This window comes from Piliocolobus tephrosceles, chromosome 1 (assembly GCF_002776525.5).
Source record: "Piliocolobus tephrosceles isolate RC106 chromosome 1, ASM277652v3, whole genome shotgun sequence".
NCBI lineage: Eukaryota > Metazoa > Chordata > Mammalia > Primates > Cercopithecidae > Piliocolobus > Piliocolobus tephrosceles.
Window position 1 is genome coordinate 83258428 of NC_045434.1, and position 71051 is coordinate 83329478.

The 71051-nt window shown below is 46.1% G+C and overlaps 2 protein-coding genes, 1 non-coding gene and 3 pseudogenes across 4 annotated transcripts in view; all 6 read right to left on the reverse strand.

Moving 5' to 3' along the window:
- Nucleotides 1-4694, reverse strand: part of LIN9 (lin-9 DREAM MuvB core complex component) — a 96735-nt gene extending 92041 nt beyond the window's left edge. For both annotated transcript variants that reach the window (XM_023203628.1, XM_023203627.1), the window contains exon 1: nt 4307-4694. In XM_023203628.1, the coding sequence (XP_023059396.1) occupies nt 4307-4385 (79 nt within the window). In that variant the 5' untranslated portion in view covers nt 4386-4694. The remainder of the gene's footprint in view (nt 1-4306) is intronic.
- Nucleotides 4695-11786: 7092 nt separating this feature from the next.
- On the reverse strand, nt 11787-11890 carry LOC111537178. Its single transcript, XR_002729935.1, has one exon. It is a non-coding gene; the product is annotated as a small nucleolar RNA U13 (small nucleolar RNA).
- Nucleotides 11891-13451: 1561 nt separating this feature from the next.
- On the reverse strand, nt 13452-19919 carry LOC111537027 (annotated as a pseudogene).
- A 5616-nt stretch (nt 19920-25535) lies between these two features.
- Nucleotides 25536-26433, reverse strand: LOC111537026 (annotated as a pseudogene).
- Nucleotides 26434-27019: 586 nt separating this feature from the next.
- LOC111537025 lies at nt 27020-33551 on the reverse strand (annotated as a pseudogene).
- Nucleotides 33552-60549: 26998 nt separating this feature from the next.
- Nucleotides 60550-71051, reverse strand: part of PARP1 (poly(ADP-ribose) polymerase 1) — a 47533-nt gene continuing 37031 nt past the window's right edge. The window contains exons 15-23 of the mRNA XM_023203626.2: nt 70518-70601; nt 68294-68416; nt 67577-67705; nt 65766-65864; nt 64845-64997; nt 63788-63915; nt 62912-62973; nt 61819-61933; nt 60550-61395 (exon numbers count right to left, since the gene is read on the reverse strand). Coding sequence (XP_023059394.1) covers nt 61314-61395; nt 61819-61933; nt 62912-62973; nt 63788-63915; nt 64845-64997; nt 65766-65864; nt 67577-67705; nt 68294-68416; nt 70518-70601 — 975 coding nt within the window. The 3' untranslated portion in view covers nt 60550-61313. The remainder of the gene's footprint in view (nt 61396-61818; nt 61934-62911; nt 62974-63787; nt 63916-64844; nt 64998-65765; nt 65865-67576; nt 67706-68293; nt 68417-70517; nt 70602-71051) is intronic.

Sequence of the window (71051 nt, forward strand, 5' to 3'; positions counted from 1 at the left end):
GTGAGCCAAGATTGCACCGCTGCACTCCAGCCTGGGTGACAGAGCAAGATTCCATCTTTAAAAAAAAAATAAAGAAGATAGGCCCTGCATGGTGGCTGAAGCCTGTAATCCCAGCACTTTGAAAGGCTAAGGCAGGAGGATAGTTTGAGGCCAGGAGTTTGAGACCAGTCTGAGCAACATATGGAAACCTCCTCTCTACAAAAAATAGAAAAACAAAAACAAAAACGAAAACCTTGTTGGGCATGGTGGTACATGCCTGTGGTCCCAGCTACTGGGGAGACTGATGCCGGAGGATCTCCTGAGCCCAGAAGATCAAGGCTGCAGTGAGCCATGATCATGCCTCTGCACTCAAGTCTACACAACAGACAGAGACCCTGTCTCTTTAAAAAACAAAAAACAGATTTAAAGAAGGCATAATTTAGTCAGGGAGGATGGGAAATGGCTCTCTGAAGAAGCATAAAATGGGATCTAAAAGATAATTATAAGTTAACTGAAAGTAAGGGGGGTGTGAGGGGTTAGCATTCCAGGTTGAGAGAATAGCATGTGCAAAGACCCTGGAGAAAAGGGGAGACTGGTGAGTATACGGAATGAAAAAGGTCCAATTTAACCCAAAGGGATAGAATGAGGGGACAAGTGGTATGACATAAAGCTGAGAGGTAGGGAGCAGCCAGACTACAAAGGGTCTTACAGCTACTAAAGGGTTTCTAACAGGAGGATGACATATATTCATTTTGAAAGGATCCCACTCGCTGTGTGTTTGTGGGAAGGGGGCTGAATTAATGAGAGGCTGAGGTAATTGGTAAAGAGAAGAAATGGTGACAGTTTGGGCTATGGTGATAGTAGGAAATGGGTAGAACTGATAGATATTTAGAAGGTAAAATGTACAGATTTAGTAAAGGCTTAAATATGGGAAGTGAAAGAGGAAAGTGGCCGGGGGCGTGGTGGCTCACACCTGTAATCCCAGCACTTTGGGAGACTGAGGCTGGTGGATCACCTGAGGTCAGGAGTTCACCTAGCCATGGTGAAACCCCGCCTCTACTAAAAATACAAAAATTAGCCTGGTGTGGTGGTGGGCGCCTGTAAACCCAGCTACTTAGGAGGCTGAGGCAGGAGAATTGATTGAACCCCGGAGGCAAAGGCTGCAGTGAACTGAGATCGCACCACTGCACTCCAGCCTAGGTGACAGAGCAAGACTCTGTCTCAGTTAAAAAAAAAAAAAAGAAAAGAAAAGAGAGAGAGGGAAGTGCCAAAGAAAATCTCTAGGTTTCTGCTCTGCCAGCTGAATGCACAGTGGAATCATTCGAATCACTAGAAGTATCTGTCCTGGGGTAGGACTGAGGTGGATTTTATTTTATTTTATTTTTTTATTTTTTATTTATTTATTTATTTTTTTGAGACGGAGTCTCGTCTCTCTCTGTCGCCCAGGCTGGAGTGCAGTGGCGCGATCTCGGCTCACTACAAGCTCCGCCTCCCGGGTTTACGCCATTCTCCTGCCTCAGCCTCCCGAGTAGCTGGGACTACAGGCGCCCGCCACCTCACCCGGCTAGTTTTTTGTATTTTTAGTAGAGACGGGGTTTCACCGTGTAGACCACGATGGTCTCGATCTCCTGACCTCGTGATCCACCCGTCTCGGCCTCCCAAAGTGCTGGGATTACAGGCTTGAGCCACCGCGCCCTGCCTGAGGTGGATTTTAAACTCGTGCAGTTCGAGGGGCCCTTGAAGCATCTAAGAAGAAATGTGAAATAGGCAAGAGGTATCAAGAAAGGGAGCTCAGGAAAGATCTGGGCTGAAGATAGCCTTAGTTTCCTCATATAAAATGTGAGTACTTACATCAATTGAAATGAAGATTAAATGAGCAAATACATATAATATCCTTTGTATGGCATCTGGTTCATAGTAAATACTCAATAAATGGTAGCTTTCATTATTGATAATGTTATATCGACTACTGAATAATATATTAGCTAGACTCCTTGACTAAATGTGGCCAAAAAACATACTGTTATTTCCAGTATCAAATTGAAATCGCTTTTCCTTTTCAAGACCCTGCTCCAGTTTCATTAATAATACCTGTTACTGTGCATTAATTCCATATAAATTAAGTATTTATGTATACTTGATTTGTGGCACTATATAACAAAGAAAGAAAATCCCTGGTTTCAACAAAGCTGAAGTCTGATTAAACAAGACATAAGCTTCGCAAATACACACCAATGTACCAGAGATGTCACAAAGTAATATAAATGATTAGGTTCCATTAATTTGAAAGTGGAGCTGGAATTTGAACCCTAATATAAATCCTAAGTCCCTACAAAGAACTACAGTAAATTCTCAATAAATGTTGGATGATATGAAGCAAATATTCCCAACAGCAGTTGTAAGAAAGCCACTTAAAACACCTCTCATTACAACACAATGACTGCAGTAACCAAAATAGGAGCTCTAGTGATTGTGACATCCAAGAGGTGGTAAGACATCTTTATTATAAAGATACCAAGGATGACGAAAAACATTTTCGGATGACAAGTACACTGTGTTTAGTAGGTCCACACTCATTTGGGAGCATCCAAAGTCACAATCAAGGCCAGCCACGGTGGCTCACACCTGTAATCCCAGCACTTTAGGAGGCTGAGGCGGGCAGATCAACTGAGGTCAGGAGTTCGAGACCAGCCTGACCAACATGTAGAAACCCCATCTCTACTAAAAATACAAAAAAGTCAGGCGGGCGTGGTGGCTCATGCCTGTAACCCCAGCTACTCGGGAGGCTGAGGTAGGAGAATTGCTTGAACCCGGGAGGCAGAGGTTGCAGTGAGCCGAAACAGCGCCATTGCACCCCAGCCTGGGCAATAGGAGTGAAACTCTATCTCAAAATAAATAAATAAATAAAATAAATCACTATCAATTGTATTCTACAAATAAACAATACAACTCATGACTGGTCAATAGCTGTTCCCTATCCAATACAGTGGCTACTAGCTACATGTGACTATGTAAATAAAATTCAAAATTCAGTTCCTCCATCACTCTAGCCACATTTGAAATGTTCCGTATGGCTAGTAGCTTGGCTACCCTATTGGACATCACAAAAGAGAACAGTTCCATTACGGACAAAGTTCCTTTGGTACTTAGTGCTGCTCTCTATCAAATTTAAAACACAAACACTTTTTATACGACTTTTCACCAGCTTGGCAACTTGAACTTTTAACTTTATAACTTATTAAGAATACATGACCCCACAAAGAAAATGTAATTGGTATGTTGAGTTCTCTTTTTTAAAGCCCATTTGCCTTGTGCATAGATTCAATAGTGATTGAGCCTTTCACAAATACGTATAAACTGAATAGTGAATGTGGACTTTTTGTAATTAACATATTTGCCTTTTCATATAATTTATGCAATACTGTAAATTACAAAAGTAAGTTCCATTCCCCTTAAACTATGGAATTGGTGCTTTTACTTACTCAACACAAGTGAGTATACATGTCTTAGATGTCAGGGTGAGTAAACACGGTTAGGTGAGGCAATGCCCTAGGGTGGGTGTCAGGCAGGGTACTGCACATGTACGCTGTCTTGGTCACATCCATACATAAAGGTACCTTCATGGCTCTTAAGACACATATAGAATAAACTCTGCGGGACGGGGGCTACCTGAACACTGAGTATCCGGGCTGGATGATCTCAGGAAAGGTCCACAGCCACCTGTGGTCCCAGGGGAAGGGGCCAACCCTCTGACACGGAAACACTTCCAGGGGTGGACACACCGGTGGGGGGGCGGGGAGGACAGTGAAGATCACAAGTGCCCGTAGAGGCAGGAGATATGACAGGACAAGATCAGAAGCTGGGGCAAGAAGAAGGGGCCGTGGACCACCCCGTGCCCAGCCCGAGCCCTCCCCCGGCCCCGGGACAGGCGAGTTACATAACCCCGGCGGGCGTCTCTCGGCGCCGGGCGAGTGGTGCAGGCGGCGAGGACAGCCCCCGCGCCCGGGGGCCGCTCTTCCCCCCACCTCGGCTAGGGGCCGGAGTCGGGCCAGGGGAGCAGCCACCGCCTCCGCCTGGCACAGGCTGGACTCCCGGGCTCTCGGTTTCCGGCCCTGGCGCTCACACAACCCCAGAAACCAACACACAGACACCATAACAAAGGCGGCGACGCGGCGGCAACACCGGAGTGGGAGGACTAGGGGACCACGGTGGGGCTGGCAGTCAGCCCACCTGCCCAGCGGAGGGCACGGCCGTCCGTCCCGGCCGGTGCAGCTGTGGGGCAGGCAGCAGGCGGGAAAAGGCGGGGGTGCTTTGAGGTGCTACTCACTCTCGTCAGGCAACTGGTCGAGCTCCGCCATCTTGAACGAGCCGCGCCGCTTTTTCAAAGGCTGCCCGCCGCGGTGCATTGTGGGGCGGAGACTGTCTTTGCGAGGGAGGTTCGAATGCGGAGCTCGCTGCCCGCGGCGCTGCGCCGCGCTGCTCCCGCCGCGGCTGGCTGAGGCGGGCTGAGCTCCGCCCGCGCCTGCCCGGGGAGGAGGTGCCGCCGAGGGGGTCCGCGCCTCCCCCCTCCGCGGCCGCCTCCGGCCGAGCAGGGCGGGAGGAAGGGAGAAAGGAGGCCGCGCGGCGAGGCCCGGCGCCGGAGCGCGGGGGGAGCAGCACCAGCTCCGGAGTCCCGCCCGGGCCCCGTTCCCGGCGCGTGTTCCGCGGCCCGCGCTGCAGCTGCGGGAACTGCAGGCTGTTTGTTCCGAGTGGAGAACTGGAGGGAAGCCCCGGCAGGGGGAAAGAAGGGTTCTGGGTCGCATTGCCCGAGGGGCTCTACGCAAAGTGAAATATTCACGGTTCCCGAAACCCACGTTGCTCGGGCGCCTCAGTCCCTTCACTTTTCCCGAGAGCGCCGGCCGCAGCAGCCCACTGCGCGTCGCGACGTCCGGGACTCGGCCCCAGCGGCTCCTCGCCAGCCGGGCCCGCCTTTCCCGAATGTTGGAAGCTGAGCTACATGCAGCCGGGGAGCGAGACCTTGAGAGGTCATGAAGTTGGTCATTTAGGCCGACAGCTAAAGAACTGTTCTGCTCAGCTGTTTCATCCATTCGACACTAGATCGTGCAGTGGGCTGGAAGAGAATTAGGAAAGGAAAAACAGGAGGCTTCGAGGGGATACAGAAAGGAACAGTGACACTACAAGGTGATAAACTACCTGATCAAATGTTACGATGATATTGGGCTAGAATTCAACGAAACTTAAGCCTTAGGGAAAAATTCACAATATCTGTTAACACTTTCCAGGAATAAAGCACTGTTGCTTTTCAAAAATTCATTTAACAAATGTCATTGAGCTCCAATCCTTTTCTCCAGGAATTTATGGGTTTGGAGGAATGGGACCGCTAAGCAAACATGGGTGAATCCGAGGAACTACAAAGTTAAAAGGCAGTATACTAGGATGACAGAGTGGTACACAGAGGCCCGCCCAGGCTAAGGAGTTGAACTTGCTTAGTGCACTGGAGCAATGGAAAAGTCGGGTTTTACCCAAAGAGGGGGGTATGTTTCTATTTGTGTCTTCGAACAAAAATATGGGAAATGGATTGGTGGGGGACAAGATGAGAGCCTAGAAACCAGTCAGGAAGAAGCTTATTTGGGGCATGCAAAAGACAGAAGAGAGATGCCTGCACTGCTGGCTAGAGAGGTGCAGAAGGTTGGCTCTGGAGCCCCAGGGCCTCGAGGGGAAGAATCCAGATGGGCTGCTAGTTGTATAATCTCAGGCACATTAGTTTCCTAACCGAATTCTCTGTGCCTCAGTTTCTTATCTGTAAAATGCAAGTAACAGGGTTGTTTTGAGGGCTAAATGATTTGATAGATGTAAGGACCTTATAATAGCTGCTAACACCCATCAGCCACTACCACCATCATCACCACAGCATAGGCAGTATTAGAGAGGTGGCAGCATGCACTCCACCTTTCAAGACGTGGAAAATAAAGGATTAGGTGAGTCACTGGGTGTGAGGAGAAGGAAGTCTCATTGCTGATACCAGCTTTGTGCCTTGGGTAACTGGGTGCTGCTATGCTAAGGTAGGAGGGAGAGCAGGGAGGGTGAAAGTTCAGTTTTACAAAGTAATCCTTGAGAGCTAGCTTAACCTCTCCTTTGCCTTCTAAACACACTCTGATCTGCTCTCTAAGAAGATTAAAACACTGGTCCTTGTTGTCAGCACCTGGGGGGCGGGCTACAGCAGCTTGCACTTCACTATCAATTTGGAGAGGAGATCAAGAAAAGGTCAGCCCTTTAAGAATGAAAGAATAGAAATTTAAAAAAACATGAGAGGCCAGGCGCGGTGGCTCACGCCTGTAATCCCAGCACTTTGGGAGGCCGAGACGGGCGGATCACGAGGTCAGGAGATTGAGACCATCCTGGCTAACACGGTGAAACCCCGTCTCTACTAAAAACACAAAAAATTAGCAGGGCGTGGTGGCAGGTGCCTGTAGTCCCAGCTACACCGGAGGCTGAGAGAGGAGAATGGCGTGAACTCGGGAGGGGGAGCTTGCAGTGAGCCGAGATTGCACCACTGCACTCCAGCCTGGGCGACAGAGCGAGACTCCGTCTAAAAAAAAAAAAAAAAAATGAGAGGTTATGAGTGGGAGAAACAAATGCCTTGTGTGAATATCATGATGGTCAAGGTGTCATTAGACCAAGGCAAACCTGGTTTTATTCTGAGGCAGTTTTCATGTACACGCAACAACTACTGTTTAAATCAATGTTTTTAGACCCTTCCCCGATAATCTGCCTTTTAAACAAAAACTCTAAGTGACTCTTCTCATAAATCCAAAGCCTGAAGCTGTATCCTAGCCCCAGATCTAGCACTTAGCTGTGTGATCGAAGCCAAGGCACACCTAACTCTTCAATAAGGTTCGTTATTGAATATTTATGACAGGTGTTACAATGATTGGCTTACTTGATTCTCCCAATAACCTGGTAATTTGTCCAAAGACAATGGCAAGCAAGTACTAGAAGCAGAAATCTAGCCCACTTTTCGGTGCCTCAGTGACTCCCTCTGTGATGGGAGGATTACACGTATGTTTTTGTTCATTTGTGCTGCTATAACAAAACATCTGAGGCTGGGTAATTTATAGAGAAGATTTTTTTTTTTTTTTTTTTTTTTTTAAGACAGAGTTTCGCTCTTGTCACCCACGCTGGAGTACAACGGTGTGATCTCGGCTCACTGCAACCTCTGCCTCCTGGGTTTAAACAATTCTCCTGCCTCTGCCTCCAGAGTAGCTGGGATTATAGGTGCCTGCCACCACTCCTGGCTAATTTTTGTATTCTTAGTAGAGAGACAGGGTTTCACCAGGTTGGCCAGGCTGGTCTTGAACTCCTGAACTCAAGTGATCTGCCTGCCTCGGCCTCCCACAGAGCTGGGATTATAGGCACGAGCCAGCGTGCCCAGCCGACAACAATAATTTATCACCGTTTCAAATGCTGGGAAGTCCAAGATCAAAGTGCCAACATTGGTGTCTGGTGAGGGCAGCTCTCTGTTTCCAAGATGGTGCCTCATTGCTCCATCCTCTGGAGGGGATGCATGCTGTGTCCTCACATGGTAGAAGGGACAGAAAGGCAAGAGAACACTTCCATCAACCTTGAGCCCTTTCATAAGGGTAGTAACCCCATTCACGAGAGCAGAACCCTCATGACTTAATCACCTCCCAGAGGCCACACCACTTAATACTGTTGCATTGGGGATTATGTTACAATTGAATTTTGGAGGGAAAACCATCATTCAAACCATAGCAACATGCCACACAGGTATTAAATTTCCTGCAATCACTTATTCCCATTTAAAATGACGTGACTGTGTGTGTTGTTTGCTTTTTTAAAAAAACAAACCATGGGCCAGGCGCGGTGGCTCAAGCCTGTAATCCCAGCACTTTGGGAGGCCGAGACGGGCGGATCATGAGGTCAGGAGATCGAGACCATCCTGGCTAACACGGTGAAACCCCGTCTCTACTAAAAAATACAAAAAACTAGCCGGGCGTTGTGGCGGGCACCTGTAGTCCCAGCTACTCGGGAGGCTGAAGCAGGAGAAAGGCGTGAACCCGGGAGGCGGAGCTTGCAGTGAGCTGAGATCTGGCCACTGCACTCCAGCCTGGGCGACAGAGTGAGACTCCGTCTCAAAAAAAAAAAAACCATGGTATGGATAAGGTCATCAAGTCATGAAAAACCTAAATAAAAATATACCATAAGAAACATCTCATGTACCTCATAAATACATCCACCTACTATGTACCAATAAAAATTCTAAAAAATTTTTAAAATACCGTAAGAAAAATAAACATGGCCACATTTTAGAAATATCCGGTTTGACCATTTCTAGTCCTGTGATCTATTTATCAATTGTTGGGTTGGATTATTTTTGTGAAAACAGTTGTAGTGACTGAAGATAAAACGTGTGTGTCGGGGGCTTGGTGCAGTGGCTCACACCTGTAATCCCACCACTTTGGGAGACTGAGGCAGGTGGATCACCTGAGCACCTGAGATCAGGGGTTTGAGACCAGTCTGACCAACATGGTGAAACCCCGTCTCTACTAAAAATACAAAATTAGCCAGTCGTAGTGGCTTGTGACTGTGATCCAAGCTACTTGGAAGGCTGAAGCAGGAGAATTGCTTGAACCCAGGCAGTGGAGATTGCAGTGAGCTGAGATCACACCACTGCACTCCAGCCTGGGTGAAAGAGTGAGACTCCATCTCAAAAACAAACAAAAAAAGTGTGTGTGTATATAATATGTGTGTGAATGTTTTTATAAATACTATTCATAAACTTGGGAATTTGAGTTAGTAATGAAAAAACAAAGACAATTCAGCTTGCCTTGCTTGAGTATCTCAGCCAACAATGAGGTAAAAAGGCTCTCCAGCCTATACATATATATTTTTTTTAAGTTATGTTGCTGGTGGGACTCCACACTCAGCACTTCCTCTTCCAGCATCCAAGTACCCCAGGAGTAGTGATGGCCCCAGGATCTAGGTTCAAATTGCAGTTCACCTACTTCCCTTGTGTGTATTCTTGAGCAAATTACTCTCAGTAGTAGTTTTTAGCTTTCTTCTCCCTTTCTTGAAGGGTTATTAGGAAGATTAAATGATATATTATAAATTAAGTGCCTATCAAGATCTCCAGTGACTGTTGGTATTTTTCCTTAATGAGAACCCCTCTTTTACAACATAAATATTCTCAAAAATGTGCCCAATGGCCCTCCTGGTAATTCCCTTCAGAATCCTCTCCCTGAACATGTTCAGAGCAGTGGAAACAGGCATGAGGAGTGAGAGCAGAAGACATGGGTTCTAAGCTTTGCTTTACCTCTTGTGAGCACCATGATCTTGGAAAAGTCACTGAACATTTCTGCCTTCGTCTTTCCCATTTGGGGAGTGAATATAACTACACTGCCCTACCTAGATCACAATGTGAGAATGCATGTCCATAAAATTGAGTTAATAAAAGATAAAATTCTCTACATGTGCTAGATATTATGGATAACATCCAAGTTTAGTGGAGTTTAGTATGTTACACTAGTCTAATGAAAACTATAACAAAACTTTTTTAAAAACCATATACAACACAAATGTGAAACTGATAATGAACCAAAGACCTAAATGTAAAAGCTAAACTATAAAAATTCCTAAAAGAAAACATAGGTGTAAATCTTCATGACCTTAGATTAAGCAACAGTTTCTCAGCTATGACACAAAAGCACAATCAACTAAAGAAAGTATAAATTGGACCTCATCAAAATTAAAAATTTGTGTGCTTCAAAGGGCACTATCAAGAAAGCAAAAAGACAACCCTCAGAATGGGAGAAAATATTTGCAAATTTTATATCTGATAAAGCACTTGTATCCAAAACATTTAAACACATTTAAAACTCTTATAAGTTGATAATAAAAAGACAAAAAGACAAATAACCCTATTCAAAAATGTGCGCAGGATCTGAATAGACATTTGTCCACAGTAGATAAGTCAATAAGCACACAAAAGGCTGTTCAAGATCATTATTATTGGGGAGCTACAAATCAGAACCACAATGAGATACCAATTCACACCCACTGGGATAGCTATGATAAAAAAGACAGATAATAACAAGTGTTGGCAAGGATGTGAAGAAATCAGAACACTGTGTACTGCTATTGGGAACGTAAAATGGTGCAGCTGCTATGGAAAACAATATGGTGGTTCTTCAAAGATTTACACATAAAAGTACTATACTATTATGATCCAGCAATTCTACTCTGAATATAAATACCCAAAATAATTAAGAGCAAGGACTCAAATATTTGTACACCCATGTTCTTAGCAGTATTATTTCACAATAGCCAAGAGTTGGAAGCAACTTAAGTATTTATTGATGGATGAATGGAAAAAGAAAATGTGGTATATAAATACAATGGAAAATTATTTAGTCTAAAAAAGGAAGAAAATTCTGTCATATATGAGAGGTCTTAAGAAAGTTCATGGAAAATGCATATTATGAAAAAACTGGCCATGCATGGTGGCTCATGTCTGTAATCCCAGCACTTTGGGAGGCCGAGGCAAGCAGATCACCTGAGGTCGGGAGTTCGAGACCAGCCTGGCCAAAATGGCAAAACCCCGTCTCTACTAAAACTACAAAAAGTAGCTGGGCATGGTGGCAGGCGCCTGTAATCCCAGCTCTTCAGGAGGCTCAGGCAGGAAAATTGCTTGAACCCGAGTGGTGAAGGTTGCAGCGAGCCGAGATCGCATCACTGCACTCCAGCCTGGGCAACAGAGTGAGATTCCGTCTCAAAAAAAAAAAAGAAAAGAAAAAAAGGAAAAAACTATGCATGGATTTCAAATTTTTTTTGCACAAAAATAAACGTGTACTTACTTATTATAACATGTCTGAATGGGATGTAGTCTGAAACATCAATTTGAACAGAGTCCCTTTCAGAGCAACATAAATTCTGCTAAAATTGAAGCAAGAACAAGCATCAGTGGTGAAGCTTGATGGTGGACAAATGGAAGCTTTAGAGTGAAGCTTGGGTGGAAGAATGATGAAATTGATGCTCTTAAAGCAAACTAAATATGGCCTGAGAAGAAGTCCATACTTCTATATTTGAGTCCTTGTGGACTAACTATAACCTACGGTAATAGGCAGACAAGATTAAAAACTTAGGAGTATGTGCCTGTAACAATCGCTGAGTCTTGGCCAATCCTAGCAGCCATACTTCAACCACTCATAGACTGCTGAGTATTCAAACTGTGTTCAAATAAGGCAAACGTCAACCTGTAACCAATCCAGCTGTTTCTGTATGTCACTTTACTTTTTTTGCCTACAAATTTGTTCTGACCGTGAGGCACCCCGGAGTCTCTCTGAATCTGCTGTAATTCTAGGGGCTGCCCAATTTGCGAATTGTCCATTGCTCAATTAAACTCCTTTAATTAGGCTGAAGTTTTTCTTTTAACAATGCTTTGCAGAAAGTTTTTGAGGATGATGCACCAAAGAATTCAGCAGTTTACAAATAGATAACTCATTTTAAGAGAGGACAAGACAATATTTAAGATGAAACTTGAAGCAACAGAGCATCCACATCAATTTTCAAGGAAAAAATTAACCTTATTTGTGCCCTAATTGAGGAAGACCAATTATTAACAGCAGAAACAATAGCCAACACCATAGATACCTCAATTGGCTCAGTTTACACAATTCTAACAGAAAAATTAAAGTTGAGCAAACTTTTAATTTGATGGATGCCAAAACAGTTGCATTCAGATCAGTTGCAGACAAGAGCAGAGAGCAGAGCATATTTTTTTCCTTCCATATCAGACAGGTAATGTGCCGATGTTGTAACAAGGTTCAAGGGTGTGACATCTCACAAATGAGCGTGAAAACGCAGTCATCATGCTCAGCAGCTACAAAAGGATTGAGCAGAGCTTTCAATGGAAATTTTAAACAAGTGGGGTCAGGATCCTGAAGCACTTCCTTGAAAAATCATAACAGGAGATGAGGCGTGGCTTTACCAATAAGATCCTGAAGACAAGGCACAATCAAAACAATGGCAACCAAGAGGTGGTCCAGTCACAGAAAAAGCGGACCAGTCAAGAGCAAAGGTCATGGCAATAGTTTTTTGGGATGCTTGAGGCATTTTACTTTTTAACTCTCTAGAGGGCCAAAGAATGATAACATCTGCTTATTATGGGAGTGTTTTGAGAAAGTTAGTCCAAGCTGTAGCAGAAGATGCCTGGGAAATCTTCACTAGGGAGTCCTTCTCTGCCACAACAATGCTCCTGTTCATTCCTCTCATCAAAATGGGTAACTGTGCAAGCAAGACTTTCAACAGACTGGACACAGCAGCTCATGCCTGTAATCCAGCACTTTGGGAGGCCAAGGTAGGTGAATTGCTTGAGCCCAGGAATTAGAGACCAGGCTGGGCAACATGGTGAAACCCCATTTCTATAAAAAATAACAAAAATTAGCCAGGCGTGGTGGCGCATGCCTGTAGTCCTAGCTGCTCAGAAGGCTGAGGTGGGAGATTTGCTTGAGCCCAGGGGGTAGAGATTGTCGTGAGCCGTGATTGTGCCACTGCACTCCAGGCTGGACTACAGAGTGAGGCCCTGCCTCAAAAAACAAACAAATAAATAGAGTTTCAAAAGGAAATCATTAGGCATCCACCTTACAGTCCTGATTTGCCTCCTTCTGCCTTCTTTTCATTTCCTAATCTTTTAAAAAACCATAAAAGTACACCTATTTTTCTTCAGTTAATATTGTAAAAGAGACTGCACTGACATGGTTACATTCCCAGGACCCTCAGTTCTTTAGGGATGGACTAAATGGCTGGTATCATTGCTTACAAAAGTGTCCTGAACTTGGTGAAGTCTATGTTGAGAAATACAGTTTATATTTTTTATTTTAACTTTTTTGACAATTATTTAAGATCTTTATTGACAAGTGCTTGCAGTTCATTGACTGTTTTGAAAAAACACCAAGTTGTACACTTTTATTACAAACTTAAAATGAAGTTCTTGTCTCATCTTGACCAGATATGAAACAATTTAAAAATCTTTAGAGACATATTGAGAAAAACCATACTTTTTTTTTTTTTTTTTTTTTAAGAAAACCACATTTGTTATTGCCAAAAAGAGTTGTCTCTAGGAAAAAAGTGATTTAAAAAACCCATGCTGCATAGATAATGCAGATAGTTCTAGTAACTGGTTAGCAGCAAAAAGCAAACAATGTCTTCAGCTCCAATCTTTTGTTCATTTCTTATTGCTGCAGTTTCCCATTCATTTCTTCTTGTTGTATGACTAAAGGGGATGATGGTAGAGATGGTAAGCTGGCATTTACTCAGCCCTACCCTGCTCAGCCTTGGACATGGGCAAATTTTCAGCTGCTTTTGTCTCTTTGCCATATTGTGGTTTAGGGTTTTCTGGGTCTCCATCTGGGCACCGACATTGCTGCTGACCTGGGGTCTAATCTCCTTTATTTTTATTTTTTTAAATCCTCTTCATCACCATCCTCTCTAGGCTGTCTTTGGCTAGGAGGGCCCCAGAGGAATTGTGGCCTATAGCCACATACATATCTTGCCTCATTGGTCTACCTGATGCTCCTGCACCTTGGCTGTCAACACCCCCCATCTCTGCTCCCTGAGCTGGAGGGCTGGAACACTGTGGTCCACGCCCATAGGGTCTCTTCAGGTAGTAGGGCAGGAACCTTCTCCAGGAACCTTCTCCTGAGGAAGGGCCGGTCTTGTTGGGCCTGGCCTTTGGGAGCACTCTCCCATCCTTCCTTCTTTTCCCCACGCTCAGTGTTCTGGTAATTCCACTCGTAATTGTGTGGAGGACCCCCAGGATGTGGATAGCTTCTATAATGGTTACGGCCTGCTCCATATTTACTGCCTTGCAGTGGAACTCCATCAGGGCTGTGACATCTGCTGCCTCCGCACCCTTTTCTCCTTCAGCGTCAGACTCCACAATCTCTCCAGCTCCTACACTGCCAAGGTACTTCCTGGGGTTCTTTTTAAATGGCAGATGCGTTTCTTACATTGAATCATTTTCCTTTTCCCAAAATCTTTGCTATGACCTTCTTGTCCCTACCCAGAGGACCATGGATGTGAGGCGGCCGAGGCCAGTACTCCCTGGGCAGCCAAGGCTGGTGGTAGAGGTGTGGCTGCTTTCAGGGCTTTCTGGGGTATTCTCTCAGCTCCTGATCAAACTTAATTTTTTAATTTTTATTTTTTGAGACAGGGTCTCACTCTGTTGCTTAAGCTGAAGTGCAGTGGTACAATCGTAGCTTACTGCAGCCTCAACCTCCCTGGCTCAAGGAATCCTTCCACTTCAGCCTCCCGAGTAGCTGGGAATACAGATGCGTACCACCACCCAGCTAATTATTTATATTTTGAGACAGAGTCTTGCTGTGACGCCCAGGCTGGAGAGCAATGGCGCAATTTCGGCTCACTGCAACCTCTGCTTCCCGGGTTCGAGCGATTCTCCTGCCTCAGCCTCCTGAGTAGCTGGAATTAAAGGCACATGCCACCACGCCCAGCTAATTTTTGTATTTTTAGTAGAGACCGGGTTTCACCATGTTGGTCAGGCTGGTCTCAAACTCCTGGGCTCAAGTGAACCTCCTATCTTGGCCTCCCAAAGCGCAGGGATTACAGGTGTAAGTCACTGCACCCAGCCTTTAAAAAAAAATCACTTAATTCGATTTTTCCACTAACTTCTTGAAGTCCTCTTGTACTACAGCATAGATCAATCTTGAAGACTTTATGCTCAGCCAAATAAGCCAGTGAAATAACACATAAGGATAAATGCTGTAGGATTCCACTTATGTGAGGAACCTGGAGTTCTCAAATTCATAGAGAAAAAGCAGAATGGTGCTTGCCAGGGGTTGAGGGGGAGAGGAGTGAGGAGTTAATTGTTTAATGGGTACAGAGTTTCAGTTTTGGATGATAAAAAAGTTCGGGGGGTGGATGGTGGTGATGTTTCACAACAATGTGTATGTACTTAGTGCCACTGAACTATACACTTTAAAATGGCTAAAATGGTAAATATTATGTGCATTTTACCATAAGAAAAAAATTCATATCACACAAACATTACAAGTATGATTCCAATTACTAAATATATTTGCATAGATAAAGCTCAGAACAAAAGATATCCAATGTTTATGGTGGTTATCTCTGTATGATAGGGCTATGGGTGCTTTTAATTTTCTCTGAATCTGTATTTATAACAGAGAAATTATAAGTAGTAAGTTACATAAAATTATGAGCAGTAAAATGTTTTTTATTACTTTTGCCGGTAATGCAAGCCCGAAATATTTTGTATTATCTTTTTTTTTTGAGACAGAGTTTCTCTCTTGTCACCCAGGCTGTATTGCAATGGCACGATCTTGGCTCACTGCAACCTCTGCCTCCCAGGTTCAAGCAATTCTGCCTCAGCCTCCCGAGTAGCTGGGATTACAGGCACCTGCCACCACAATGGCTAATTTCTATATTTTTGGTAGAGACAGGGTTTTGCCATGTTGGCCAGGCTGGTCTCCAACTCCTGACCTCAGGTGATCTGCCCAACTTGGCCTCCCAAAGTGCTGGGATCACAGGCATGAGCCACCATGCCTCGCCTTGTATTACTTTTGTAATAAAAGCAGGAGTTGAAAAATGTGGTAAAAGAGGGGAACAATAGACACTTGAGGGTGGAGAGTGGGAGGAGGGAGCAGATCAGAAAAATAACTGTTGGCTAATAGGCTTAGTACCTGGGTGATGAAATAATCTGTACGACAAACCCCCATGACATGAGTTTACCTATATAACAACCTGCACATGTGCCCCTGAACCTAAAATAAACGTTAAACAGAAAGAAAAAAAGTGGTATGTCATAAAATGAAGTATTATTCAGCCATAAAAAGGAATGAAGTACTGGTAAATGTTACATGAATGAACTTTGAAAACATCATATGCTAAGTGAAAGAAGCCAGCCATAGAAGATCACATTTTGTGTGATTCCACTCATGTGAAATGTCCAGGACAGGCAAATCCATGGAAAGAAAGGGCAGATTAGGGGTTGCTTAGGGCTGATGGGAATAGGGTCGGGGTGGGGGATGGGGAGTGACTACTAATGAGTACAGGGTTTCTCTCTTCTTCTCTCTCTCTTTTTTAGAGACAAGGTCTTGCTTGCTGTTGCCCAGGCTGAAGTATAGTGGCCTTATCATAGCTCACTGCAGCCTAGAACTCTTGGGGCTCAAGCAATCCTCCTGCCTCAGCCTCTGGAGTGGCTGGGACTACAGTGTGTGCCACCAAGCCTGGCTAATTTTTTTTTTTTTTTTTTTTTTGCAGAGACAGGGATCTCATCATGTTGCTTATGTTGGTCTTAAACTCCTGGTGAGAGGTGAAGCCAGCTGGGCTTCTGGGTTGGGTGGGCACTTGGAGAGCTTTTCTGTCCAGCTAGAGGATTGTAAATGCACCAATTAGCACTCTGTGTCTAGCTAGAGGATTGTAAATGCACCAATCAACATTCTGTAAAAATTGACCAATCAGCACTCTGTAAAATGGACCAATCAGCACTCTGTAAAATAGACCAATAAACAGGACAGGGGCAGGGCCAAATAAGGAAATAGAAGCTGGCCACCCAAGCCAACAGCAGCAGCCTGCTGTGGTTCCTTTCTGATTTGCACTTTAGCTCTTCACAATAACCCTTGCAGCTGCTTATTCTTTGGGTTCACACCACCTTTAAGAGCTGTAACACTCGCCGCGGAGGTCCACGGCTTCGTTCTTGAAGTCAGTGAGACCACAAACCCACCAGAAGGAAGAAACTTCGGACACATCTGAAGGAACAAACTCCTAGACGCAACGTCTTTAAGAGGTCTTAACACTCACCAGGAAGGTCCACAGCTTCATTTTTGAATGTCAGTGAGACCAAAAACCCACCAGAAGGAACCGATTCTGGACACGCTGGCCTCAAAGGATCCTCCTGCCTCAGCCTCCCAAAGTGCTAGAGCCACCATGTCCAGTCTACTGTACAGGGTTTCATTTTGGGTTGATGAAAATACCCTGAAATTGACCAGGTGTGGTGGCTCACACCTGTGATCCCAGCACTCTCAGAGGCTGAGGAGGGTAGATCACCAAGGGAGAGGAGTTCAAGACCAGCCTGACCAATACGGTGAAACCCTGTCTCTCTTAAAAATACAAAAATTAACCAGGGGTGGTGGTGGGCAGCTGTAATCCCAGGTACTCGGGAGGCTGAGGCTGGAGAATCACTTAAACCCGGGAGGTGGAGGTTCAGTGAGTCGAGATCATGCCACTGCATTCCAGCCTGGGGGACAGAGCAAGACTCCGTTTCAAAAAAAAAGAAAAAAAAAAATGTCCTGAAATCAACCGTGGTGATTGCACAACTCTGTGCCTACAGTAGTCCCCACTTCTCCAGAGTTTCTCTTGCCATGGTTTCAGTTACCCCTGAACCACTGAGGTCCGAAAAGAGATGAGTACAGTGTAAGATATTTAGAGTTACAATATACAGTAACTTTTATTACAATATACATTTGTTACAGTATATTGCTGTGATTGTTCCATTCTGTTTTATTATTATTATTATTATTTATTTATTTTTTTGAAATGGAGTCTCGCTCTGTTGCCCAGGCTGGAGTGCAGTGGCCAGATCTCAGCTCACTGCAAGCTCCGCCTCCTGGGTTCACGCCATTCTCCTGCCTCAGCCTCCTGAGTAGCTGCGACTACAGGCGCCCGCCATCACGCCCGGCTAGTTTTTTGTATTTTTTTTAGTAGAGACGGGGTTTCACCGTGTTAGCCAGGATGGTCTCGATCTCCTGACCTCGTGATCCGCCCGTCTCGGCCTCCCAAAGTGCTGGGATTACAGGCTTGAGCCACCGCGCCCGGCCTTTATTATTTTTTTTGAGACAGGGTCTCTGTCATCCAGGCTGGAGTGCAGGGGTGCAGTCATGGCTTACTGTAGCCTGGACCGCCCCAGGCTCGGGTGATATTCCTACCTCAGCCTCCACAGTAGCTGGGACCACAGGCATGCATCACCACACCCGGCAATTTTTGTATATTTTATAGAGATGGGGTTTTGCCATGTTGCCCAGGCTGGTCTTGAACTCCTGGGCTCAAGCAATTCGCCTGCCTTGGCCTCCCAAAGTGCTGGGATTACATGCGTGAGCCACTGTGCCCAGCCTGTTCTATGTTATTATTAGTTATTGTTAATCTCTTACTCAGCTAATTTACAAATTAAACTTTATCATAGGTATGTATGTATAGAAAAAACAGTATATATAGGATTCAGTACTATCGTCAGTTTCAGGCATCCAATGGGGGTCTTGGAATGTATCCTCCAGGGTTAAGTGTGAACTATATACAATAGTATATACTAAAAACTATTGAATTGTATATCAGCCTGGGGCCTGATATCCAAGGACAGGAGGAGAAGAGTATGTCCCAGCTCCAGGAGAGAGAGGAAATCCTTTTCTCTCCTTTTTTTCTTCTATCTTGGCCCCAAGCCAACTGGATGGTGCCCAGCCACACTGAGGGAAGATCTTCCCCTCTTAGTCCACTGACTCACAAGCCAGTCTGCTCTGGAAACCCAGACAGACACACCGAGAAGAAATGTTTTACCATCTCTCTAGGTGTTCCTTAATCCAGTCCAGTTGACACCTAACCTTAACCATTACAACCACTGAGATCTCCAGTCTCCAACTGCTGCCCCTAAGCTCTGCCACAGTATTCATATCAACACCATGCTCTCCCCAGGCTGCTCCTAGCCAATAACTGTGCATGGCAGAGCTGCTCAAACCAGGCCATATCCATGCCTCCTCTAATGGGCTGTCTTGGTTGTGGGGGCTCCTGTGTGGTCTGGTCAGAATAGGCTGCACGCTTACCTGTGGAGCTGCCTGGAGCCTGATGGTGACCCTTGGCCAACACTATGGAATATATCAAATGATGTTCTGTAACCATCAGTCTGTGGATTGTTTGGGGAATAGGACATACCGGCCTATCAGCATTGTTTAATAATTGTTTCTTTGATGGAGCCTGGAGGATTTCAATATTAAGGCTGGTCATGGAGCTAAAACATGCCTACATGACCAGTTCACTCTAAGAGATCCCACCATGAGTGAACTTTGGACTTCCTGGTATATACACACATGATGGTTCAAGACCTGAGCATGTAGCACATCCAGTGGGAGTCAGCAGAGGGAGGACAAAGGAGCCTGTGCCTGAGATCTCTAGCCCCTTCTTTGCATAACTTTGCCTGCTGTTACCATACTGTATCCTTTGCCTGTTAAAAACTGATATGGGAGGGCTGGGTTGGGTGGCTCACACCTGTAATACCAGCACTTTGGGAGGCCGAGGTAGGTGGATCATGTGAACTCTGGAGTTCAAGACCAGCCTGGCCAACATGGTGAAACCCTCTCTCTAATAAAAATACAAAAAATTAGCTGGGCGTGGTGGTGCACACCTGTAATCCCAGCTACTCGAGAGGCTGAGGTGGGAGAATTGCTTGAACCAAGGAGGTGGAGGTTGTGGTGAGCCGAGATCCGCCACTGCACTCCAGCCCGGGTGACAGAGCAAGACTCTGTCTCAAAAAACAAAACAAAACAATGCAAAACTGATCTGTATGAGTATAGAAACTGTTGGAGTCCTGTGAGTCCTTTCAGCAAGCAAACATGGAAGGTAATCAGAGCATGATGGACACAGTCCCCCATTGGCCTAGCCAAGATTTTCGCAGAGCTGCACTCTGTTCCGAGTCTCTCCCTGCATACTCCTGCTGTCTCTCTGCTTTATCCCTCAAAAGCATTTCCCCGAATAAATAAATCAATCTTCTGCACATCTGATTGCATCCTAGCCTCTGCTTCTCAGAAAACTTGAACAGGAACAGGATATCAGGAGTGGCTGGAAAAGCACACAGTTTAGGATTGACTAATTTCTCACCTGGCCGGCAAGGAGTATCCCATCCCAAGTGGAATGTGGGGCACGGATAATGCCTGATTCAAGGTGGCCCAAAATATCCGAGCGGAGGGGAACACCTTTGCTGGTGAGATGATTCGGGCATTGAAAGACAGGGGAAAGACACTGCTTTAAAAGACAGTGGAGTTGGCTGGTTGTTAATGCCCTGTATAGGAATAATGAAAAGCGAGAGTTAAACACATACCAGCTAAGTGGAGAGCCAGAGCCCTTATTGGTAGCTTACAAAGAGGTCATCATTGCCTTTACCAAGAGTGAACACAGCTGAGGAGCAAACTAGGTCTTAATGTTACTGAACAGAACTGGGGTCTGCTTGCCTGGTGCAATAAGGCCAAAACAACCACACTGAGGTTTGCAGCAGGAGAAAGGAGGGAGTCTATTTGCAGAGTGCCAAGTGAGAATCAAGCAGCTCTTGCTTAAATCTTGACCTCCCTGATGGCTTGAAAGTAAGGACATTTTGTTTTCTTCTTTGAGACAGGATCTCGCTCTGTCACTCACGCTGGAGTGTGGTGGTGCAATCATAGTTCACTGCAACCTCAGACTCCTGGGCTCAAGCGATCCTCTCATCTCAGCTAGGGCTATAGGCATGTGCCAACATACCTGGCTAGTTTTTAAATTTTTTTGTAGAGATCCGGGGCAGGTGTGTGTGTGGTGGGTGGGGGGGGGGGTCTTGCTATTTTATCCAGGCTGGTCTCGAACACCTGGCCTCAAGAAATTCTCCTGCCTCAGCCTCCCAAAGTGCTGGGATTACAGACGTGAGCCACTGTGCCTGGCTCGAAAGAAAGAATTTTTAAAGGTAGGGGTAGATTTTAGGAAAGCAGAAGTTACAGGCAAAATCATAAATCAATACATGGAGATTATACACTGGTTTGGCCTAAAAGGGTGGGATGTCTTGAAGTGGGGGCTTACAGGTCACAGATAGACTCAAGATTTTCTGATCTGAAATTGGTTGAGGAAGAGAAGCTTTGTTTAAAAATTTGGGGTCAGCAGCAAAGAATGTTAGCTCTGGCATGTGGGTGTGACCTCCTCCAGGCCCCTCAGGAAGAAATTGAGAACAAAGACAGTGGGCAGAGTTCAGTTCTCAGCTCCCTGTTGTCTGAGGTCTAACGTGCCAGCAGATCCATTTGGTAGGGGTTTGAGTTCCTGAAAAATAACTCAGAGACATATGTTAAGATGTCATCTTTAGTTTCTGTAGGGGAACCAAACATCCTGTGATTCTAACTACTGTTTTAAACTACCATTACCTTCTTGCTTATCAAGTTGCTTATTTACTTCTCAGGACTAGCTAGGAGCCTGGAATTTCCCTTGAAGGAATTCATGATTTTCCTTTATTTTCATGCTTGGGTGACTGAAGGCCTCAAAAAGGGGTGGTCCCTGCTCCCTCTCATTAATAGTTAAAGTCATTGAGTTCCAGAGGCATTTAAATGCTCAGCCAAGGCTGGGCACGGTGGCTCATGCCTATAATCCCAGCACTTTGGGAGACCAAGGCACTTGAGGTCGGGAGTTCAAGACCAGCCTGGCCAACATGGTAAAACCCAGTCTCTACAAAAAATACAAAAATTAGCCGGGCCTGGTGGCACGCACCTGTAATCCTAGCTACTCGGGAGGCTGAGGCACGAGAATCACTTAAACCGGGGAGGCGGAAGTTGCACTGAGCTGAGATCACACCACTGCACTCCAGCCTGGGCAACAGAGTGAGACTCCGTCTCAAAAAAATAAGTAAATAAGAATAAAAAATAAATGCTTAGCCAAGACAAGTTGTTTATACAACCTCAGAGCCCTGGTTGAGAAAACTTAGGAACCTCACACTTAGGAAGGAGACATCTGGGGATGTGCCCTAAAGGATTTGGCTCTGCAGACTCAAAGGTTACAGAGGTATCCAACCTTCTCCATTAAAAGATAGCACTCCTCGGCCAGGCGCGGTGGCTCACGCCTGTAATGCCAGCACTTTGGGAGGCCAAGGCGGGTGGATCACAAGGTCAGGAGATCGAGACCGTCCTGGCTAACATGGTGAAACCCAACTCTACTAAAAATACAAAAAATTAGCTGGGCGTGGTGGCGGGTGCCTGTAGTCCCAGCTACTCTGGAGGCTGAGCCAGGAGAATGGCGTGAAACCGGGAGGTGGAGTTTGCAGTGAGCCGAGATCACACCACTGCACTCCAGCCTGGGCAACAGAGCAAGACTCCGTCTCAAAAAATAAAATAAAAAATAATATAAAATTAAATAAATAAAATAAAATAAAAAAATAAAATAGTACTCCCTGCATGCAGGAAGACCTGCAGAGTTCTCTATCTGACAAAACAATACATTTCCCCCTCAGGAGCTTCCCCCGCCTCCTCTCTTGGCTTCCAGGCTGATAAGCAGGATTAAATTCTATCATAGCATGACCTGGCAGAGACTATGTTGGGCTTGATAAGGAAGAAGAGATATCATACCCTCGTGGAGCTTCAAGAATTACCTAGCATGTATTGGCAGGACCAGGACAGTATACCTGGGATTAGATTTTCAGGGTTGTTAATTAGAAAGACCAGAATATAAAACTGGATGAGTGGCTGGGTGCGGTGGCTCATGCCTCTAGTCCCAACGCTTTGGGAGGCTGAGGCGGCCAGATCACCTGAGGTCAGGAGTTCGAGATCAGCTTGGGCAACATGGTAAAATCCATCTCTAATAATAAATACGAAAATCAGCTGGACGTGGTGGCACACACCTGTACTCCCAGCTACTTAGGGAACTGAGGCTGAGGCAGAAGAATCACTTGAACCTGGAAGGGGGAGGTTGCAGTGAGCTGAGATCATGTAACCGCACACAGCCTGGGTGACAGGGGGAGACTCTGTCTCAAAAACGAACAAACAAACAAACAAACAAAAAAAAAAAAACTCACAAAAAACAAAAAAAACCAAAAACAAAAACTGGATGATTGAGAATTCATAGACTTAAGGACCTCTTCTTGGGACACAGGATTTAATGCCCTGGCAAGGACATTTAAAGGGATGCTGGAGTATAACTGAGAAGTCTGGAGAAAGCAATGGCCCACAAAGAATGAAATGGAAATTCTTTAGTTGCTCTGGCAGATGATAGAGGAAGGAATAAAAAGGCTCAGGGAGGACTGGGGGCGGTACCTCGTGCCTGTAATCCCAGCACTTTGGGAGGCTGAAGCGGGTGGATCATGAGGTCAGGTGTTTAAGACCAGCTTGGCCAACATAACGAAACTCCGTCTCTACCAAAAATACCAAAAATTAGCCGGGCATGGTGGCGGGTGCCTGTAATCCCAGCTACTTAGGAGCCTGAGGCAAGAGAATCGCTTGAACCTGGGAGGCGGAGGTTGCAGTGAGCTGAGATCACGCCACTGCACTCCAGCCTGGGCGACAGTGCGAGACTCCATCTCAAAAAAAAAAAAAAAAAAAGGCTCAGGGAGATAAGCAGACTGGACTGGATATATTATATGAGGTTACAAGCCGCACTAAGAGAATTATGTTACTCCGGGAGGCCCAGAGGACATATCATTTGCCAAGACCAGCAGGAATGTGCCGATGGGAAGGATAGCAGCATCAAAGAGAAATTCAGGGGTGACTATTCTGTATGCTGGGTGATAGGAGAGGCAGTCATAGGTTGGGTAATGGGGCCCCACTGAGAGTAACAGAGACCAAGTGGTATGCTTAACCAGAAGTCAGGGGACCGTATTGACCATAAAAATCGGCAAGGTTGGAAGAACAGCCAAGGGACGCTGATCCACAGGGATATGTGGAAATGGGAATGGTTCATGGAACATGGTGTCTCTAGTGGCAAAATGGCCAACAAGGGTGCTACTCAATATCTATAATCAAAAGAAGGCAAAACTAGAGGGGCAGGAGGCCAAGAGCAATCACCCCAAGAAGCCACTATCCCTTGCCCAGTTCTCAGACCTGCACCAACTTTCAGATCTGGAACTCACTGACTGAACACATGGCCAGGACCCTAAGAGGAAGGGTGATGGCACATGTTTAGTACTGTAATAATTACCAGCCATTCCCCAATGGGACCACTTATTTAAGTGACTGCACACTGAGAAAAGAGGGATACCCCGATATTTCAAGGGCTATTAGAAACAGGGTCTAAGTTAACATTAATAGTCTACACTGGAAGTCATCATAAACCATCTTTAGAGTTGGGGAATTCAGGTTGGAGGCGGGTATTAAATAGAATCCTGACTACAGTGTAGCTTACAGCACGTCTAATAGGTCTGTGGATGCACTTGATGGTCATTGCCCCAGTCTGTGATGGGAGAACTTGGCAGTTGGAATAACCCCTGTCATTAGGTCCTTGGCTACTATAGTGAGGGAAGGTTTAAAAGGTAGGTAAAAGTCCTAGAAACTTCTCCCTGCTTTCCCCACAAGATATTAAAAAACAAAAACAAAAACAAAATTTGACTGGGCACAGTGGCTCATGCCTGTAATCCTAGCACTTTGGGAGGCCGAGGCGGGCGGATCACAAGGTCAGGAGATCAAGATCATCTTGGCTAACACAGTGAAACCCCATCTCTACTAAAGGTAAAAAAATATTCTGGGCGTGGCCGCGTGCGCCTGTAGTCCCAGGTGCTGGGGAGGCTGAGGCAGCAGAATGGCATGAACCCAGGAGGTGGAGATTGCACCACTGCACTCCAGCCTGGGTGACAGAGCAAGACTCCGTCTCAAAAAAAAGGCTGGGCACGGTGGCTCACACCTGTAATCTCAGCACATTCAGAGGCCGAGGTGGGTGGACCACTTGAGCTCTGGAGTTTGAGACCAGCCTGGCCAATGTGGTAAAACCCCGTCTCTACTAAAAACACAAAAATTAGCTGGGTGTGGTAGTATGTGCCTGTAATCCCAGGTACTCGAGAGGCTGAGGCAGGATAATCACTTGAACCCAGGAGGCGGAGGTTGCAGTGAGCCGAGATCCTGGGCAACAGAGTGAGACTCCATCACAAGAAAGAATTAAATCCTGGGGTGACTGGCCGGGTGCGGTGGCTCAAGCCTGTAATCCCAGCACTTTGGGAGGCCGAGACGGGCGGATCACGAGGTCAGGAGATCGAGACCATCCTGGCTAACACGGTGAAACCCCGTCTCTACTAAAAATACAAAAAAAATTAGCCGGGCGAGGTGGCGGGCGCCTGTAGTCCCAGCTACTCGGGAGGCTGAGGCAGGAGAATGGCGTGAACCCGGGAGGCGGAGCTTGCAGTGAGCTGAGATCCGGCCACTGCACTCCAGCCTGGGCGACAGAGAGAGACTCCGTCTCAGAAAAAAAAAAATCCTGGGGTGAGGATGGTGAAGATCAAGATGCACCATCAAAGATCTAAAGGGACTGGGTGCAGTGGCTCATGCCTGTAATCTCAGTACTTTGGGAGGGTGAGGTGGGAGGATCACTTGAGCCCAGGAGTTTGGGACCAGCCTGGACAACATAGCAAGACTCCATCTCTGCAAAAAAAATAAAAAAATTAGCTAGGCATGGTGGCGTGCCATTGCACTCTAGCCTGGGTGACAGAGCAAGACCTTGTCTCAAAAAAGATCTAAAGGATGTCAGGTCTGGTGTTTGATGTTTTAAAAAAATCACCCTAAATTTAATAAATTTTTTTTTAGCATTTGTAAAATCATTCAGCCACACTTGCATGTTCTAAATATTTTCCCATGTTCAACAAACTGATTTAAATGAAGTTATTCCACCACTTAAAGAGAAAAGTCTGTGCAATCACTTTAAACCTTATAGTTACTTTAATTTCATCATTGAGATAGCAATAGCTCTTAATCTCACTAGGATCTGGATCCAAACTCACATTCTTCCTCACAAAATGTAATCAATTTTGTGTTCACCCAAATATCATCAGATTGAGCCTTGTGAATTTATCTTAAATAATTAACATCTTCTGGGGAAACTTGTTCCACTGGAATTCCTAATTCAGCTTTTAAAGGCCCCTGTGCTGCCCTTTCTACTCTGATTGCATCATTTTTTCAAGGTCTCTTGAATGGATGACTACAAGTATTGATAAACAACCTGGAAAGGTCATTTTAGTGTATGATCTCACTGTAGTAGTAGCTGATTTTTTGTGTTTAATAAGATGACACTGGCAGTGTGAGATGGTTCACAGTGGTAATGCCAGCATTTTGGGAGGCTAAGGTGGGAAGATTGCTTGAGCCCAGGAGTTTGAGAACAGTCTGGGGAATACAGCAAAAACCCATCTCTACAGAGAATTCGCACCTGTGGTTCCAGCTACTCCAGAGGCTGAGGTAGGAGGATCACCTGAGCCCAGGTAGGCTGAGGCTGCAGTGAGCCGTGATTGAGACACTGGATTCCAGCCTGAGTGACAGAGTGAGACCCTGTCTCAAAAAAAAAAAAAGAAAATAAAAAAGAAAAAAGAAAAGAAAAATGAAAAAAAAAGTCACTTAAGGTGCAATGCAATAGTCCTTTTTCAATGTTTTCATTCAGGTGATTGAAACAATTTGTTTTGGTTCCATGTCCAGTTGTATTGTCATTGGAATCACTCAAAATATACATCACTAGGCCGGGTACGGTGGCTCACGCCTGTAATCCCAGCACTTTGGGAGGCCAAGACGGGTGGATCATTTGATGTCAGGAGTTCGAAACCAGCCTGGCCAACATGGTGAAACCCCATTTCTACTAAAAATTACAAACATTAGCTGGCCGTGGTGGCATGCACCTGTAATCCCAGCTACTCAGGAGGCAGAGGAAGGAATCGCTTGAACTTGAGAGGCAGAGGTTGCAGTGAGCTGAGATCATGCCCCTGCACTCCAGCCTGGGCAACAGAGTGAGACTGTGTGTGTGTGTGTGTGTGTGTGTGTGTGTGTGTGTATACATCACTTCCAGAATTGGAAAATTTTGTTCATCAAAATTGTCAATATTTATTTTAGGCATGATTGAAATATGTGTGTTCTGTCCTCAGTATCCTTGCTCAAGCTACAGCAGAGGGTCCCACGGCTGAGTCAGACACCAAGAACCAAACACATTCCTCAGGGCTTAAATGCGTCTCCTTCAGGCCCGCAGTAGAATGGTTCACAAGAAACTCCTACCAAAGATCTTCTTTCCTATGCCTTGACATACTTGCTGATTCAAGGATAGGAACCTAAATCAAGGAGTCTGTTCCATAGGGACTGGGAAATGGATCCAGGAAAGTGGATTTAAACACTTTCCAAGTGGCTATACCAAAACGCACAAACCTGTCCTTTCCTTTGGCTATACTTTTCACCAAGGGCTAGAAGCAGCAGAAAAGGCCGGTGCACAAAGAAAAGGTAGTGAGCTCTCAGGAGCCTCCAAGAGCGAAGAGGGAAAAGCTGCAGCAGTACTCTCTGCCCTGGTTCCATCTCTCCTTCCTTAAGCCTGGCTGCACCCTACCCCGGGGTTATTTGCAACCCAAGGCCTCACTAACCTATATTTCTATGCTGACATCAAACTAAACTATGCATATGTGCAGAGGATGGCAAGCAAAGCAGAAAAATGAAAATAGCTTAACTTTTTTAGAGGGTGTGATCATGGATGAATGTTTGTCTTCATTATTATTATTATTGTTACTTTTTTAGAGACAAGATCTTGCTATGTTCCCCAGGCTAGTCTCAAACTCCTTAGGTGCAAGGGATCCACCCACACCAGCCTCCTGAGTAGCCGAGATTACAGGCATGCACCTAGCAGGGGAGGCATATTCTTTTTTTTTTTGAGACTAAGTTTTGTTCTGTCGCCCATGCTGGAGGGCAGTGGCACAATCTCGGCTCACTGCAACCTCTGCCTCTGAGTTCAAATGATTCTTCTGCCTCAGCCTTCTGAGTAGCTGGGAATTCAGGCAGGCACCACCATGCCCAGCTAATTTTTGTATTTTTAGTAGAGATGGGGCTTTGCCATGTTGGCCAGCTTGGTTTAGAACTCCTGACCTCAGGTGATCCACCCACCTCGGCCTCCAAAAGTGCTGGGATTACAGACATGAGCCACCTTGCCTGGCTGTGGCAATATTCTTTTTTTTTTAAAGACAGAGTCTTGCTCTGTCACCAGGCTGGAGTGCAGTGATGTGATCTTGGCTCACTGCAACCTCCGCCTCCCAGGTTCAAGTGATTTTCCTCCCTCAGTCCCCCGAGTAGCTGGGACTACAGGTGTGTGCCACCATGCCCAGCTAATTTTTGTATTTTTAGTAGAGACGGGGCTTGACCATGTTGGCCAGGATGGTCTTGATCTCTTGATCTCGTGATCTGCCCACTTTGTCCTCCCAAAGTGCTGGGATTACAGGCGTGAGCCACCGTTCCTGGCTGGATAATCTTTTTATACCTAAAAATAGTTTGCACTAAAACTAATCTTTAGGCCTGGCGCGGTGGCTCACGCCTGTAATCCAAGCATTTTGGGAGGCCAAGGTGGGTGGATCACCTGAGGTCAGCAGTTCAAGACCAGCCTGACTAACATGGTGAAACCTAGTCTCTACTAAAAATACAAAAATTAGCCAGGTGTAGTGGTGGGCGCCTGTAATCCCAGCTACTCAGGAGGCTGAGGAAGGAGAATCACTTGAACCTGGAAAGCAGAGGTTGCAGTGAGGTGAGACCCCGCCATTGCACTCCAGCCTGGGTGACAGAGCGAGATTCCGTCTCAAAAAAAAAAAACAAAAAACAAAAAACAAAAAACAAAAACAAACAAACAAAAAACCTAATTTTTAAAAATTGAGGCTGGGCGCTATGGCTCACGCCTGTAGTCCCAGAACTTTGGGAGGCCAAGACGGGCGGATCACAAGGTCAGGAGATCGAGACCACCCTGGCTAACACGATGAAACCCTGTCTCTACAAAAAATACAAAAAATCAGCAGGCAGGGCGTGGTGGCAGGCACCTGTAGTCCCAGCTACTCTGGAGGCTGAGGTAGGAGAATGGCGTGAACCCAGGAGGTGGAGCTTGCAGTGAGCAGAGATCGTGCCACTGCACTCCAGCCTGGGCGACAGAGTGAGACTCCATCTCAAAAAAAAAAAAAAAAAAAAAAATGGAAACATACATTCAGTAAAGTGCACAAATCTTTAGTGTATTACATCTTGACAATTTGTTTCTTTTTAAAATCAACTATTATTGACATAAGAATTATATATAATAAAATGTACCTATTTTTAGTGTATGGTTTGATGAATTTTGACATCTATGTATATATCATCATAATGAAGATATATAACATTTCCACCACCAACAAAATTTCCCTCATACTCCTTTGTAGTCAATCCCACCCCTCCCAGTACTAGGCAAACACTGGTCTGCTTTTTGCCACTATATAGTAGTTTTTCCTGTTCTAGGACTTGACATAAAAAAATCCTAATATATATGTATATGTATTATACACACACACACACACACACTTTTTTGGATCTGGATTCTTTAGCTCAGCAATAAAGTTTTCAAGATCTATTCATGTTGTTGTGTGCTGTGTCTATCAGAAGTTTGCTCCTTTTCATTGGTGAATAGTATTCCCTTGTATGGACAAACCAATTTGCTTATCTATTTGCCTATAGATGGATATATATTTTTTGAGATGGAGTTTTGTTCTTGTCGCCCAGGCTGGAGTGCATTGGTATGACCTTGGCTCACTTCAACCTCTGCCTCCAGGGTTAAAGGGATTCTCCTGCCTCCGCCTCCCAAACTGCTAAGATTACAGGCACTCACCACCATGCCCGGCTAATTTTTGTATTTCTAATAGAGATAGGGTTTCACCATGTTGGCCAGGCTGGTCTTGAACTCCCGACCTCAGTTGATCAGCCCACCTTAGCTTCCCAAAGTGCTGGAATTACAGGCATAATACATTATATAATATTATTAATAAAACTATTATTAATAGCTACAACTATTATTAATAGTTATAGCTATAACTATTATTAATAATAGCTATAACTATTATTAATAATAGCTGTCATGAATATTTGTGTACAAGTCTTTTGGGGCTCGTGCGATTTCATTGTCTTGGGTAAGTACCTAGGAATGGAATGGTTGGGTCATATGGTGGGTACATATTTAACTTTATAAGAACCTGCCAAATGGATTTCCAAGGTGGCTGTGCCATTTGACATCCCTATCAATTCTGGCCGCTCTATATCCTCTTCAGGGGTTGGTAATGTCAGATTTTTGACTTTTAAAATGATACACCTATCAGAAGGGCACACACATTGATACTGATTTCTAGATTCTTTTGCGGTCAAATAAAATATTCTATATTGTGGGCCAGGTGCAGTGGCTCACGCCTATAATCCCAGCACTTTGCGAGGCTGAGGCGGGCAGATGATTTGAGGTCAGGAGTTTGAGACCAGCCTGACCAAAATGGTGAAACTTCTTCTCTACTAAAAATACAAAGAAATTAGCCGGGCATCGTGGTGCATGCCTGTAGTCCCAGCTACTTGGGAGTCTGAGGCGGGAGAATCGCTCGAGCTGGGAGGCGAAGGTTGCAGTGAGCTGAGATGCGCCACTGCATTCCAGCCTAGGCAACAGAGCAAGACTCGGTCTCAAAAACCAAAACCAACAGCAAAACAAAACAACTCTATATTGTGACAGCCTTTTTCATTGTAAGATTTGTTTCATGCCCAGGACATGGACTGTCTTGGTGAATGTTACATTTGCACTTGAAAAAAAAATGTGTTTTTAGCTTTTTGTTTTTTTGAGACTGAGTCTCACGTTGTCGCCCAAGCTGGAGTGTAGCAGCACGATGTCGGCTCACTGCAATCTCCGCCTCCCAGGTTCAAGTGATTCTCCTGCCTCAGCCTTCTGAGTAGATGGGACTACGGCATGTGCTGCCACGCTTGGCTAATGTTTTTTTTTTTTTTTTTTTTTTGAGAAGCAGTTTCGCCCTTGTCGCCCAGGCTGGAGTGCTATGTCGCCATCTTGGCTCACTGCAACCTCTGCCTCCTGGGTTCAAGCGATTCTCCTGCCTAAGCATCCTAAGTAGCTGGAATTACAGGCATGCGCCACCGTGTCCGGCTAATTTTGTATTTTTAGTAGAGATGGGGTTTCTCTATGTTGGTCAGGCTGGTCTCGAACTCCCGACTTCTGGTGATCCACCCACCTCAGCCTCCCAAAGTGCTGGGATTACAGGCGTGAGACACCTCGCCTGGCCCATTTATTCTTAATCTATTGTCTTTGTATTCAAATTAGATTTCTATATATATAGTTTGATCTCACTCTTTTTTTTTTTTTTTTCAGACAGGGTCTTCCTCTATCGCCCAGGCTGGAGCACAGTGGTGTGATCTTGGCTCACTGCAACCTCTGCCTCCCGGGTTCAAGCGATTCTCTTGCCTCAGCCTCCTGAGTAGCTGGGATTACAGGCATGTGCCACCACACCTGGCTGATTTTTGTATTTTTAGTAGAGATGGGTTTCACCATGTTGGTCAGGATGGTCTCAATCTCTTGACCTCCTGATATGCCTGCCTTAGCTGGGATTACAGGCGTGAGCCACCGTGCCCGGCCTCATTTTTTTTTTTTTAAAGGTCAACGAGATACAATTCATTAAGAATAAAAATATATTGTTTCGCCAGGTGCAGTGGCTCATGCCTGTAATCTTTGGGAGGCCGAGGTGGTGCGTCATTTGAATCCAGGCGTTTGAGACCAGCCTGCCCAACGTGGGGAAACCCCATCTCTACCAAAAATACAAAAATTAGCTGGGTGTGGTGGTGCATGCCTGTAGTCCCAGCTATTCAGGAGGCTGAGGCACGAGAATCAGTTAAGCCTGGGAGGCAGAGGTTGCAGTGAGCTGAGATTGTGCCACTGCACCCCAGCCTGGGTCACATAGCAAGACTCTATTAAAAAAAAAAAAAAAAGTTAGCCAGTGTGGTGGCCTGTGCCTGTAATCCCAGCTACTTGGGAGGCTGAGGCTGGAGAATTGCTTGAACCTGGGAGGTGGAGGCTGCAGAGAGCCGAGAGGGCACTGCACTCCAGCCTGGGTGACAGAGGGAGATTCTGTTTCAATAAAAAAATAAATAAATAAATAAAAATACATTGCTTCAAACTTAGAATAATTTAGTATTTTCTTTGTTATTTCATATGTATCTGGAAATGGGATACATGTTCTCATCCTGTCCTGAGGTAGCATTCCACCAACTGGTACAGGGTTCCCAGATAGAGTCAAAGTGACATTCCTCTTGCCACCATTTCCATTGTCAAAAAAAATTTTTGTTTTCATATATTTCAACAGTAGCTTCAGATTAATACCTCTCAGAAGAATTTCGTCCTAAAGGCCAATTTGATTTAGAGCCTTTAACTGCAAATAATTTCCAGGTGACACTAACGACCAACATAAGGATAACGCAGGTAAAAAACATATAGGTACATTTCAGTTCCATGGATTTCACTTTCATATTTTAATCACTTTATACCTTCAGTATCAACGTTAAAATAGAACCTAAGAAGATTCCTGTTTGAGCAACGCTCTATATAAATATCTCCACCTCTACCCTACTTGCAACAAAAGTTCTAAATCAGACTAGATTTACTAGCTTTCAATTATAATAACTGATATCTTTAATAGATTTTTAATCTAAAGTTTAACAGCTTTTAATTATAAAACTTATTCTCAATTATAATTTATAATTTTTTTAATTTAATTTTTTTTGAGACAGGGTCTTACTCTGTCACCCAGGTTGGAGTACAATGGCACCATCATGGCTTACTGCAGCCTCAACCTCCTGGGCTCAATCAATTCTCCCACCTCAGCCTTGCCAGTAGCTGAGACTACAACTGTATGTCACCATATCTGACTAATTTTTTAAATTTTTTGTACAGACAAGGTCTCACTATGTTGCCCAGGCTGGCCTTGAACTTTTGGGCGCAAGTGATCCTCCCCCCTCAGCCTCCCAAAGTGCTGGCATTACAGGCATGAGCCACCGCACCTGGCATGTAATTTACAATTAAAAAGACTAGTTCAAGTACTCAGGTTGATAAATCCCATACAACACAAAAACAAAGGAAATTATTCTCAATAGGAAGAGATATAATTAATTGCAGATATATGGCTTACTAAGACTACTAAAACAGCTCATGCTGCGTATTAAAACAAAAACAAAAAAATGCCTGAGGCAAGGAGATAGAGGCTGCAGTGAGCTGTGATTGCCCCAGCCTGGGTGACACAGTGAGATACTAGCTCTTAAAAACAGAAAAAAAGTTTGAAAAGAAGAAAAAGTTGTACTGAGATGGATTTTAAAATAATCTCAGAAAATACAAAAATTATTAATAATCTTTACAGCTTTTGATTACATATCTTCATAATGATAATTTTAATCACAGGTCTCAAATTTTATTGCAAATATATTGCCATTAGGTCTCTAATCATAGATTATTTTTTGTTGAATATTCTGCTGATAAATAAACAACTGCTTAACATTCCAATAAAACATATTCTCACAATTAACTATGAGACTGGTGCCACCACTGGGAAATGAGCTGAGTTAATCAGCAGTTACATCGAATGTAATGAATCCCAAATCACTTCTTTCTCTAGGTCCGCTGACGTCATCTAAGTTTTTCAGCTTGATCGGCGAGTCATTGCCACCACACCCGGGTTGCTTCCGTCTTTGAAGGCGGTGGTGATGGTGAAAGCAGCTAAATATGAGCGCCGCCATCAGGCTGAGAAGCGGCAGAGAGTTCACAAGCGACACCACCGCGTTCATCTCCCACGACCCTGCGTCCACATGCATGCTTGGGCTCCTGTTTCAGGAGTGTATCCCATAACTTTAAATATTGTTATGCTACTTTACATAACATGTAAGAACCTTTTAATAATTCAACTCCATTTTCCCTTTGGAACCTTTGTGCTATTGTTTTAAGACATTTCATTTCCATTTCCATTAGAAAATTCAAAATATATTTTTATATTTGCTTTAAATGGTTATCACTTTACATAACATGTAAGAACCTTTTAATAATTCAACTCCATTTTCCCTTTGGAACCTTTGTGCTATTGTTTTAAGACATTTCATTTCCATTTCCATTAGAAAATTCAAAATATATTTTTATATTTGCTTTAAATGGTTATCTTTTTAGAGAAAATTTTTAAAATGAAAAAAGTATTTTATATTTACCATGTATTTACATCTCTGTATTTCTTTTCTTTTTTTTTTTTTTTTTTTTAAGATGGAGTCTCGCTCTGTCACCCAGGCTGGAGTGCAGTGGCATGATCTCTGCTCATTGCAAGCTCCGCCTCCTGGGTTCACGCCATTCTCCTGCCTCAGCCTCCCGAGTAGCTGGGACTATAGGCACCTGCCACCATGCCTGGCTAATGTTTTGTATTTTTAGTAGAGACGGGATTTCACTATGTTAGCCAGGATGGTCTCGATCTCCTGACCTTGTGATCCACCCGCTTTGGCCTCCCAAAGTTCTGGGACTACAGGTGTGAGCCACCGTGCCTGGCCACATATGGTTATTTATTTTTGTGTAGATCTCATTTTTCTATCTGTCACCCAGGCTGGAGTGCAGTGACACAATCATGGCTCACTGAAACCCCAAACTCCTGGGCTCAAGCAGTCCCTCTATCTTGAGCCTCCTGTGTAGCTGGAACTAAAGGTGTGTACCACCATACCCAGCTAATTTTTCTCTATTTTTGATAGAGATTGTGTCTCGCTAATTTCCCAGGCTTGTCTTGAACTCCTGGCTTGAGGCAATCCTCTCCCTACAGTCTCCCAAAATGATGGGATTGGCTGGGCACAGTGGCTCATGTGTGTAATCCCAACACTTTGGAAGGCCGACGGGGGCAGATCACTGGAGTTCAAGATCAGCCTGGCCAACATGGTGACACCCCGTCTCTATTAATATAAAAAATATTTAAAACAACAACAACAACAAAAAGCCCAAAGTGCTGGGATTATATGCATGAGCCACCATGCCCAGCCAAAAAAATATTTCTTATAATGCAGTTCTCTGGAAATGACCTCACAGCTTTTATTTATCTGAAAAGGTCTTTCTTTTCTTTTTTTTGAGATGGAGTCTTGCTCTGTCGTCCAGGCTGGAGTGCAGTGGTGCACTCATCGCAACCTCTGCCTCCCAGGTTCAAGTGATTCTATTCTGCCTCAGCCTCCCCAGTAGCTGGGATTACAGGCTCATGCCATCATGCCTGGCTAATTTTTGTATTTTTAGTAGAGATGGGGTTTCACCATTGTTGGCCAGGCTGATCTCAAACCCCTGACCTCAAGCATTCTGCCCACCTTGGCCTCCCAAAGCACTGGGATTACAGGTGTGAGCCACTGTGCCTGGCCACAACACTGGTAGTTTTGATATTTGTCTTTTTTTTTTCTTCACACTCACAGGCTCAGGTCACAACTTTTGACATTTGGATTGACAAATTCTTGGCACTGTTGATATTTCTTTGTTGTAGAGGCCTTTCCTGTGCACTATAGGATGTTTAACAGCAACCCTGGTGCTATGGTCTGAATGTTTGTGTCTCTTCCAAATTAATATGATGAAGTCTAAGACTAGTAGTATCAGAGGAGGTGGGGCGTTTGGGATTGGTGTCTTTATGAAAGAGGCCCCAGAGAGCTGCCTTGTCCCCTTTCACTATGTGAGAAAGCAGCAAGAACATATTCTCTAAACCAGGAAGCCAGCTCTCATCAGACACCAAATCTGCCAGTGCCTTGATCTAGGTCCTCCCAGCCTCCAAAACTGTGAGAAACAAATTTCCGTTATTTATAAACCATGCAGTGTTTTGTTATAGCTGCACAAATGGACTAAGACACCTGACCTCTACCTTCTAGACAATGGTAGCATCTTCCCAGTCATGACAATATAAATTGTCTCCAGATATAGCAAAATATCCTCTGGGGAGTAAACTCACCCCTGGTTGAGAATTGCTGTTCCAGGTCTATTTTAGTTCTACTCCTAAGGTGTAACACTTCACAGATCTTTACCACATATCCTGAGTGTTTAATCAGGTCTCTTCATTCAGAGTTGGAACTCAAACATACCCCAGTAGTGTGTGGGCTCTGGGAACTGTCCAACTTACATTTCCCCATGGTGATTTTTTGCTTGGCTTTGTGGAGTTTCCTGTTAGAGATACAGTTTAATATTTAGCACAAGACTCCAAGGCACTGTTATGCAGATTTCCTAGGCTCTTTCTCTGGACTCTTGTCTCTGTGTTACTTTGCCTTGCAAATTCCAGACACCTTAGCCTCCTGAAATCAATCTCTGTCCTTCAACTTGGTGAAATGACCATATTCTGTTTAGGTTCCCTCCTCTTGCACCACAGCAGTCTGGGAAGTATCTCCAGGCAGACAGCCTAGGTCATTTTTGGACTCATTCCATTTCTTTTCCTTCTCACAGTCTTGAATTGCCTGTAGTATGTGTATGAACATTTGTTTCATATACTTTGTCCAGTTTCCTTATGGCAGGAGGGCATGTATGGTACTTGTTACTCTGTCAGGGCTGGAAACAGAAGTCTCCCTCAATAATTACATTTTTAAACATTTCATCTACTAACATGCCCTGTTGATGTTGGTCTTCCTTCCTATCACTCTTTACTACTTTTCTTTTCTAAACACATAATTACTGAATAGGCCAAGAAAGACATTTCAAGTAAATGCTACTTTGTTTTCTATGAGATCACCTTTTCTAAAATGCATCAGATCTCTATTTTGCTTTTGGGCAGTCACATTCATCCTTGGGTAAATACTGACCACATCCATTATTCACTGTACCCAAGGCAGATACACTTGCATTTCAAATTAGAGGTAAGCAGAATGGTCCTCTGTTCATTGATATAGGAAAATGATGGGCCAGGAAAATGATTAGCCAAGTGTGATGGCTCATGCCTGTAATCCCAGCACTTTAGGAGGCTGAGGCAAGAGGATCACTTGCATCCAGGAGTTTGAGACCAGCCTCGGCAACAAAGTGAGATCTTGTCTCTACAAAAATTAGCCAGGGGTGGTGGTTTGCACCTGTAGTCCCAGCTACTTGGGATGCTGAACTGAGAAGATCACTTGAGCCCAGGAGGTGGGGGCTGCATTAAGCCATGATCATGTCACTATACTCCAGCCTGGGTGACAGAGCAAGAACCTGTCTCAAAAAAAAGAAAAAAAAAAAAAAAAAAAAAAAGAGAGAGAGAGAGACTTAAGATTGAGATAGACCCCTATCCCCTTCCACCATTTGAGGACATAACAAGAAGGTGGTTATCTATGAACCAGGAGACAGACGCTCACTGGATACTGAACCTGCTGCATCTTGATCTTGGTCTTCCCAGCTTCACAACTGTGAGAAATAAATGTCTGTTGTTTATCAGCTACCAAGTCCATGGTATTCTGTTATAGCAGTCCAGACGGATGAAGATGATAATAGTAGTAGTTAACATTTACAGACTACCCACCACACACTAGTCACTAGTTAACACTTTACCTACATGTTTCTCAGTTATCTTCACAGCCTTTTGAGAGGGCCAGCCTTATTATCTCCATTTTACAAATGTACCAAGAGTTGAACCAGCTTTCCAGGGTCACACAGCCAGCAAGCAGCAGTCAGGTGGCTCATGTTCCTCACCATGGCACGGCTGTGACAGCTCCACTGTCTCTACAACATGGGCACCAAGCTTTACAAAGGCTCTCTCTTTCAGCGAAGCTTCTACATGGTGCCCATTTATTAATTAAAAAATGTAAAAGTCTCTAACATTGAAATAGTGATACAAGGATTGTATTAGTCACTCTCGAGCTTTTTCATACATTTTTCTGTTTGAATGGAACAATTTGCATTTTTTGAAATAGAATACAATTAGTCACACATCAAATTCTACTGCATCAGTAATACACATATCTCACGAGCATACTACTAGGAATTATTTGGCCTGCCATGGCTGCCAGGGATCTACAATTAAGAATTCATCCACCATGTTGTCTTTAAGTCTCATTGCATTTCCTGTGCCCAGATAAATCCTCTGTCCCTAGTTGATTCAAGAAATATTTATTGCATGCATCTTGTTTGCAGGATAAGTGCTCTCCAGTGGTTTTTGTTTGTTTGTTTGTGGTTTTTATTTTATTTTATTTTATTTTTTCTGTTTTGAAAGCAAATCTTGTACTTTGGTTGCAAGTGTTCTTAGATTTATTGTGTCACCTGCATGAGCAAACACAGACTAGGTATTTAGTAACTATCTGTGCATTCACTGACTCCCACCCCAGTCCTCGAACTTGCTCTTTTTCCTACTACCGTAGTTCTATAATTCTAATCCTTCCCCTGGGCCTCTGTGTTGAGGAAACCATATTACATCTCCATTAACCATCAGTGTCCTTAAGTTCTCAAAGTTATTTAGGACCTCCTCTTAATTTGTTCCTGTATCATTCTCATTCCACTTCTAAAGCATAATTTCCTCTCAAGTTATATGGATTTTTCTCTATATTTAGCTCTTGGTTTTTCTAATCCCCTGTCCTTCCCTTCCCCTCATGTTTTGCTTCGTTTGCTCCTCATACATTCCTGTTCCTGTTCCTTTAGGGAGAAAACTGACACACACACACACACACACTCACTGAGGTCTCCCTCCAGTAGGGAATTTTTTTTTTTTTTTTTTTTTTTGAGACAGGGTCTTGCTCTGTCACCCAGGCTGGAGTGCAGTGGCATGATCTTGGCTCACTGCAACCTCCATCTCCTGGGTTAAAGCGATTCTCCTGCCTCAGCCTCCCAAGTAGCTGGGATGACAGGCATGCCCCAGCATGCCCAGCTAATTTTTGTATTTTTAGTAGAGATGGGTTTCACTATGTTGGCCAGGGTGGCCTTGATCTCCTGACCTCGTGATCTGCCCACCTTGGCCTCCCAAAGTGCTGGGATTACAGGCATGAGCCACTGTGCCCAGCCCTTTTCTTTTTTTTTTTTTGAGATGGAGTCTTGCTTTATCGCCCAGGCTAGAGTGCAGTGGCGCGATCTCGGCTCACTGCAACCTCTGCCTCCCAGGCTCAAGTGATTCTTGTGCCTCAGCCTCTTGAATAGCTGGGATTATAGGTACAAGCCACCACGTCTGGCTACATTTTGTAATTTTAGTAGAGACGGGGTTTCACCATGTTGGCCAGGCTGGTCTTGAACTCCTGACCTCAAGTGATCCACCTGCCTTGGCCTCCAAGAGTGCTCATGACGCCATACCCGGCTTTTTTTTTTTTTTTTTGAGATAGGGTCTTGTTCTGTCACCCAGGCTGGAGTGCAGTGACGCAAGCATGGCTCACTGCAGCCTCAACCTCCTGGGCTCAAGTGATCCTCCCTTTTCAGCATTCCAAGTAGCTGGGACTACAGGCGACTGCCACCACACCGGCTATTTTTTGTAGAGTTGGGGTTTCATCATGTTGCCCTGGCTGGTCTTGAACTCCTGGGCTCAAGTGATCCACCTGCCTTGGCCTCCCTAAGTGCTGGGATCACAGGTGCATGGCACTATGCCTGGCTAATTTTTAATTTTTTGTAGAGATGGGGTCTTGCCATGTTGCCTAGGCTGGTCTTGAACTTCTGGGTTCATGCAATCATACAGGCATGAACCACTGAACCCAGCTGGGAAATCTTTCTAAAGACCTTTACGTATTGAGAATTCTTCACTGTATCAGTTATACCTTTTGTTGTAAATAGCAGAATCCCCTCACTTGAATGGATTTGGTTTCAGGTAATGAGAATCCTAGAGGAGGACATCTTCAGGTTGGTGGATGTGCAGTTTGGGGAGGTTACCAGGGACCTAGGGGTATTCTCTCCTTACTCTCCCTTCCTCCAGCACATCAGCTTGTCCTTGGGAAAGCTCTTCTCAGGGCACTGATGGTTATGACACATCTAGGAATCCTGACATCGGCATACCCTTATTGTACCAACTCAACTCACTGGAGCCTAGACCTCCTGGGCTCAAGCAATCCTCCCACCTCAGCCTCCTGAGTAGCTGGGGTCACAGGCACATGCCACCATGCTTGGCTAATTTTTATTTTTTATTTTTTTTTGTAGAGACAATGTCTCACTAGATTGCTCAGGCTTGTTTTGAATGCCTGGGCTCAAGTAATTCTCCTGCCACAGCCTTCCAAAGTGCTGGAATTACAGGCATGATGAGCCACCACAGCTGGCCACATTTGCTTTTTTAACTCATGCACCAGTAAGGGTGATGGGACAACGATGATTGACTTAGACCAGAGGTGTCAAGTTAGCAACCAAGTGCCGGGTGTATGTGGAATCATCTGTGTAGTTTTAAAAACGACTGATGCCTGAGTGTCCATGCCCCCATCATCCATTTTCATTGGGATATGGTTTGGCTGTGTCCCCACTCAAATCTTGAATTCCCACATGTTGTGGGAGGAACTTAGTGGGAGGTAACTGAATCATCGGGGCAGGTCTTTCCTGTGCTGTTCTCGTAATAGTGAATAAGTCTCATGAGATCTGATGGTTTTAAAGATGGGAGTTTCTCTGCACAAGCTCTCTCTTTGCTTACTGCCACCCATGTAAGATGTGACTTGCTCTTCCTTGCCTTCCACCATGATTGTGAGGCTTCCCCAGCCACATGGAACTCTAAGTCCAATTAAACTCTTTCTTTTGTAAATTGTCCAGTCTTTTTTTTTTTTTTTTTTTCCTGAGACGGAGTCTCGCTCTCTCACCCAGGCTGGAGTGCAGTGGCCGGATCTCAGCTCACTGCAAGCTCCGCCCCCCGGGTTCACGCCATTCTCCTGCCTCAGCCTCCCGAGTAGCTGAGACTACAGGCACCCGCCACCTCGCCTGGCTAGTTTTTTGTATTTTTTTAGTAGAGACGGGGTTTCACCATGTTAGCCAGGATGGTCTTGATCTCCTGACCTCGTGATCCGCCCATCTCGGCCTCCCAAAGTGCTGGGATTACAGGCTTGAGCCACCGCGCCTGGCTGTCCAGTCTTGAGTATGTCTTTATTAGCAGCATGAACATGGATTAATACAGTAAATTGGCACCTGTATAGTGGGGTGCTGCTGAAAAGATATCTGAAAATGTGGAAGTGACTTTGGAAATGGGCAACAGGCAGAGGCTGGAACAATTGGAGGGCTCAGAAGACAGGAAAATGTGGGAAAGTTTAGAACTCCCTTTAGTTTAGGACTCCCTTTAGTTTGAATGACTTTGACCAAAATACCAATAATGATATGGACAATGAAATCTAGGCTGAGGTGGTCTCAGATGAAGATGAAGAATTTGCTAGGGACTGGAACAAAGTTGACTCTTGTTATGTTTTAGCAAAGAGGCTGGCAGCATTTTGCCCCTGCCCTAGAGATTTGTGGGACTTTGAACTTGAGAGAGATGATTTAGGGTAGCTGGTGGAAGAAAGCATTCTAAGCAGCAAAGCATTCAAGAGGTGATGTGGGTGCTGTTAAAGGCATTCAGTTTTATAGCGGAAGCAGAGCATAAAAGTTCAGAAAATTTGCAGCCTGACAATGTGATAGAAAAGAAAATCCCATTTTCTGAGGAGAAATTCAAGTTGGCTATAGACATTTGCAAAAGTAATGAGGAGCCGAATGTTAACCTGCAAGACAATGGGGAAAATGGCCCTAAGGCATGTCAGAGGTCTTCACAGCAGCCCCTCCCATCACAGGCCCAGAGACCTAGGAGGAAAAAATGGCTTCTTGGCTTGGGTCCAAGGTCCCCATGCTGTGTGCAGCCTAGGGACTTGGTGCCCTGCATTCCAGCTGCTCTAGCCATGGCTAAAAGGGGCCAAGGTACAGCTTGGGCTGTTGCTTCAGAGGGTGGAAGCCCCAAGCTTTGGCAGTTTCCATGTGGTGTTGAGCCAGTGGGTGCACATAAGTCAAGAACTGAGGTTTGGGAACCTCCACCTAGATTTCAGAGGATGTATGGAAACGCCTGGATGCCCAGGCAGAAGTTTGCTGCAGGGTCAGGGTGCTCATGGAGAAAGAACCTCTGCTAGGACAGTGTGAAAGGGAAATGTGGGGTCGGAGCCCCCACACAGAGTCCCTACTGGGGCACTGCCTAGTGGATCTGTTAGAAGACAGATACCATTCTTCAGACCACAGAATGTTGTATCTATGGCTTGCACCATGTGCTTGGAAAAGCCACAGATGGTCAACACCAGCACATGAAAGCAGCCAGGAGGGGGGCAATACCCTGCAAAGCCACAGAGGCAGAGCTGCCCAAGACCAAGGGGACCTACCGCCTGCATCAGCGTGACCTGGATGTGAGACCTGGAGTCAAAGGAGATCATTTTGGAGCTTTAAGATTTGACTGCCCTGGGGGCGGTGGCTCATGCCTGTAATCCCAGCACTTTGGGAGGCTGAGGTGGGTAGATCATGAGGTCAGGAGTTTGAGACCAGCCTGGCCAACATACTGAATCCCTGTCTCTATGAAAAATACAAAAATTAGCCGAGTGGGGTGTCGGGCACCTGTAATCCCAGCTACTCAGGAGGCCGAGGCAGAAGAATTTCTTGAACCCAGAAGATGGACGTTGCAGTGAGCCGAGATCAGGCCATTCACTCCAGCCTGGGTGACAGTGCAAGACTCCATCTCAAAAAAAAAAAAAAAGATTTTGGAGGACTGTTGGGAAGGCATGATTGATTTTGAAATGTGAGGAGATGAGATTTGGGAGGGGCCAGGGCAGAATGATATGGTTTGGCTGTGTCCCCCACCAAATCTCATAATGAATTCCCATGTGTTGTGAGAGGAACCTGGTGGGAGGTAATTGAATCATGGGGGCAAATCTTTCCTGTGCTGCTCTGCTGATAGTAAGTCTCATGAGATCTGATAGTTATTATAAGGGTGAGGTTTCCCGCAGAAGCTCTCTCTGCCTGCTACCATACATGTAAGACATGACTTGCTCCTCCTTGCCTTCCCCAACCACATGGAACTGTAAGTCCAATTGAAACTCTTTCTTTTGTAAATTGCCTGGTCTTGGGTATGTCTTTATCAGCAGCGTGAAAATGGACTAATACAATTGGTTTGGGATGTGCCTGGATGGGGGGGGGTTAAAAATCTCCCCAGGTGATTCTAATGTATAGCCAAGGTTGAGAGTCATTGGCTTAGATTCCTCAGGATTTACTGAGTTGAGAGGGGTGAGGAGTAAATATCAGGAAAGAAATGGGGCCAGGAAGGAGAGAAATGATTGTTGGGACTGATGAAAAATAGTGTCTGCCTCTCTCATGCATCTTTATCAAAAGTAAAGTATGCTTCATTCATTTTTTCATTGAATCCTTTCCTTTTTCAGTAATTTTTGGGCTTCTACAATGTTTGGGAGATGAGAAATCAAAGGACACTGTTAGGAAATTAGAAGAAGTTATATAGGTAAAATAAAATAGAAAAAGTATACTGCCTCCAGGCAAACACAACCCCAAGGCACGGGGCTTGACTAGGGAAGAAAAGGCTGGATTTCAGCCCTCATTCGCTCCTTTGACTAGGCATCGTCATGCAGTGTGCAAACTCAGCTGTGCAAGGAAGCCAAAAGCATCCAAAGATAAACAGGACACAGGTCCTGCCTGTCAAGACCTCATCATCTGTTGGCCAGGCGCAGTGACTCACGCCTGTAATCCCAGCACTTTGGGAGGCTGAGGCGGTCAGATCACGAGGTCAGGAGATCGAGACCATCCTGGCTAACACGGTGAAACCCCATCTCTACTAAAAAACACAAAAAAATTACCCGGGCATGGTGGCAGGTGCCTGTAGTCCCAGCTACTCGGGAGGTTGAGGCAGGAGAATGGCGTGAACCCAGGAGGCAGAGCTTGCAGTGAGCTGAGATCATGCCACTGCACTCCAGCCTGGGCGACAGAGCAAGACTCCATCTCAAAAAAAAAAAAAAAAAAAAAGACCTCATCATCTGAACCAGGGAAACAACAGGTGAACATACCGACTACTTTTGATAGTTTAAGATCCATCCTAGGGATAGCCATAGACAGTAGAAGGCATCTGAAAGTTATATTGTTAGATTACATGTTGCGTTTTTTCAGGAGACAAATGCTTTTAATTTTTTTAGCCAATTTTCTAACTAGAAGAGTGATTATATACACATATATATTTTCGGAGACAAGTTCTTACTCTGTCGCCCAGGCTGAAGTGCAGTGATGTAGTGGGGTGATCATAGCTCCTTGTAGCCTCGACTTCCTGGTTGCAAGAGATCCTCCCACCTCAGCCTTTTGAGCAGCTTGGACTATAGGTGCTCACCACCACACCTGGATGATGTTTTAGCTTTTTTTTGTTTTGTTTTGTAGAGATGGGGTCTCCCACTGTGTTGCCCAGGCTGGTCTTGAACTCCTGGGCTCAAGTGATCCTTCTGCCTTGGCCTCTCACAGTGCTGGGATTACAGGTAGGAGCCACTGTGCCCAGTCTTGCATATCCTTATGTAATGACATCCTGCACAGCACTAATTCATTAGAAGGTTTTTTGTGTTTTTGAGACAGGGTCTCACTCTGTCACCCAGGTTGCAGTGCAGTGGTGTGATCTCAGCTCACTGCAACCTCTGCCTCCCGGGTTCAAGCAATTCTCCTGCCTTAGCCTCCTGAGTAGCTGGGATTACAGGTGCGCATCACCATGCCTGGCTAACTTTTGTATTTTTGGTAGAGGTGGGGTTTTGCCATGTTGGTCAGGCTGGTCTCGAACTCCTGACCTCAGGTGATCCACTCACCTCAGCCTCCCAAAGTGCTGAGATTGCAGGCGTGAGCCACTGCACCCAGCCCCAGTCTTAAAAAATAAAATAATGTTTTAAAATTCAAATGTTAAAAAAAAAAAACGAAAACCAAAACTCTTCACAGTATTTGTTAAAAGTCTTTCTTTTCCCTGTTCTGAGAGTACTGAGCATGGATGCATCTCAGCCAAGGAGAGCTGGTGGTGCTGCCCACCCAGAGCCACTGAGCCTAAGCAAGTGCGGCGAAGGCACAGCTCTCAGGCAATGAGTCTCCTATGCATTCCGCCTGGTTGAGTGAGTTCTGTGGCTCTCTAGCTTCTTTTTGCATTTATTTTGTCTCTGGCAAGTAGTTCTGACCCGCGAAACCTGGCTGTAGAAGTAATAGGGCTGCAACTATTTCAGAGAAGCTAAGGGAAAATGTGTTGGATTTTAACAGAGATTGAAGGGGCTTGAAGGAAACAGTCCAAGAAGAGAGATAGACAGGTCAGTGAGGATTGTGAGAGTTCTCTGACTGCATGAAGGAAATAGAGATGTCACTGCCCCTCAAGAGAAGTGACAGGAAGAATTATGGCTTCAAATATGATATGGTTTGACTCTGTGTCCCCACCCAAATCTCAACTTGAATTGTACTCCCATAATTCCCACATGTTGTGGGAGGTACCTGGTGGGAGATAATTTGAATCTTGGGGGAATTTCCTCTGTACTGTTCTTGTGATAGTGAATACGTCTCACAAGATCTGATGGTTTTATCAGGGGTTTCCACTTTGCATCTGCCTCATTTTCTCTCGCCACTGCCATGTAAGAAGTGTCTTTCGCCTCCCGTCACGATTCTGAGGCCTCCCCAGCCATGTGGAACTGTGAGTCCAATTAAACCTCTTTTTCTTCCCAGTCTCGAGTATTCCTTTATCAGCAGTGTGAAAACAGACTAATACAAAGCATGTCCATGACCTCAGGAGACTCGGAGAGAAAGGACGAGCAATTGGCAGTGACTAACGCCCAGAACACCAGCAGAGGCCTGCACCAGCAGGGACTACTCAGAACTGATTTGCCTAATGCTCCTATTTCCAGAAGTGCTAAACAGAATATGCTCTATCTTTTGCCAGCTAATACTTTCAGAGTAGCAAGAATTAGTTCACCCATATCACGGGTTTTTTTAAAAAAAGCAAGGGGCTGGCATGGTGGCTGAAGCCTGTAATCCTAGCACTTTGGGAGGCCGAGGCCGGGGTATCACCTGAGGCCAGGAGTTCAAGATCAGCCTGGCCAACATGGTGAAACCTTATCTCTACTAAAAATACAAAAACTAGCCAGGCATGGTTGTGCACACGTGTAGTCCCATCTACTTGGGAAGCTGAAGCAGGGGAATTGCTTGAACCCGGGAGGAGGAGGTTGCAGTGAGCCGAGGCCATGCCACTGCACTCCAGCCTGGGTAACAGAGCAAGACTCCATCTCCCAAAAAAAAAAAAAAAAAAGTGAAGCATAGAAAAGCTAAGTCTTGATAGGGACTGGGGAGCTGGGAAGGAAATTTGAAAAACACACAGGTCATCTGCCACGCAGATGGGAGCTGAGGTAGTAGATTTGGTCTCCACATAAAATAAAATTTTCTTGCCAGGCGTGGCTCACTTCTGTAATCCCAGAACTTTGGGAGGCTGAGGCGGGCAGATCACCTGAGGTCAGTTCAAGACCAGCCTGGTCAACATGCTGAAACCCCGTCTCTACTAAAAATATAAAAATTAGCTGGGTGTGGTGGCAGGCACCTGTAATCCCAGCTACTTGGGAGGCTGAGGCAGGAGAATCACTTGAAACCGGGAGGCAGAGGTTGCAGTGAGCCGAGATCGTGCCATTGCACTCCAGCTTGGGGCATAAGTGTGAGACTTCGTCTCAAAAATAAAATAAAATAAAATAAAATAAAATAAAATAAAATAAAATAAAATAAAATAAAATTTTCTGTTTAACAATACACTGAGCCTTATAAGGTATGATTATTAGAATTATTCAATTATAACTGACCTTATAAGGTATGATTGTTAGAATTATTCAAGCAGTGTTGGTTTGACCAACACTCAAGGAAGCCATGCAAAGGGGTCGCACATTGGCTAGAAGGCTGGCCTATATCCAGGGTTCTTACCCCTAAGACCCCAAAGAAAGGTAAAGTCCCAGCTGGATGCGGTGGCTCACGCCTGTAATCCCAGCACTTTGGGAGGCCAAGGTGGGTGGATCACTTGAGGCCTGGAGGTTAAGACCAGCCTGGCCAACACAGTGAAACCCCGTCTCTACTGAAAATACAAAAAATTAGCTGGGTGTGGTGGCACACGACTGTAGTCTCAGCTACTTAGAAGGCTGAGGTATGAGCACTGCTTGAACCCAGGAGGCTGAGGTTGCAGTGAGCCAAGATTGCACCACTGCACTCCAGTGTGGGTGACACAGTGAGACTCCATCTCAAAAAAAAAAAAAAAAAATGAAAAAGAAGGGTGAGGACCCTTCTTTTCCTCTGAAAAATTCACATACTCGTTGAATTGATAATTTATTGCTGCATAATAAATCACCCCAAGAACACAGTAGTTTCTTATCTCACAGCTTCTGTGTGTCAGGAATTTGGACGCAGCTTAGGTGGGTTATCCTGGCTCATGAGGTTGAAGTGAATGTCCACCAGGGTTGCAGTTATCTAACATAGCAGCTGTCAGCTGGGGTCGGGGGGTGGTTTTGCCCCTCAGGGGACATTTGGCAACATCTGGAAACATTTTTTACAGTCACTAAGTTGGGGGAGTATGCTATTGGCATGTAGTGGATGGGGGCCAGGGATGCTGTGATAGCTCCTACAGCACACAGCATAACTCCCCACAACCAAAATTATCCAGCCCCAAATGTCAATAGAGGCACCCTGATCCAAAGGCTCAAATAGTGAGCCTTCTGAGAAGGCTCATTCACACGGTGGGTAAGGGCTGCTGGTGTGCTCCCAACATGGCAGCTGACTTTCCCCTGAGCAAGTCAGCTAAGAGAGAGGGCAAGGGGGCCGAGTGCGGTGGCTCACGCCTGTAATCCCAGCACTTTGGGAGGCCGAAGTGGGCAGATCACCTGAGGTCAGGAATTTGAGACCAGCCTGGCCAACATGGCGAAACCCCGTCTCTACTAAAAATACAAAAATTATCCGGGTGTGGTGGTACATGCTTGTAGTCCCAGCTACTGGAGAGGCTGAGGTTGGAGAATCACTTGAACCCAAGAGACACAGGTTGCAGTGAGCTGAGATTGCGCCATTGCACTTCAGCCTGGGTGACGAGAGCGAAACTCCATCTGCAAAAAAAAAAAAAAAAAGAAAGAAAGAGGGCAAGGGCCAGGGGGCGTGGTGGCTCACGCCTATAATCCTAGCACTTTGGTAGGCTAAGGAGGGCGGATTGCCTGAGGTCGGGAGTTCAAGACCAGCCCAGGGAAAATAGTGAGCTACCCGTCTCTACCAAAAGAATATGTATATATTAATAAAAAGAAAGAGAGCAACAAGGAAGCCTTTCATGATGAGTTTGTTAGAAGCAAGTTACTGAGTACAGTCTTCACTGAAGGGAGAGGACCTGGCTTCCACCAGTTTTTTTGTTTTTGTTTTGTTTTTCAACCCCTCTCCTTTGGCTTCCACCATTTGAGGAGGGAATCATCAAAGAATCTGTGGACATTTGAAAACCAGCAAGCCTATCCACAACACAATTCTACACATTAAGTTCAGTGTCACAGATTCCAGAGCCTGCCCATGGAATCCGTAAATTAAATACCCCAAGATTCCTTCCAGCTCTATCAGATAAAATCTAGTAACTTCCAATCAAGACATCTTCAAGGACAGGTAAAAACCAACAAGCAGCAAAACCCTCAGGATTCTGTCCCCAGCCCCTGTGTTCACATTATACCCTTCCTTTCCTCCTCCTCCTGGGCTTTCCTTCCAAGGTCCTTGCAACTCACTGTGTCACTGTATTTCATTCCAAAGCAGGACTGAGGGGCTGACATTTACGCATGAACCTTGAGATTCCACTTCAAGAGAAAGATTAGCTAAGGATTCAAGGATTCAAGACCCCCCCTCCCCCCTACCTGTTAGACTTAATATAAGTAGGACTGACAATGTTGCAAGTAAAGGTAGTTCTTATTGTCTGGTCAGAGGAAATGAGGTACAGCCAGGTTCAGCGATGCACTGATTCATGGATGTCATGGCTGATTTATTTAATGTCAGTCCATTCATTTATTTGCTTTCCATTAATCATGAGCAATATTCCCCTGGAATGGTGGTCCTAAGAGGGTTCTTGGAAAAAGAAAGCAGAATCCATTTGATTTTTTAACTTAGTTCTCAAGATTTTCTAGAGAATCCTTTCTTGGTAGTGATTTTCTGTTTTCAAAATGGAGAAGGAGATGCTTATAGGCTTCTGGGTGTAAAATGGCTTCCTCAATCCAGTGCTTTGATGGATCAAAGGAGGGAGACAGTAATAGACTATTTGGTGACCCGCCCTTGAAGCGTCAGGGGATCTCAGCTGAGCACTTGGGGAAAAATACCGATGGAGCAGAGGGTTTTTAAAAACAGGGCCCAGGTGTTTTTCCTGGCCTAGAAATGCTGCCAGTTTTACTTCCTGCCACCCCTTTGATCACCTTTGGAACAAGCAGGGGCTGTGAAGAGAACAGTAAGGCTCAGGTACCGCTGTCCCTTGCCTTAGAAGTCCGAGTGTTACTGAGAGGTGCTGACCAAATGGCATCTGTGTGTCGGGGTCGTGGGGGGCCCTCCCTTCCCGGGGCCTCTCAGGATGGGAGAGGACAGTGCTTGTGGCGTGAAGGCACCGTGGAAGAGGAACAACGAGCCTACTCCTCAGGAAGCAGATAGGACCTGTGGGTCTCTCACACATGGGCAACGAAACCTCGTGTCCTCGCACCCTAAGCTCACCCGCTGCCGGCCCCATTTATCGCCCGAGAGTGAAAGAAAGGACGGAGCACAGCATAGCCAGGTGGGTTCATTGCACAAACGGGACCCAAAATGGGACCCGAAATAGGGAGGTCCTGAGATTTATTTATCACTTAGGGTCTGGCTCTGTCACCCAGGCAGTGGTGCAAACACTGCTTACTGCAGACTTGACCTCCTGGGCTCAAGCAATTCTCCCGCCTCAGCCTCCCAAGTAGCTGGGACTTCCAAGCCTATACCATCATGCCCGGCTCATATTTTTACTTTTTGAGATGGAGTCTCGCTCTGTGGCCCAGGCTGGAGTGCAGTGGCACGATCTCAGCTAACTGCAACCTCTGCCTCCCGGGTTCAAGCGATTCTCGTGCCTCAGCCTCCCAAGTAGCTGGGATTACAGGTGCTCGCCACTATGCCCAGCTAATTTTTGGTATTTTTAGTAGACAGGGTTTCCTTAAGTTGTGCAGGCTGGTCTTAAACTCCTGATCTCAAGTGATCCACCTGCCTTGGCCTCCCAAAGTGCTAGGATTACAGAAGTGAGTCTCTGTGTCCGGCCTCCAGCTAATTTTTCAACTTTTTTTTTTTGTAGAGACAGGGTCTGGCTGTGTTACCCAGGCTGGTCTCAAATTCTTGGCCTCGAGTCATCTTCCCGCCTTGGCCTTCCAGTGTTGCGATTAAGGCCTGAGCCACTGCACTTGGCGAGATGCTGGGTTCTAAAGAAGCCTTCTCGGGGTTCACTGAGGGTGTGGGGTTGTGCTGGGAACTCCACCCTGAACTTTGCACTCCTCAGGCCCATCCTGCCTCCTTCTCTCCTCTGCGGGAGGCCCTGACCCAGGCCTCCCCTCCAGGGCTGCAGCATGGGGCCCAGACTCCCCTGCTTCCCCTTCTTGCGGCTACTAAAGGCAAATAAACAGACCGTTTTACAACTCTAGAGTTTTCCTGCCTGTTGTTGTTAGGGGGAGCAGGCAGCTGTTAGCAATCAGCAAACGTGGGCGAGTTCCTGAGGTGCCAGAACTGTACAGCAGTCTTATGGGGAGCCCTGCTCCACAGGCCACTGCTCCCTTATCTTCAGTCAGCCAGCAGGTTTCCTGGTTTCCTCACCTCAGAGCCTACCTTTGGCCAAGGGGAACTTCTTCTCCACAAAACCCACGTCCCAGTCAGAAATCACAACAAGCCCTTTGGAAGTGATTCAAGCAGAAAAATGAGTGCCGCTTTGTTTCTCTCCAGCGGGTAATTATGCTCCGCCAGGGGATGAGGCCTGAGGAAGAAAGTTTCCTTAGAAACGGAGGCCAGCAGCAGTCTTTCAGGTGTGTGTTCTGGGAGTAAAGGCCAGGAGCTTCTTGGAGGTAACCAGCAATGGCAACGAGCTTGGCAACCTCGATCTGGCCAGTGCTACAGAGCCGGAGGAACCAGGAGATGCTTGCTGTGGAGAGGAGGCACCAGCAGAAGCCACCCCCAGGTGCCCACGTCCCCAGCCACAGTGCCTTCCGTCCTGGGCTAAGGGCACCACAGTTAACATGGGGAAAGTGAAGGGACTTGGGAAACCCAGGCCCAGTGCTTATCTGTGGTAAACAGTAGGGATAATGAGAGTGTGACAGGAAAATAGAGACTTCCCAATCCTATTTAAAGATTGACAGTTTTTATTATCTGATTGTACAGGCTTATTGTGAAAAAAATGTGAAAAACCCCAAAGATAAAAATTACTCTATGTTTACCACATACAGACTGCTACTTTTCCATTTTGGGGTTTTCTTCTCAATTCTTTTTTCTAAAATGCATGTTTTAATTTTTTTCTCACAAAATTACATCACGCATCAGGCAATGATGTGCCTGGCCAATTTTTGTATTTTTTTGGTGAAGATGGGGTTTCACCATGTTGGCCAGGCTGGTCTTGAACTCCTGCTGGGATTACAGGCATGAGCCACGGTGCCCGGCCTATTCTCCATATTTTATCAAATTAATATATGTACATATAGTGTGATAAGCAAGTGCAGTAGCTGAAAGGTTTACAATAGAACGAGGGGCCAGGTGTGGTGGCTCACGCCTGTAATCCCAGCACTTTGGGAGGCCGAGGAGGGCAGATCACCTGAGCTCAGGAATTCGAGATCAGCCTGGCCAACATGGTGAAACCCTGTCTCTACCAAAAATACAAAAATTAGCTGGGAGTGGTGGCAGGCACCTGTAATCCCAGCTACTCAGGAGGCTGAGGCAGGAGAATCGCTTGAACCTGGGAGGTGGAGGTTGCAGTGAGCCAAGATTGTGCCACTGCACTCCAGCCTGGGGAACAGGGTGAGACTCTGTCTCAAAAAAAAAAAAAAAGAAAAAAATAGAATGAGGGCTGGCCATGGTGGCAGCTCATAGCACTTTGGAAGGCTGAGGCGGGAGGATCCCTTGAGTCCAGGAGAGAACAGAGTGGGAAAAATAGTGAGACCCCTCCTGTCCCCCGCATGCTGCACACACTGTCAAGGCTCTTGGATGGAGAAGGCCCCCAGCTGGACTGACTCAAGAGGAAACTTTATGAGAAAGTGATGAAGGCTCTGGGTATCCAAAAGAAGCAGAAGATCAGGTCTGTGGGAAACAGGAAGTGGAAGCAGGAAGTCCTATCTTCTCTCCTCTGAGGTGCGAGGGACATGGCCTCTGGAGAGCTGCTGGGCTCTCCTCTTCCCTTTGATGACTTCTACCAACTCACTGTGCAGAGTCTAACTTGGTCCACCTATGACATCTTAGCTCTAATTTTTTACCACTGAGGGGCAGGAGTTGATGTTGTTTTTTGAATGGCATTTAAAATCAACTTTTATTTATTAAGGTGTAATTTATCTTCAGTAAACTAAAGTGTGCAACTAATGGATTTGACATCATAATCGACACGCACATTTCCATCACCCCCGAAAAGAGTCCCTGGAGGTGCAACAATTTTTTCTTTGTACAAATTGCTGAGCGTATTGACTGCTGGCTTTGGGTTATGTGAAGGGAGTTGTCACTTGGTTCACTCAATAAGCAGGATTTGTGTAGAGGCCAGGCAAGGAAAGGCCCATCTAAACAGCATCTGTGTGACCTTGGGCAGGTTAGTCCCACTGTGCCTCAGGTTCCCATATGTAGACTCAATCATAATGTCCCTCATGGGGTCGGTGTGAGGATCAAATTTAAAAATGTGCAACAGAATGTTAAAATCAAAGCTGTGGCCAGGCACAGTGGCTATGCCTGTAATCCCAAAACTTTGGGAGGCTGAGGTGGAGGAGTGCTTGAATCCAGGAGTTCACAACCAGCTGGTCAACATAGTCAGACTCAGACCCCATGTCTACAAACAATAAAAATAAAAATTTGCCAGGTATGGTGGCATGTGCCTATAGTCCCAGCTACTGGGGAGGCTGAGGCAGCAGAATCACTTAAGTCCTGGAGATCAAGGCTGCAGTGAACCAACTTTGTACCACTGCACTTCAGCCTGGACAACAGAGAAAGTCCCTGTCTCAAAAAAAAAAAAAAAAAAAAAACCAACAAAAAATCGAAGTTTTAATGGGGACTTCAAGATAAAATATGTGAAAAGGAAACAGTCTGCGAAGAGCTCCATGATTTTTGGGAGCTTCAGCTGGGTGGGGGATATAAAAGGGTCCAGAGTGTGGAAAGGGAGAGAAAATTTCCTGAGAAATCCTAGGCCAAGAGCAGAAGGGAGTGATTGTCTCCTTGGAGTTTATTGGTAACTCCTCAGCTGCAGGTGTGGTGGTCCGGGGTCAGTCCCCTCCTCTGGGAGACACGGGACTAACTGCTTTTCAGGGAGCAACTGGAGAGCTGCGTGGGGGATTGGCTAAGCCCCCGGAGATGGTCAGGGCCAGAGATGTGTGAGTGAGTCCTGTGGATTAGGTGTGGGAGTCCAGTGGGAGAGAGCAGGGTCTTGCCCAGTGGAGACCCCAGCAGCAGGGAGCTGGAGTAAGTGCCTAATCACTAAGAACTGCACAGGGGGCTACCGTAACAGACACCTGCCTGGTTTAAGGGAGTGCCCTCTGAGGGACCCAGCAGGGACCCCCTGAAAAGCTGATGAACGTACCCTAAGAAGAGCCAGTGACACATGCCTGCCAGAGCTAAATTAACTGGGTGCTAGTGCAGGGAAGTCCTTTCCTATCCCCCAGCGGCTCCCTCCCTTCACCTTCCCTGAAACTGCCTAGAAAGTAGGACGAGAAGAGGAGAGGCTGAGAAATGGAGGAGAAAGCAACTTCTTTCCTTTCCTACCACAGGCCTCCAGCCCAGGGAGAGAGAAACGTTAATGCTAAATCAAGTTGAGTCTTGATTGTTACCATGGACTAGACATCCCAGTTACTGAGCTGGAACTGTCTGAATCTGGGAGTCACCAGGGGAAACTGTCTTTTACAGAAGGGAAGGTCTGCAGAGTTTTCTTCCAGTGGCAGGGGAAGGTGTCTCCTCTGAACAATTTTAAAGGACCAGTGGGAGAAAAATACATGGTTTGTTCACACGTTGTGTTTGTTCAATGTAAGGTAGTTAAGATGTGTTTTGTTGAGTGTCCATTAATCAGAGGTGTCATGCATTTCATCAGTGCTGTCACAAGCCAGGGCCTGCCTGGAGATGATCCCTGCCCCGGGGACCAATGCGGGAGATGCCCAAGAAGATCACACTGCAGTTCACTGGGCTTGCCCTTAGGGAGTTGCTAACCCTGCCCGGGAGATCTGAGGTCATCACAGGCCCTTGGGGCTGGTCCTGGTGTCCTGGGCACCACTGTGGCTGCCCATCCTAAGAGGGAATGGAATGGCCACCAGTATAACTGGAATCCAGTAACTGCTCAGGCAAAAGATTGTGGCCCCAGTCAAGGAAAGCAGGACCATCTCCTGGGCAAAAACACGAGTTCACAGCAAAAAGACAAGCTAGGGAGGAAAAGAAGAAAAAGATGACAATGACCTCCGCAGTGTCATCAAAGCCTGGCTGAGCCTGTGAGATTAGCACTAAGTACCGCCACTTAAACTATTCTGGGCAACTGTTTCTATTTCTGTGATGGTTTACATCTTTTTTCACAAAATCAAAGAATGTTAAGCAGCTGAGGGAGCCTCAGTGATGATCTGCACCTGAAGTTCTAAAGACCTTGAGCTCATGGGCCGCTGAGAATCTGATGGGCTTATGGACCCACTACCCACAAGAGTGCCTGTGTCTCAGCTTCTGTGCACAATTTCTAGGGTATGACATGCTCCCAGGCCACATTCTTCACTCCCTTTGTCCTTGCTGATGGCCTGCACTGTGCCTGTGTCCAGCCTTCTGGCAGCTGTGGGGCACGGGCATGTGCCCCAGCCCCTAGGCAATGAGATGAGAAGAGAGGACTATTGGGAACAATGGAGAAAAGTTTTCCTCCCTGGAAAAGGATGAGGGGGTAACTCTCCTTTCCTGCCTCTGGATGGTGGTGCTAGGTGTCCAATTGCCATCTGGCAACCATGAAAAGAAAAGCCAAGAGAAACAGAGAAGCAGAATTAACCAACCCTGCGAAGGTCAATTTAAAAAAAATTTTTATTAAAAAAAAAATTGAGACAGAGTCTCACTCTGCCGCCTCACCCAGGCTGGAGCGCAGTGGCTCACTGGAACCTCTGCCTCCTGGGTTCAAGAGATTCTCCCACCTCAGCCTCTTAAGTAGCTGGGACTACAGGTGCGTACCACCATGCCTGGCTAAATTTTTGTATTTTTAGTAGAGGTGGGGTTTCATTATGTTGGCCAGGCTGGTCTCGAACTTCTGACCTCAGGTGATCCTCCCACTTCAGCCTCCCGAAGTGCTGGGATTACAGGCGTGAGCCACCACACCCGGCCTTGTTTGTTTTTTAGAGTCAGGTCTCGCTCTGTCACCCAGACTGGTGCAGCGATGTGATCACAGTTCACTGCAGGCCAGAACTTCTGGGCTCAAGTGATTGTGATCCTCCCACCACAGCCTCCCTAGCAGCTGGGACTACAGGCACACGCCACCATGCCTGGCTAAGTTTTTAAATTTTTGTAGAGACAGGGTTTCATTACGTTGCTGGGCTGGTCTTAAACTCCTGGCCTCTGGTGATCCTCCTGCCTTGGCCTTCCAAAGTGTTGGGATTACAAGTGTGAGCCACAGTGCCTGGCTCCCACTTCTTGAAAAGTGAATGACGTGTCCTTACTGTTTAAACAGTTACTTTGGCTTTCCTTTTATTTTTTTTTAAGCTGAAAGCAGCTCAACTGACAAATAGATTCCCCGAAGACCACCCAAACCCTCTTTTAAGAGTTCATGGACCCAGTTTAGCAAGCATGACTAGTCTGGTCTCCTCATTCTACTGTCTTCTCTGGCCACTTCTCCAAGCCACTTTGTGTTGTCCCTGAACCCTTTGGGAGAACTGGGATGAAAGGCAGTCTTCACATATGAAGAATAATGAGGAAGAAACCTCGCAATGGAAAAGACACGTTCTTAACCTGGCTGTCTCAGCCTCTGTTGGGACCTCTTACCTCTCTTAGCCTGTTTCCACATCTGCCTGCTTCACATTAGGTTCACGAGGGACTGCACATGAAAGTGCCAAAGTAGGTTCTTGCTGGCATCTGGCTGATTTCTTCCCGACCACGGTTGTTCCACAGCACGAAAATGCAGCCTGCCACCCACGAGTGGTTCAGAGGATGTTCCAGGAGGCTGAGTTGGCTGCTGCCTTCTTTCACTTTGGCCAGGGGAGCAGTGAGAGCACAGTGCACCCAGGATACTGAGACCCTGCCACCCGCCTGTCATCAGGGAGAAAAGGCAGGAGGTGGTGCCACCATCTGCTTCTTACCACCCTCCATCAACACCCTGCTGGCTCCATAGCTGGGGTTCTTGTTGGTTTACAGAAACAAAACCTTTAAAATTGTATTTCTGGAATCTTATAAAGTGCTAGGCAGACACAGAGATCACAACTCCAAACTTTGTTGTTGGCTCTAAACCAAAGTTGTACACTGGCTTATTCAAATCTAAAAAGCCCAGCCTGGTCCCTGGGTATCACATGGCTAAAATTAGCCTGGCCATCTGCTGAGACAGCAGCTGGGCTATTCGGAGCCCCAGCAGGCCTGCCTGAAGTGGAGCTGGGCCTGGGAGTAAGTGCCGGAGAGGCTGGACACTTCACAGTTAAGGGGACCACAGGGAGGGACATAGCGGATGAGGCCACACTGAGAGGGAAGGCCAGTGTCATGGTGATGGTTTCACAGGATAGAAAAAGCACAGGATGGTCTGTGTCCTGTTCTCTAGTTTCTCCTCTTACCTGGAGCTTCCTTTTTGGATTCAGACTCTAGCAAAAACCACTCCAGGATTTTAGCAACAATGGCTAAGATTTATGGAGCGCTTATTAGAGGTCAGGAACAACACGAAGTCCTTCCGGGGAATCAGCACACACACTCTCAAGACAATTCTAAGAGGGAGGTACAAGATCTGGGGGATTCAGAATGGCCTGATTGTTCCTTTTACAGAGTCCATGAGAAGGAGGTTTGGTTGAAAGTACCAGACAGGCATGAGCCCTGGCTCAGACAACCCCAAGAATATAGGGATTCCCTCCTGTAGGCCCTGACCCCTGACTTACTTCATCTCTGGAAAGGACCAAGAGTATTCTCAGAATCCAGAATCCATTGAACTAAAGGGCAAGACATTTAGGGGTACAAATGTGACGTACACATTTATGGGTACCCTATAAGAAAGAACTCAATTTGAGTGTACGTAGAGCCATTGTAACTCATCATCAGAAACCCTACACTCCGGCTAGACTTGTTCTGTGGCTTAAAACTGCAGCGTCTCGGCTGGGCAGAGTGGCTCATGTCTATAATTCCAGCACTTTGAGAGGCCGAGGTGGGCGGATCACTTGAGGCCAGGAGTCTGAGACCAGCCTGGCCAACATGGTGAAACCCCGTTTCTACTAAAAATATGAAAATTTGCCAGGCGTGGTGGAGCATGCCTGTAATCCCAGCTACCAGGGAGGCTGAGGCGGGAGAATCCCCTGAACCCGGAAGACGGAGGTTGCAGTGAGCCGAGATTGCACCACTGTACTCCAATTTGGCCTGGGCAACAGAGTGAGACTCTGTCTCAACCCAAAAAACCAAAAAAAAAAAAAAAAAGCAAAATCCAAAACCTGCAATGTTTCTGCCCCTTTAACTGGCTGCTTTGGTCTTTTTTTTTCTGTAATTGGACATGAAGCCATAGTTGACATCTGTGACTTTCCTTTTGGTACCCATTCCTTCTTTCCTTTGCCCTCAGCCAGAACCTCGGTTGACTAAAGTGACCCAAGCCTTCATCCCTGAAGGGTCTGAATTTTCCACAGTGCTGTCATTTTTTGGAGTTGCAGTGTTTTTGGTTGCTGTACTTCGCCTTGCCTTTACCACTGGACATGGTGGCACTAAAGCCCTCCTGACAATCTACTGGACTCTAGACATAGTCCTGCTTGTCTCCCTGTGCAGCATCCCACTTTCCCCTTGGTAATCAGGATCAGTCACTCCTGCCAGCAAGGTCACCCCCCTCCTCCGCACATTGCTTCAGTGGTACAAGGAGGAGCCCCAAACAGCCAAGTGGTAGCCTCATCTTCTAAGTCAATGAAACCATAATTGTGTCTAGAAGCATCTCTCCTTTATGGACTAAGACCTCCAAACACAAGTCCTGTGAGTTGGGTATCAGATGTGGTAACAGCAAGAGGAACTACTCCCACTTCACCCACTGGTTCCCAGACCCATGTGCTTTGGCTGGGGGGAGACACCAGGTTGGTCTCTGATTTCAACCCTCTACTGCATCTGTAAGATCAAACCTTATCCTTTCAGGAAGTTGTCTCACAACTGGCACCATCACGAGCCATTCTACTCTTCATTTAGGCCATTTCTGGGTGATGGGGCATGTGGCAAAACCAGTTAATTCCTAAGTACAAGCCTGACGCTGAACTCTGCTGCAGAATGAGGTCGCTGATCAGAAGCAAAGCTATACAGAATGCCACAGTGGTGGGTGGCATTGAGTGCTGTGAGTCCACGTGACCCACAGGACACACACCAGCTGTCCCTATCACTAGCACTGTTCCCTAGTCCAGCGGGCAACATTTTTCACATACGGGTTAATTTCGCTGAGGAGGAAGATGTTTACAGGTCACATTTTCCTTACTTTTGAAGTCTCCAAAATGTATCTTCTTCTAACCTAAATGACCTACTCTAGGGAACAGTAAAGAGAAATGAGAAAACCAACACTGACCTCTTAAACCACACAAATGGGCATATTTGGCACATGCCAAAGGGAAGCTGCCATCTAACCTTCCATGCCGAGGCTGAATGGCAGATGTGAGGGGCAGTGGGATGCTGCTAAGCACTGTACCAGACCTCCCTAAAGCCCCGTGGCCCCAAATTAGACTCAATTTGGAAGGCCCTGCCTTATGAAATGGTGGAAACACTATGCCTCAAAAAAGCAACCACCAATCTCTGAGGAGTCAAAACAGAATTTAAGGGAAAGGTAATGACACTATTGAGAAATGTGAACTCCTAAGGCACCTGGGTGTATTTTATAGAGTGGAATAAAATCAGCCCAACAGGTCAGAGGTGAATGATTCCCAATGTGCAGATCTTAACAGTTAAGATACAAGGTTTCTGAAGGCCAAAGGACAATGCAGAACTTCCAGGCTTTTGGTGTGAACAGTTAAGCTGAGTACATACTATGCACGCACCAGGGGTAAGGCTACCATTCGATTTCATTCCTAAAAGCAGTACTTGAGGTTTGCCCTAAGGCAAAGTTCCAGGCATATCATTCTATAGCAGCTTTGCCTTAGTGCTCTGGGATGCTGAAGGAATGGTTCTCCATCTCTTGTGTAGCAAGAAATAACCACCGATGCAGAATTCATTGGCTAGCACGTTGGCTAAAACACTACTGTGTACGTAGTGCATCTTTTATAGATGTATGCATGCACCGCCGTGGAACAGTGTGCTCTGAAATGTCAGGCCAGTAATGCCTTGGACAACTACTGCTGGCCAAGGGCACTTCCAGGTACAAAGGCAGGAGGAAGGCAGCTCACCAGGAAGGGCAGAGGGCAGTTCCTCTCTCTTCTCTCATGGAGCACCCTGAGTTTCTATGCAAGGTTGGCTTTAATTTTTAAATTAAATTCTCACATTTTAGCTGCTACCCTGAGATAGGACTTGAATTTTTTCTTTTTTTTTTTTTGAGTCAGAGTCTTGCTCTGTCGCCACACGTGATCTCAGCTCACTGCAACCTCTGACTCCCGGGTTCAAACGATTCTCCTGTCTCAGCCTCCTGTGTAGCTGGGATTACAGGTGGACACTATGTCCAGCTAATTTTTGTATTTTTAGTGGAGATGGAATTTCATCATGTTGGCCAAGACGGTCTCCATCTCCTGACCTCGTGATTCGCCCACCTTGGCCTCCCAAAGTGTTGGGATTACAGGAATGAGCCACTGCACCTGGCCAGGACTTGAATCTTTTTAAAGTGAACAGAGAAAAGCAGAATGTGTAAACTAAAACATAAAATGCTAATTTCTCTCTTTTGAAAGGAAAATAGATTGAGAAATGTGAATCTTCCTTAAAAAAAGAAACCAGTTTTGATTACAGGGAACCCATTAAGTAATTACTCCAACCTAAAAATACTTTGTTTAATCAGGTACTGTGAGGGTAATTGCCTTTCTCTGTGCTGATAAAAAAAAAAAAAGGTAGAGTGAAGAATACTCAGGAGCCCAGGAGCCCAAGAGCCTGGACTGCTGGATAATCAGGAGAGAGGGTCTCCAGGTCAAAGGTGCTGGTCTTGAACTCCTGGCCTCAAATGATCTCCCAAAGCACTGGGATTATAGGTGTGAGCTACTACCTCACTTGTCCCCTTCTGTAAAAGGTCAGAAGTGACATAAGACACTGGCCCTGGCTTTCAGGCAATTGAAATGTAAACCTTTAAGTATGATTCTCAAATGTAGAGTAGTTGTATGAGGCAATGTGGTGTATGAAAGGCAGTCCTCCGGAGAGCAGGATGAGTTGATCACCACAATGCATCTGATAAGTTGGGGAAAAAAAAAAGTGTCTTCCTATGCCTGGTGCTTGTTTTTCTGCCCCTTAGGTGGGGCATTACCATTGAGCAATACTGTTTGCTGCCTGGCATGTTCTGGGGTTTCACAGATATGGGTAGAAACAATCCCCCCAAAGTCTCTTGGGACCTTGCACTGTGAAGATTAACCATATCTGTAGTCAGAATGAGACCAGACACGCAATACACAAATAGAGAAGGCATCTGCATTTTTAATCGAGTATTACTATTAGCCCTTGGATAAGTATATTGGCAGTAGAGTTTTCATTTGGAAGACAAAAGTGCCCATAAGAAAGTCAAGAATTTCAAATGCAACTTTTAATACTACGTATTTCAAGAGCTCCCATGTTCAAGTGTTCCTAGAGAAGGAAAGCTCTTTTTGTTTCTAAGTATGAGAAATTGTTAGCGTTCCTTCCTTTGGTCTTCCCACACCCCTCACAAAGAGGCAAACAAAATAAAAAGCGGACAATAAGTGCAAGATAAAAAAGAAAATCTAAATAGTATGAAATTAGTTTTTATTTTTAACTAAAAATAAAATGCTTAACATCTTTCCAAAATCGAAACTAAAGACAAACACTTAGAAAAAAGGGTGGAAACGTATTTTTCCTTCCCTGGGGAAACCAGTAAGGCAGACGTTCTAACGAAGCTTGGTTTTATCTGCAGGACTAGTCTATGCAAACAGAATCTCTCTCCAGCCTTTTCTCTATGTCAGTTTTATCTACCTGGCAAGAAAAAACAAAAACAACCCCAAAACAACCCCTCCCCACAAACACAACACAAAACAAGGGACTTGAAAAGTTGGAGAAAACCTTTAACGCGTTTCTGTAAAATCCTTTCTGAGGTGGTTTAGTACAGGCACTACCCATGCGCAACTTAGTCAGCCAGGTGAGTTGGTGCAGAAGCGCTGAAGGTGAATTCATACCAGAGCCACCGGGTGTGACTCGGCCACCTCTCCCAATTACCACAGGGAGGTCTTAAAATTGAATTTCAGTTTCAGCAGATACTTCAGATTTACCTGAGCAATATCATAGACAATGTACCTGAGGGGAAGCTTGTTAAGGAGCCAACGGCCAAACAACAGAGCGTACATGTGCCTCATCTCCCCCAGGCTGGCAGGACGCTCAGTGCCAGCCTAAAAGTCACTCTAAGGCCTCTTCACGGGGCTGGGTTGCCTTATCTCCCCCAGGCTGACAGGACGCTCAACGCCAGCCTGAAAGTTACTCTAAGTCTTCTTCAGGCAGACTGAGGAGAGGAGATCATCCTCTGGAAACTGGGGGAAGGCTCATACCTTGTAAGCCAGGCTATGCACAGGGAGGGACCACGGAAGGGAAACAGTCACCATGGGACACACTATAGGACAGCCTCTAATCCTTGTCTGCCCCGGGTAATCTGACAGCATGTAAGTGACTCTGTAGCTTGAGAACATCCCTTTGTGCTCACACAGCATACTCAAGAAAGGATACTCGTTATATAGTAGACAGGTGTCATTCACACCAGATGAAATCCCAGTCCCAAGAGGAACCTCTACACCATCCAGACTAATACTAGCTGAAGGGTCAGGGGTAGTTTTGCCCAAACCTGAAAAACAGAAGTCACAAGTGACATGAACTGTGAGAGCAGATGTGGCAAAGGTTCCAGGGAGATGAGCTCTTTTTGATGTTGAGTCCATGTGGCCTTTTTTTTCCCCTTTTTGAGATGGAGTCTCACTCTGTCGCCTAGGCTGGAGTGCAACAGCATGATCTCAGCTCACTGCAACCTCCGCCTCCCGGATTCAAGCAATTCTCGTGCCTCAGTACTCCTGAGTAGCTGGGATTACAGGCACCTGCCACCATACCTAGCTAATTTTTTGTATTTTAGTAGAGACAGGGTTTCACTATGTTGGCCAGGATGGTCTCAAACTCCTGACCTCAGGTGATCCACTGCACCCAGTCTCGTGCTCATTTTAAAGACATGCTCTGCTCTATCTTTCTTCAGATATAAAACTAAGGCAATAAATCAAGGTTTCCAGGGCATCAACCTTCACTGAGTTTCATGAGAACAGTGGCAGTACCCTCCATACAGGGTCACATTTTGGCTTAACAGAATTCCAAAGCAGCTACTTCAACCAGGCAGTGGGAAGTTGTAAATCATATGCTGCAAATTCTAGTAATGCAAGATGCTCCAGGCTACAAGATGCTGTAGCTACAAGTTAGCTTAAAGCCCAAACCCAAGCACCTGGTTACTGGTGCCTGCACCAAGATTCTCCTGGGGCATCTGTGATACCAGCTGCAGCCAGAGAGAGAGAACTGTTTTTAAAAATGAACCTCCTGCTATAGAGCTTGGCCTTTTTTTTTACAAAAATAAATAAAACAAACCTCCAATCACGGTCAGCTGCAGCATATTAACCATCACTACCACCCCCAAACAACAACCCCCCACACACACCCCAAAAGGATAAAATTAATCTCCAGCTGTTTGACAGCCAGCCACGAGGCAGCCTTCTCAGGACAGCAAGCCCCCCATCCTGTGCTGTCCAGGGTGCCTTGGGCTGTAGCAGCAGCTTTGGAAACACTTTACCTTTGACACTGTGCTTGCCCTTGGGTAACTTGCTGATATGTGAAGCGTGCTTCAGTTCATACCTATTCAAAAGAGGATGGGCTCAGAAGAGGCTTTCACACTGTGCTCTCAAAACCAACAGTTTGATTAGGAGAATAAGATCAGATATAGAGATGAGATAAAAGCCCACAAAACCCAGACCATCTTAACTGCTCAGGCTTCGTCCCGAGTTTCTGGAACTGCTCCAGAACCTGAAGCTGCGGTTGCGGCTGAACAGTCTGTGCCCAGCGATCACTGCTATAGGGCCATTTTCAAGGAAAGGCCCTATGTGGAGCGGTGATCGGCAGCTCTGGGTTTCCGTCCACATTCCACAGTCCCCAGACCCCTGGCCGTTTACATGACCCTGTGCTTTTGGTTACAGTTCACAGGACTAGGGTGGATGTCCAGATCAAGCTGGACTAATCAGATCTTTCTCTGTGGAGAATCTGGAAGTGGGATTAAGCTTCCAGTTCCATTTAGGTTGGTCTAAGAAAACTGAAACACACACACACCAAAAAAAAAAAAAACCTGAAACACTATTGAGTGGAGGAGGAGGCCATGGGGGATCATCCTTTGTGCAACTCAATCTCTCTGCTTCCCAGTAAATGGAGAGAAGACACTGCCAGCTCTGGAGGCCTGGTTGCGTTCCTGCCCTTGCATTTCCTGAAGTATCCTTGTATCTCCCTTGTTCCCTTAACTTGAATTGGATTCTGTTATTTACAAGAAAAGAATCCCAATTGGCGGGTCCAGTAACTGTAGTGGGGAATTTCTACTCTCCCAGCCAAGGGGAGTTCTGCCTGTAGCCCATTCCATCTGTCCCCATGAAATGCCATCGGTCCCAGAGCCAGGTTTACTCACATGTTTCCAAGGGCAACTTCTCCCAACACGATTAAGCCTATTGGGTCTCCCTGAGATGTATGGCAGTAGTTGGCACTCTTGGAGACCATGTCAGCGAAATAGATCCCTTTACCAAACATGTAGCCTGTCTGGAAGGTTGGAAAAGGGACAGCTGAGAATCTTCTGATGGGAAATTAGGAGCAGCTGTTCACTGAGTGCCAACATGAGCAAGCCACCCAGCTAAGTGCTGCAATCCATCACTTCTAATTCTCACAATGCCCATGCTGAGGAAACACCAAAGTTTCAGCTCACAAGCCAGGCTGCTCAGAGCCTAGCTCTGCCAGGTGCCAAGGAGCTGCAAGAAGCTACGTAACCTTTCTGGACTCTACTTGCCTCTTTTAAGTGGGGAACATAATCTCATGGTGCTGCTGTGAAGATGGAATGAGCTCATCAATGTTACTTAAACTAGTGCCTGTCAACATCCAAGGAACGCAGGCTGGTATTTTTATTCCCTTTTGTAAGTGAAACACGAGGCTCACAAAGGGTAGGCCATTTGCCCCTTATACACTACTGCACAGCACCAGAGAGAATCATTTAAACCACTCTCCTCCTCATTCTACAACTGTGAAACTAGAGGCTTGGAAGGCCTTGTCCAGCTGGACCCATCTAGAATCCAGCAGGTGGCATCACGACCCCTCGTGTCTGGGTAAAGCCTTACTTATTTATCACTACGTTTTCCTGCTGAAGACACTGACATTCAAGAGGTGGCCTGGCTGGGAAGTGGTAGAGGTAGGCCCGGACTCAGCTTGGCCTGTAGCCATGTGTCTGTTCTTTACTTGTCAACACACCCAATCAGCATTTGCAGCAGGCCCTGGCCTGGATGCTCTATCTCCTTTGTTCCAGAAACTGTGTTTGAAACTCCTGACACGATCAGGGTCAGGAGGATAAAAGCGTGAAGGCCTAAAGAAAGATGTCTGGCAGAATCCCCCTAAGCCAACTAGGCCTTTTACTCAAAGTTCTTTATGGAGACACCTGCAGAGACAGGTATTGCCCACCCCTCCCCAGGCCAGGCACATACCACAGGTGCTTCAGGCGGGGCTATCCGAAGACCCTGGGACAGGATCCCAGCAAAGTTGGTGGTCCTGGACCCGTGCCACAGCAATCTTCGGTTATGAAGCTGCTTAAAGGGCTTGTAGCGCTGGCATTCACCTTCACGCTCTATCTTAAAGATCTGGTTGGAGTAGTAAACAAAGGGAGGGACAAAAGAAGCCATTTGTTACTCTGCTTGACTGAAAGATAGGACTGGATACAGGAGAAATGACCGGCTGTCCCTAAGGCTAGAAGACTTAAGGTCTGCAGAAAGTTTTCCACAAGGCTGGGATGGGAGGTCAAGGTCCGGCCCAGCAAAGCCCAGCCATTGCTAGTTAGTATTACTGTGCAGCAGATGTGCACTTGAGGAACTTTATCTTGGACCTCTGATAACTGTATGTTCTGAGACCAGGTTTGGGGATGGGAAATGTCCTTTAAAACATAATAAAAAGCCATCCCCAAACTACTGTATAAGATGCTAATTTTATAATCTCAGCACTTTGGGAGGCCGAGGCAGGCAGATCACCTGAGGTCAGGAGTTCAAGACCAGCATGGCCAACATGGTGAATCCCTGCCTCTACTAAAAATACAAAAATTAGCTGGGTGTGGCGGCGCATGCCTGTAATCCCAGCTACTCTGGAGGCTGAGACAGGAGAATCACTTGAACCCAGGAGGCGAAGGTTGCAGTGGGCTGGGATTGTACCACTGCACTCCAGCCTGGGTGACAGAGTGAGACTCCATGCCAAAAAAAAAAAAAAGACTACTAATTTTTCTGCTGAACAAATGAGTCACTTCTTTGGATTATTTAAAGTAAGTAAACTGCTCTTTTCTACCCAGGCCTAGGTTGGAGGAGTGGGCAGGGAAAAGCTGGCAGGACGCAGAAGAAAGTGGGGGAAGACGGGATTCTTACATCGATGACTTCCAAGTCATACGCATTGTGTGTGGTTGCATGAGTGTTCTTAACATACTTCCTGATGATCTCGGCTTCTTCAGAATCTCTGCCAACCACCTGGGTAAACAGAATCTTGGGATTAGCACAAAGGAGACCCCAGGAGAGCTACAGAGGAATGCTCAGGCTCAGTCGATGCACAGCTCAACACCACACTCCTCAAAGGAAGCCAGGCATGACTGAGAGCCTGTGTCCCAGGCCCGTGGGTTGGGCAGATCCTGGGCCAGTGGCTCCACTTTCCTGAGCCTCCACCTCTTCATCTACTTGGGCTCAGGGTTCCTTTTTGTCTTAAAATTCTATGTTTTGGGGTATCAGGGAAGCTAGAACATGGGGCTCACTGTCAGTGAATAGGGCATTTCCAGAACAAGCAACCGGCTCCTGGAAGAGAGTCCAGCTCAGCATGAGTTAAAACACAATGGGCCAGAGGAAGTCACAGCTATGATGTGCAATTAAAATTATCCCTGGCTCAGTGCACAAGCCTAACAAGCAGCTGTCAAATAGCTGATGTAATCTATGCTAAGTAAACCTGAGTATTATAGATGAGACTAGTTATGTTTTATTTTCATATTTATATTCAAAGTTCAGAAAACCTAGGAATGCAGGTCTACCTCACTGTCTTTTAATTAAAAATCTTCAGAATTGTAAACAGAGAATAAGAATCCCTTCACGAAGAGCCACTCCCACAGTTTTCCCATCAGGAAGGTGCTCCAGGGGCAAAACAAGTGACATGTGGTGTCTTACCTGCTTGGACTCACAGATCTACACTTTGTCCTAGGAAAGGAGCAAAGGCTCTTTCTTTTGTGATGTAAACACCTGGTACCAGACTCAACATACTCTAGCCCACCTGAACCCCTGCAACACTGCAGGGAATGGACTGAGGACAATGGGGCACACGAGCGTGGAGATAGGCTCAAGGACAGGGCCATCTAGAAGCTGAGGCAAAAATCCCTCCTCTGTTGGTCTAAGCAGGGTGTTTAGAGACTGTGTGTGCCAACACAGGCCACTTTAGCTCCAGAGAAAAATGAACCCAAGCACTGTGTTTTTATTAGAGCTGCCATCAAGCATTTCCACTTCTGAAATGGACATCGGTAATAAGCCTTCTAAAAGTTCACACCACAAGGGTTTAGAAAAACAGAGCTCCTCTCTAGATTCAGGAGGGGGAAAAAAAAAACTTCTGGTAAGACCCTCAAAAATCAATTTGTATGCCAAGCTGAGGTGCTGGCTTGGAAGGCTGCCTTGCAAGCAAGGTGCATTATCTACATGTGAAATGCCCAGAGGTTCTCAAAGGACTACCAGCAGCAATGTCCGGGAACTTGTTAGAAAAGTAAATTACTGGGCATCAGTCGGCCGGGCGTGGTGGCTCAAGCCTGTAATCCCAGCACTTTGGGAGGCTGAGACGGGCGGATCACGAGGTCAGGAGATCGAGACCATCCTGGCTAATACGGTGAAACCCCGTCTCTACTAAAAAATACAAAAAACTAGCCGGGTGAGGTGGCGGGCGCCTGTAGTCCCAGCTACTCGGAAGGCTGAGGCAGGAGAATGGCGTAAACCCGGGGGGCGGAGCTTGCAGTGAGCTGAGATCTGGCCACTGCACTCCAGCCTGGGCGACAGAGCGAGACTCCGTCTCAAAAAAAAAAAAGAAAAGTAAATTACTGGGCATCAGCCATTTGTGTTTTAACAAGCTTTCCAGGAGATCCTAACACACATGCAAGTATGGGACCGCTACTCTCAGGATGAGGTTAAGATGTTTGAGGAAGGCCTGACCCTGTTACCTTAATGTCAGTTTTGAGCTTCTCATAGTTGACATCGATGGGGTCCTTGCTGCTATCATCAGACCCTCCCCTGAGCAGACTGTAGGCCACCTCGATGTCCAGCAGGTTGTCAAGCATTTCCACCTTGGCCTGGAGGAGCAAAAGAAAGCCCTTGACTTAGGTATCACAGTGAGTGGGACAGACTCACCCAGGTGGCAGAGAAAACCTACATGCAGAGAACGTTCAACACAGTGAAGGGCAAACCTTCCTGCTGGTCAGGGCCAGCCTGTTACCTGCTGCACACAGTGAGCTCTCCTAAGGACTTCCTGGAATGCTAAAAGGCCTTGTGGCCTGGGGGAGTTGAGAGGTGGAAGAACTGTCTTTCCTCTCATACAAGCTGACATTTGGGACCTATAATGAAGGTACTTCAGACAAATGTTTCCTGAGCCAGGAGCTCTCTTAAAAGGCAGGGAGGGAAAATGGGGAGGAAGACGCTATTATGAGGGAGAGGCTCTCCCTTTCCAACAGCTCTTTCCCCAGTGGATTTGGTAGAACAGAGGCAGGAAAAATGGCATTGCCTCCATCAATGTGGGTAGAAACCCAACTTCAAAACAAGGGCAAGGAGGTGGCCCTCCCAGCATCGGCGCTGCCCTCAGGGATCATGACGGGGAGGGATGGTTGCAACGGAGTCACACCCTCACCCAGCAGACCTGCAGTCCCTTCTGAACCCTTGCGTACCTGCACACTGTCTGCACTGTTCAGGAGCGGAGGCTTCTTCATCCCAAAGTCGTGGGGGATCAGGGTGTAAAAGCGATTTGAGAGATCCAGGATCTGAGAGTCGCTGCTGCCCTGAGACACTGCCTGGAGACGAGGGGACAGAAGGAACACAAGACTGAGGAAGCAGCTCCGAGCCCCTGGCCAGGCTTTCTCTTCTAGCAGGTGGGTGCTGCAGCAGGTCCACAAGTAGCGTGGTATGTGCACATGCCAGGATGCATGGGAAACGACCAGAAGACCACCTTCCTGTTAAAGTGACACCACTGAGCAGCACAGGACCCCCATCCTCTAAAAGCACTGCTCAACACGATGGGCTTCTCCCATGGTTTCATTTGTACAAAGAACCGTGCAGTTACAGACATCTGAAACCCTGCCACAACTATGCAAAATGTTAACTGTAAAATCTAGGTGGTGGGCTCATGACTACTGCTGTAAAATTCCTTCAACTTTTTGTATGTTTGAAACATTTTCATAATAAAATGTTGGGAGGAAGTTGCCCATCGCTATTAAATTCAGTCAGGCTCCCTGTCTCCACTGACCTTCATTGGAATTAGTTTTTACTGTACCTGGAGGTTGAAGTGGCCAGGCACAGAAAGGCTAAGCAACCCTTACACTTACTGCCAGTGTCACTTGGTGCTCTACATGTAAAGGATGTGCAAAAAACGCACAGAGATAAGAGTGGGGCCATTGGGATTCCAGGAATTTGGCAGACAGCCTAGGTGACCACAAGAAGGTCAAGGGGATATCAAGTGGCACCCAGCAGGTCTGAAGCCCCACGCCTGCTTCTTGCTGTAATGTGGACTTCACCAAGTCGTACAGCTTCCACCTGTGCTGCCCAGGTGGCTCTGGAAATGGGTAAGGATGCTATTCCAGCTCTTCTACCTGAAGACTATGGCATGGGAAGAAGCAGGGGCTGAGGAAAGCCTTGCAAGTTCTCAGTCAGTGAGGAACAAGGAGAGACGTTTCACTGCTCAGAGCCAGCTGTAACTGGAGTTGACAGATCCGGTTCAGGGCCTTTTCTCCAGCACCAGCCAGAAAGCCCGCTGCCTGGCCCACTTCTGTTTCCCGTGTGCTTTCCTTCTTTCTATAGGCCAAGCCTGTACCCACTCACAAACATAAGTGGAACCCTCCAGCTTCTCTGGGATGTAGCTGGAAGGTTCCAGGACTGGGAGACCTTGAAAGATGCTCGAAGAATGTTGAAATAACATGAATGAAAGAGGTTTCCATCTGATGAATTCCTAGTAACTGCAAAATAAACTCTGCCTAACTCTTAAGGATACATAAAATAAAAACCACAACGCAGGTGACCCTTCAACAATCGATTTGAAGTGTGCAGGTCCACTTATACACAGATGTTTTCAATAAATACAGTTAGCTCTCTACACCTGTGGGCTCTGCAGTTGAGCATTCAACCAAACTCAGATCAAAAATATATTATTCTCAGGCCAGGTGGTGGCTCATGCCTGTAATCCCAGCCCTTTGGGAAGCTGAGGTGGGTGGATCACTTGAACCCAGGAGTTCGAGACCAGTCTGGCCAACATAGTGAAACCCCACCTCTACTAAAAACACAAAACATTAGCTGGGCGTGGTGGCGCATGCTTGTAAACTCAGCTACCAGCACAAGAATCGCTTGAACCTGGGGGCGGAGGTTGCAGTGAGCTGAGATTGTGCTACTGCACTCCAGCCTGGGGGACACAGCGAGACTCTGTCTCAAAAAAGAAAAAGAAAAGAAAAATCCCCCCTCCCACAAAAAAAATCTCAGGATGCTAGACCCACAGATGTGCAGGGCCAACTTTTCTCCTCCATGAGTTCTGCAGGGGGGACTGTTGGACTTGAGCATGAGTGAATTTTAGTGACCACAAGGCAGTCCTGGAACCAATCCTCGAGGATACAGAGGGATACCTTTACTTTTAAGAGAGAGGGTAACCAACCTCTTCAAATATATAGGCAGTTTACTATGTATCTGACAACTGAAAATGTTGCCATTCATTAGTTTTATGATAAACTTTTGTAAGTAGCAGGCACTTGCCATTTATTGAACTAAAAAAAATCTAAACCCTCGTGAAATGCAGTTCAGTACTTCCAGTTTCTTAACCTTGAGTAAATGTTACCCCTGCCACCCCCAGGTTTCACCCCCTAAGTCAGCCAGGGGAGGGTTCCAGGAGGCCCCTGGTGGCCCTGTGCTTACCTGCTGTACCTCACTGAGGATGGAGTACGCGGCCTGGATCTGCCTTTTGCTCAGCTTCCCCAAGGGCATCTTCTGAAGGTCGATCTGAGGAGACAGGGGATTTCGCTCTGAAAGCTGGGGACTGCGCAGTGTGATAGCAGGAGAACTGGACTGAGCAGCCCACCCTCAGGCCCCCAACAGAAGCCTGCTGGGATTTCCTGAGGACACCAGTGACCCAAATCCAGAGTTTGTAGCCCCACTCCACCAATGAGAGATGGTAGTGTGTCTGAAGATTCTTGCTCACTTCCTTTACGGCTGGGCTTAGCCAAGCCATAAGTCATGCTGACCCCCCCCGCCCCCCCGGCCCAGTGGCCTTCCCTGGGGTCCCAGAGCCAAGGCAGTTAAGTGCACCCCTCCCTGGGTTCCCAGCTGGAAAAGAACCAAGAGTTTTCAAGTGTTGAACACTATTTTTAAAAAGGACACACTCCTGAACTTGTGGACTTACATTCAAATCAATGCTGTTCCTTTCAGATCAGTCACCTCCAACAAATATTG